We start from the raw sequence: 72,089 nt of genomic DNA on the forward strand, positions 1-72,089 counted from the left end.
AGTATCCCGCTTCATGGATGATCCTGGCACACAAGGAGAGGATGTTAACAGCTGTGTACCAGTAGCTTTACCACAGATTTGTTGCTGAAATCAATTAAATGCTGAAGGTTTATGGAAACTCTAATGTCCTAACTTTACTCTCCAGAGCAAAATGTGATTTAGTCTGTTTCTGAAATTACATTGTTTGATATTTACCTGTTTTAAATGGGTTTTATTCATGTAAGAGACTTAAAATCTGCAACAACTATACAGGAAAAGTGTTAGCAAACAAGTGCTTATTTAGACATCCAGTAGACAGATAAACATTACGTATTCAGAGTTGTGTTTACATCCACTACGTCCAATATTCATGTTCCGAGCTGTTTTCCATCTCTACCAGCTTCTCGAGGGAAATACTTCAGCTACTACATGCTCCACAGTGTTTACCAGCTAGTGGCTAACCTAAACTGTCATCTGTTTGGTGCTAAAGCAGGTTGTGTACAGTGACTTTTTAGGGCATTTATACTGAAAACAACAAAACAAGAGCGATTACAGTCCACCAACACTGTATAAATCTCCACTGAGCTGAGGGGAGGTGTACATCCAGGTGATAGGTCTCAGTAGGTCATCATTATTATTGTCACACTGATTTCACCTTGTCATTTGAGACATTGTGAAGGGTACACATTATAGCACTTAAAAAAACTAATTTCTTCTGAAATTTGATAATGGATATTTTAGGTTCTTTATTAAACAATTTGTGTCTAATTCTCCCAAATAAGATTAAAATTCTCTCCTCCCTTATTGTTCCAATATCAAAGCTTTTGGGGATGTACAATAGAGGAAAATGTGTTTGTGTCCCTTATACTTCCTGTTCACTGCATAGTGTACTCTGTAATCTTTCTACCAGAAATCTAACAATGTAATGCTTTGCCTTTAAATGATGACAGAAATTTACAACCACAAAAAACCTTCCAGTGATGATGCAAGATGATAATTATGAAAAAGCGTCTGAAGTCTCAATTCACTGCTGCCTGTAGAGTAAACTCCTGAACGCCTATTGTTTAGGGAGCAGTGGATGAGTGAGAAAAGGGATTTCAGTCACAGTGACTAAGTGTGTCACCTGTTGATTCCTCGTAATCACCGTCGGCTGACCATAAAGTGTGTCATATGCTATTGATGCAGTCTGAGTAAGGCAAATTGGACTGAAACAATGTTGTAGATTGTTCTCTTGAACAAATAATAGTTGAGGCGATTCAGCCATGCTCGTAAATGCGTTACTGATCATTCAGACTTACTTCATCTGTTTGACAATTGTACTTTTCCCAGACTCCCCAGCACCTGAAACAGAGAACAGATAGGACAGAAAATTACAGTTGGCATAACGGTACACTAAAGTGCACAAAATACCACATTAATTTAAGGATCTGGGCTGACATGAAGTTTCATTTGTTGGTTTCAAAGCATTCACAGATTATCCATGTTTTGGCCAGTTACTTCGGCCTCTTTTGTCATTCATTCATGCTCTGTGTTATCGGACGTGTTCATACTGAAAATATGTGTTAAATATATACACCATAAGATTTAATAACCCACAACATCAAAACCTCCTGCCAAATATTGTGTAGGTCTCCCTTGTGCAGTCAAAACAGCTCTGAGCCGTCGAGACGTGAACTCATCAAGACCTCTGAAGGTGTGTTGTGGTATCAGGCACCGAGACACTAGCAGCAGATCCTTTAAGTCCTCTAAGTTTCAAGGTGCGGCCTCCATGGACTGGACTTGTGGTTCCAGCACATCCCACTGATGCTCAATCTGATTGAGATCTGGGGAATTTCAAGGCCAAGTCTACAGCTGTTTGTCATGTTCTTCAAACTATTCCTGACCATTTTTTGCAATGTGTCAGGAAGAATTATTCTGCTGAAAGAGACCTTTGCCATCAAAAAAAAAAAACAAAACAAAACAAAAAACTCTCACCATGAAAGGGTGTAGGTGGTCTGCAGCAGTGTTTACTTAGGTGGTAAATGTCAAAGTAACATCCCCATGAATGCCAGGACCCAAGGTTTCATAGCAGATTATTGCCCAGTGCATCAAACGGGCATTTGCTGGCATTGTCTGTTCTTATAGTGCCACCTGCTGCCATCTCATGCACAGGTAAACATCTGTTTTGCATGTAAACAAGGCAAACACACACAGTTGATCATATGACATGAATGAAATGATGATGCTATGTGTGCAACACCAGGATGGCACCTACAGTGGTTTACCTGGCCATGGTAGGCACTCTGACCAGCCTGCCACCAAGCAACCCAATAAGAAATGAGCTTCAACGATCCACGTGCACTAATAGTTTTCAGTTATAGCAGCATTAAAGTTGTGCAGTAACTCTTTGGAGGACTGAAACACATGCACCAGCCCTGACTCACAGATAAGTGTTTCATGCCAAGACCCTGTCAGCAGTTCACTGGTTTTTCTTTCTTGGACCACTTTTAATAAGTACATCAGGAACATCACCACAAGACCTGCTGTTCTGGGAATAATCTGACACAGTCATCTAGCCATTACAATTTGGTCCTTGTCAAAGCGGTTCAGATCCTTACACTTGCCAAACTTTACTGCTTATAAAACGTCAACTTCAAGAACCGACTGTTCACTTGCTGCCCAATATATCCCACTGACATTGACAGGTCCCACTGCAATGAGATAATCAATGTTATTCACTACACGCTTCAGTGGTTTTAATGTCGTGGCTAATTGGTGTTTGTAATGTACATTAAATTAAGCTTTTATTTTCTGTCAAAGTTCTGTGCAGCCCCACAGTCAAAACAGAAACGTAAGTAAATGGGTTACGATGGCACCCAAACAAAGACTAACCTCTGCCAAATATACTTTTTCCAGAATTTAGTTAACTTTGCCGTGCAGTGTATCAACAGCCACGTCATCACAGGATGCTGTAAAGAAATGTCTAACTCCCACTTTAGTTGGGTCACAGTGCAATTGGATTAATCAACTGGATCCTCTTGTCAATGAGATTATACACAGCTTAAAGTGCCTGGCATTAGAAACTCATGCCGCATTGAGCTGGCTAGATTCAGAGCTGTCAGATGTACCGCATATGTGTTGTTGTGTGTTATGCGGTAAAGATGTGAAAATATTATAAACACATATTGGTGCAACTCTCACATCCATATGAAATAGCCACAGAGGTTTGCTGCTTTACCCTCTCACACACTCCAGCTCCCTCTGAGATTCTGGCATGTTAGGAGCTGAGCACACAACATTTTAATTACCTTACCTCTGCAGGGACTCTCAGCTCCCCAGGGCGTAGAACTGTTCACCAATTCACTGTCCCATATGATAAACAGCCACACACCACAGAGCAAATATTACGGAAAACATGACTTAAATTTAATTTGCAAACACACTGTTGCGCCTCACTGAGCTGCTGAAATCGAAGGGCTTAACAGAAACCAATTATGGCAACAACCAGAACAGTAAAATGTTTCATGTTTGCCAGTGAGCAAAGACGTGTGACAGAACCAAAATGACTGGACTAGAGGAACACACAATCCTTACAGGCCATATAAAATGCTACTGATACTGCTGCAGCAAACAGTGTTACTGTGCTGCTTCTTTGGCTGCTGTTCAACAAAAATGCTGCTACACAAGAACAAAAATCTGTCCGAATTATTTGTATTTGTGCAGTATGCAGAAACCATCCACATTTGATGCAGTCCTCCCACTCAAAACAGTCATCGCAAGAGAGCATGTCATTTGCTGATTACTGCATTATTGCAAACATCCCCAGAGGTAAGCCTCACGGAGTGGCAAACTGCAGTAAACATAAACCTGTCCCCGTTAGAAACACACACAGTATAACAAACCAGCATCAGAAATGTGGACAAGAAACATTTAGGTGTTTGAACATGTCGACGAGGATCATCACCAGATAATAAATCCACAAAAAACTCATATCTCATGCAGGTGCTTGTGGGAATCGTGACAGGGGGGGAAAAAAAACCCAACCATGAAAATTCAAATTAGGTCTCTTCTCAAATGACCCGCGCACATAAACAGGGTGACTGCTGCAGCTGAACAATGTTAAGTGTGTGTGAAGTCATATGTCTGAAAATAAGTGGTGGCACAGACCTGCCTAAGCAGAGATGAACTAAAACACGCAGAATGCGATTTCATTTTTAAATCAGCTTGCAGACTGCATGGCTCAGGCAGACATCCAGTTAGCATGCACTAGCCGTTTCTGTTGTGTGTGTATAGTTGCCACAGATGCTTACTGCTGTCAGCCAGGCTGCATAGGTTGCTATGCAACCTGCAACCCATCTATCCATACTGAGACAGCCAGCAGTGGTCATGAGCTACCAGTAATAGGAAGAACAGAGAAAAGGTGTGGCAACCACGAAATGAAACAATCCAACAACACTGATAATGGGGACAGAATCTGGACATCACACGGAAGTTTATCTATGGATTTACCACCACAAAACTCAAATGTTGAATTAATCAGCCATAGATTATAGTTTGGTATAATACATTTTCCTGACCATATTTGCCTGCTTGGCCGCCATATTCAAATTACCATACTAATGTTTTTCCCTCAAACACCCCATAAGCTAACCGAATTTTGAATAGAATATAAATTCCACAATCAGTCAAACACAAGATGAAAGACTACATTATTAATAGATGGTTAACAATGCTGTGCCAGAAATTATAAACACGAACATTTCTTGCAGCTTTTTTCTACTTCAGTTCAGAAACATTCACTCAGACTTGTTGAGCAGCATAGCTGGCTTTACCTCTGAACACATCGGTACATTCACTCAACTTTTACTCCTTATACTTGGCATTCGGTTAACGTATTTTGTTAAATATTTGCTGGCTTGATCAAGTTAGGCAGATTGCTAAACTGCACGCAGAGATCGAACCGGCCTAAAGTACGACAACTTTCTGTTTATTTTCTGTGACGAACGGCTGCGAAACAGGAAGACAGCTAGCAAGCTACAGAAAATTAAATCATCAAGTGCAATCTGGATCACTGCTGACAACAATGAGATCTATATGACGGGCAAATCTGTTAAAGAGAATATCTGGGACATTGTGTGGTCTTAAGCGGTGAGCTAGCTAATTAATCCAGGCTAGCACCGAGGAGCTAAACTAGCTAAGTAGCTAATTCCGCCGTTAAATTAGCTTAGCGACTTACCACGCTACTGTGGCAGCAAAAGTAATCACTGTACTGACAACTGACTCGGCCTTGTTGACTGAGCTGATTTTAATCTGTTGTAGAGAAAAATAACTGAACTCCAGGAGCTCAAACTTTTCAGCTAACGGCACCACCACCACCATCTCCGCCGTGCCATTCAAATAAAGCCCGAAATGTCTCCGCCTGTGCCGCCTGGCTGTTTCATCGGCGGGTGGGTAAAACTTTGACTTAAGCGAACACCCAGACATGTTTTAGCGGTGTGTTTTTAAGTTCCGAGCAAGGACTGGACAGTAACATGGTTGCTCTCCAACAAACAGAGCGAGTAGCGGACCCTCCGTCCATCCATCTTTCTCTCACCGAGCAGCAGCAGCTTGACCTCCCGGGCAGCCTTTTCTCCGTCGTCCCGCAGATTCCGGTCGATCATCTTGCTCCGCTCCTGCGCCGCCTTGTCGTCCGTGCTCAGAGTACATCCCATCTTCTTCTCTCCTGGCCTCCGAGTAAATAAAAGAAATGCAGACTAACTTTAACTACGAGCGCAACGACATGCAAAGGCTACCGAGCTAGCATCCAGTGAGGCGGCGGCGGAGGAGGAGGAGGAGGAGGGAGGCTGCCTCTCCAACACTTGAGATTCAAACACGCCCTGTAGCTTCCCACCCGTGCTCAGCGACTCGCAGCCAAAACTTCTCGATTTTTAATTAACCACAAAGCGCAGTTTTCTCGATATGTGGCTCTTCTGCTTGGTTTTCAGCTAGCCAAACAATGGAGCTGGCGGTGTGGTTCGCAGAGAGCACAGAGACACGGCAGCATCTGTGGCGGACAGTCGGAGACTCAAAATCTCCCCTTCCTGTTCTTCTCACATACCTGCGAACTGCGCATGCGTGGCAGAGCAACAAGCTTCTTTTTAAAAATGTAAGCTTCTTTCAGGAGGTGATCACTGTGGGAAACATTCACAGCAAGAAAAAAACACGAAAAGTTGTGCAAGACTCAAAGAAAAACAACTCAAACATTTGAGGCGCTATATATATATATATATATATATATATATATATATATATATATATATATATATATATATATATATATATATATATATATATATATATATATATACATATACATATACATATATATATATATATATATATATATATATATATATATATATATATATATATATGTATATATATATATATATATATATATATATAAATATATAATATTTTTTTTTTTTTTTTTTTTTTTTTTTTTTTTTTTTAACCTAACTAGAGATTGTGGATGTAAATTAGTATTGTTGCTATATTCCGGCATATTTGCGTCTATTGCTGTTTAAATAGACGTTCATTAATGTGCACTATCCCTATCAAATGAAGAAATGAATAAATAGAAATAAAAGCAATGAAAATTTTGACTTTAAATATGTGAGATTTTGCAGATTCCCAGGCAACTATTTTGCATATTCCTATACAGTCTGTATAGTTGTCCCACTTTTATCACACTGTATTTTATTTTTATTAAATTATATTATAATAGCTTTGATTTGCTACACGTTCTTACTTATAAAAATTGTAACGCTCACTGCTCATTTGACTTGCAGCACTTGCTTTTAATATATTTTTAAATATCTTTTATCCTTGTTTAAATGTTCTATTTTCCATTGTTTACTTTTATGCAACACAACACCATCAAAACCTATTTGGCAAGATTCAATGATTCATAATTTTGATTGAATAAGTGAAAATAATGAACACGTCACCACTGTGTATTGACTTACAATTTTACGTATTTGACTTTGTAGTTCAGAAATGAAACACACAGTAAATCAAAATATGAATGCAGTTGATTTAATGAGTAAATAATTGAATTATTGCATCAAAAAGTTACAGTTGTTGGTGAAAATAAGTCATAATGTGATATATCATTGGAAGCCACGTTTTCTTTAAAAATTTTTGAGTCAAAATGCTCATTAAGCAATAATTGTTTAATAAGCTAAATAATATCTTGATTTGCTGTTATGATCAAGAAGTCTAAATATTGTCTTCTACACTTTTAAATTTCAGTTTAGGAAGTCAAAAGTTTGACCTTATACGTCATCATAATAATTTACTGACTCAGGGTTATGTAATTAGTCAATAGTTGGACTTATTATCTCATTATCTCATATTGCTGTCTCATAATTTTGATTATCTATTGTAATTGTGATTTAATGGGTTCAAATACTGTCTTTGCATCTTTGGTTTTAGTTTCTGGAGCCAAAGGTTTGACATAACATCACAAAATTTCAATTTACTGTCTCAGTGTTTATCTAATTAATCAGAACATTAACTCATAATTTCATTTTGATTTATAAAGCATAAATCTCTAACTCCTATCTCATCATTATGTTGTTTTTACCCTGCCTAATATTTCATCCATTATTGTTACAAAACTTCATTTATGGGCACCAAAAAATATTGTTTCCTTGTCTGAAAAAAAATCAAAAAATTCAGCAAAAAAATTCCCCAAATTTCTGAAAATTTGCAAAACCTTCCAATAATTCCTTAAAAATTTCTCTTCAAAGTTTTATAAAAAAAAAATCCCCCAAATTTGACAAGAAAATTCTTGTAAATATTTTCAAAAAATGAGTAAAAATCTTCCAAAAAATCCTAAAAATATCTAAAGTGATTCCATATATATCAGTAAAACTTTTAATAATTTCTTTAAGAATTTATTAAACCAAAATCCATTGAAGTTCGCTGGATTTTTGGTAGATTTTTTTTGTGACTATACTTAAGAAGCATTTTTAACATTTCTTTCTTTATACCAAAAAATGTTCAAAAATTTCCCCAAAATGTTGAAAATGTTGACATCAGAAGTTTCACTGTGAAAATATATTTTTTTTTCTCCACATTTTCAAACAATAGAACGGGTCAGTTTTGACCCGCAGGACGACACGAGGGTTGATGTCATGTCAGGTTTTAAAAAGTAGCGGCCTCAGTGTTTTCCTGTCGTGTTGTCAACATTTTTGGTGTCTAGACAATCGGGGGCCAATTCAGGCAAATCAGCTGCAATAAGATGTCACATGTTTGTTTTGTGGGATGATGCAACGTGAGAGACAGAGACAGAGGAAGAGTGGTACAATGCACACACAGTCGATTTGCATAGCAAGCCTCTGTCATGAGCTCAGATATGCTTTTAGTACAGAAAAAAATTTGATTAATCTAACATTACACAGAGTAGATAATTAGAAAAATATATTTATATAATATGCATAGATATTTATGAAAGAGAACTGATGCCTTTAGATTTTCTTTCCTTCTTTTTTTTTGACAACATTTCTGAAACATTTAAAGTGCATTGTCATCTTTAAAAATGATTTGTCATAGACTTTTCTCCCAGTTGACAGTTTCACTCATCACAGTAGGCAAAGCACAGGTTTATTAATGATGGCTCCATTTCATTCAGGGAAAGTCCTGCCCTGCTGGTTCACCTTCATGACTTACTCGGACTCTTAATGGATCTAGACCATCAATAACTCCACTTGAGCTTTCCTTTTTTTCTGCTGTGAGAAAGGTCTATTCTATCTATAAAGAATGCAGTAACTTCATCAAGATCAGGGTGTAAAAACTGAAAAAAAAACAAGACAAATCCTTAAAAGCATCATTGCATATGAGTGTTTCTCCTACTTTATATTCTCTGTATGAAAGTGTCAGAAGTGGTCTGAAGTTTGAAAGTGTTTCAGCATCCATAGACTAAAGATAACGTTGCACATGGAAAACACAGGGATCACAGCAAACACACACGAGATGATGCTGAATTAAGTGATGCATTTCTTAGTGAATTATTTAGCAGTGATTTAGCCAACACTGGTTCCGAAGAGTGGTTGCTCTTATGCTGAAGGCCTGCTGTGCTGCTGTCAAGTAGAGAGGAAAAGCTGAGGCTCACAAATGAGGCCTACACCCTGTGGCTGAACTTTGCCAGTGACCACATCCAGGAATTCAAATAAGCTCTGCGGCCGAAGCACCTGAAATCTGTACATCTAGTATAAACAGAATCAAAAACGTCACACACAAGTTTGTTTAAAAGGCCATATATTTTAATGACTCCAAGATTATGCCTATGTGCAGAGATATAAGAAGCAAATACAGAGAAAATGTGAAATCAGTAATGCTTCATGTTCTCATGTAGTGATCAGAATCAGTCTGACCTCGAGTAAACCTTCGCATTCTCAGTTGTTTACTGTGTACACAGGATGGGATAGGGTTGAGATGTGGTAAGAATTCATCTCCTCACTTTACATATGATTTCCTTTGCAGATGGCCCCAGCATCATGCAAACTAGCGCCACAATTTTTCCAGTCTGCTCTAAGTGAACGTGGAAAGATTTCCCTTTTGCATGTACAGCATACAGGGTGGGCAGCGCGAAACCCTTCTCAATAATCATCAGCAAATGATATAACACACAAGTCCAGCATTCAAATAAGGGCGTGTTTTTCTTACTGGGGAGGGATGTGTTATGCTGTTGCCGTGGCAACGCCGTCGTCAGAGCGCCCACGAGCACCAGGAAACGTTTTGACTCCTTCAAGTGATGGAGCCTCACGAGTGCCGTGATGAACGCAGACGACAGAGCAGCTCGTCAGCACTCTGATCTTCACTTTTCTCCGCAGAGACCTATTAGTGTGCATGTGTGTGTTAATGTGTTGTACGGGTGCATAACACCACTTTGTATTGTTAAACATTATCTAAACCTAATTCTATGAGTTTTGAATATTTATGAAAATCAAACTCTCATGATCAGTAATGACATATTCCCTCTAGAATACAGAATATTTGATCATCTCATTAATTTTCTCTATTCTGCACAGTGGCGTGGTGGTTAGCACGTTCGCCTTGCAGCTAGAAGGCCCCCGGTTTGCGTCCTGGCCTTCCTGGGATCCTTCTGCATGTTCTCCCTGTGCATGTATGGGTTTATTCCAGGTGCTCCGGCTTCCTACCACAGTCCAAAAACATGCTGGGGTTAATTGATTATTCTAAACTGCCTATAGGTGTGAATGTGAGTATGATTGTCTGTATATGTGGCCCTCTGACAGACTGTTACCTGTCCAGGTGTCCCCTGTCTTCACCCTCAGTCAGCTGGGATAGACTCCAGCCCCCCGCGACCATAATAGGGATTAAGCAGTGTATAGATGATGGATGGATGGATGAATATTCCACTCCATAACTGTATTTTCTTGATTTTCTCACTTCATTTTTTTCCTCATTTGGTAATTGCATCATCTTTGGGCGTCCGGATAGCTTAGCTGGCTGGGTGGGCGACCCATGAACAGGGGCTATAGTCCCCAACGCAGCGGTCATGGGTTTGAATCCAGCTCATAGCTATTTACTACATGGCATTCCCCCATTCTTCTACAGATGTTTCCTGTCTTTTTCTCACTGTCCTATCTAAAAAAAAGGCAAAAATGGCATCATCCTGGATGTTTAGGCAGCATTCAGAAAAGACTTTGGTGGCAAAATCTGACAACATCAGAAACTGATCACAGCTGAGAATGCACCAAAAACATTAAAACAGAACAGTCAGAGAAAAATCAGGGAGAATATTCACAAATGATTCATGACGTCAAAGACCATCCTTTAATAGAAACAACGACTTTTGTCTCATCCACATCAATTAAGCCCCACACTGAGATCACATAATGGCTTCTATCTCTACGGGAACGGAGCTGCTCCATCAGCTATAAAAGCATGTAAGTGGAATATCAGGAAGAAAATCACAGATTACGGCTCTGCACTGTATCATTGTTGTGTTTGTGATATTAAATCATGAAATTAGCTTACTCACAGTGAATGATCCAACAGTGTTTACTTGTTTATGTCTCTTTTAACCTGCTGACTATGACTTTGTTTGGTTAGATCTCTTCCATTTCGACATCTTACATATTCTTTTATTTTTCTCTACTCAGAACATCAACACTACACATGATGATCAGTCTATGCATGACAGTAGTCTGCAGGCCTGTGAAGCAGAGCAGAAAAACAGACATCAGTCCTGCAGGTGGCAGCATAGTCATGAAGCAACCAATCAGCAGGAGATGTGAGAGCTGATGGCTGAAGAAGAGGCCTTCAAAGAGACTTCAGAGCAGAGGTGTCAAACTCATTTAAATTCAGGGGCCACATACAGACCAGTTTGATCTCAAGTGGGCTGGACCAGTGAAATCAGAGTATAATAAGCATGGAAGTTGTTTTCAGTACAATTTATTTACTACAGGTTTATGCAAAACTATGAAAAGAATTTTAATGAAGCTTAGTGGAGAGATGGATCAGAGGCATCTCAAGCGTTTTAGTGCAATCAATAGGTCAAAGTTGGAGGTGTGTTTGTGCATGTAACTTCTGGATGATCTCCCAGTTTCCACAAATGAGGTGTTGTTGGAATCACTGGACGAAGCAAAGTTCATCAGTACAGGATTTAGTGAAAACAAAGCAAAATGAAAAATGTTTCACAGGGCACTTTTTTTCTCCCAGTCAAGTGTTCATCCATCACAGCTGAACACACCTGGCAGCAGAACTGGGGCATCATATTTCAGCAAAGACCTCATCTATTTCATTCATAACTATTTTGCTGCTTTTGATTGTTGTAACTGGCAAAAATGCATGTATGATATGTGAGTTTGCATAAGTTTGCAAACTCACATATCATAAAGCATGAACAGTTGGCCTTGGATCAGTTTTTATACCTTGAAATTAATTCAGTAAATCAAAATCAAAACATATAAAGTAAATTTGTTTGATATGTAAGGGTTCATTACAGTCCCTGTTCTATCTTATGGAAAAACCAATGCAGGTGAAGTACAAGCAAGGACTCATGTCTTTTTTTGTGTGCAATCAAATCAATGTTCTTTCATTCAAAGGATTAAACAGCGATGATTCTGGACTTAAAAACAATTAAAAAACTTAAGCAACCATTCCAGGTTTTAATTACTAGAAGATCACATATAAAAGCTTGAATGAGTTCTCACACACTTCTACACATCATTCCTTCCTGCATAAGCAAATAACAAAGAGTGACCAAAAAAAAAGATTTTTTTGTCCCAAAGCAATTTGCTGTTAAAATAAATTAGCAAGACGCTGTGCCACCCCAGCATGAGTAATGATCGTAGCACAGCCACCCCTATAATGTCTGGTTCCACCAATGGCCTGAACACAGTGATGAATTATGGCCAGTCTTTAATGAATCATCAGACATCAGATTATAAAGTCACGACTTGCTCCAGGCTCAGTGAAGACTTACAGTAAATGTCCAAGGATCATCAGCGTTATGCTATTAGCACACGATGCTCTGTTATCCAGAGATCATGAGCAAGAACTTCCTGTGTGACTTGGAACTTTCTCTCTCTCTGTTACACTTTTTCTTTTTCCTTTTCTTTTTTTTTTTTTTTAAAAAATAAATCCCATGTCTTTGTTAATGTACCAGTACATTTCAGAACATGCATGGCTGTCTTGTCAGCAGTATTATGTGCAACCCTTCTCCATTCAAACAGCTGCTGGGGCGCCAACCAGATGACCTAATTTCCTTTGCAGCCTCCGGCCTTTTCTTCATATGGTGAAGAGGAGAAAGCTTCATTGTTTGCTGTTTTTTCTTCTCCTCGCATGAATGGTGGACAACAACTTTTGAATGAGGCTTTTCTCTTACTGTGGAACCACTGAAAAATGTAACTAATTTTTTAGGAGTTACGAAATGAGAGCTTGTGAGAGAAGGAAAGAAGAAGTCCTGAAATATAAGAGGAAATAAGAAGAAAAGCATCCGAGGAGAGCAGGGGTTAAAGGAGAGTGTATGCATGTGTGCAATGGGTGACAGCTTTTATCACTCATGGTGTTGTGCAATAATATACATCCTTTGCCCTGCAGCAGTGCATCCACTCCTTTCTGTCCTCCTTTCAACTCTGAACACTTTCATGAATGTATATGCGGCAGTTTGTGCCGGGCTTTTGAATGAAGGTCAGCCTGCGAGTAACTCCACAAGACAAACATATTTCATGTGACACACTAAAACCTAACGATGAAGCCTTTGATGAAACTGAGACCTTTAAGCAGCCCACTCACATATGCAGATGCTAATTCAGTGCCAGGAAACCTTTGTATGATGCTACCGTGTGCAGCGATCGCCAGTGGCCTACAAAGAACGAAACACGACTGTACGAACCTTCTGAATTATACATTCAAGACCACACAAGCCAACGGCCAGAGGAAACATCATGACAGCAGTTCTCTACTCATGTTTAGACATTTCATTTGGAATCACATGATAAAATCCACATATGATCATACTCACAAAACTACACTCTGTGAGTTCAAATGAGCAGTAAAACAAAAGCTTATTTCTTTTTTAGACACACACCAGTCAAAAGTTTGAACACACCTTTTCATTCAGTGGTTTTTATTTAATTATTTTCTACATTGCAGATTAATACTGAAGACATCAAAACTATAAAAGAACACATATGGAATTATGTTGTAAACAAAAAAGTGTTAGTCTTCAGTATTAATCCACAATGTAGAAAATAATACAAATGAATAAAAAGCATTGAATTAGAAGGTGTGTCCAAATTTTTGACTGGTATTGTATGCTAAAAACACTTTTAGGTGAATGAACTTCCACTGCATGTAACTTAAATTAGTCGTGAAACATCCAAGTGAAATTATTTTATATGTCTTTGTTAACTCTCTTGTCAAAAGTTAGATAGAAAAGCCAACAGACATTAGCTTAGCTTAGCACAAATACTGGAACCAGTTCAGTTCAATCGCTTTATTGTCCTAATTTGAAAGCTTAGGTTGCAGAAAAAACATCGCTAGTACAGCACAAAAACAAAAATATGTAATATATGTACAGAACACAATAATGGCACGAGAAAGTCTCTGAAATGCTACAAATACTTGTGCAGATTAAGCAGAGTTGTCGCACATTACGCAGTAGGAGCTTTCCCTACAACTGTGGTGCTCTAAAATGGCCTTGAAGGAAGAGTTTCAAACCCAAAATAAAGGGGATCTTGTGGAGAATCTGCTGGATGAAGATAATTGTCAAGGGGGTCTGTGGGAAACCTCTCATCTTACCAGTCACTTTCACACTACAGCAGAGGTGTAGCATGTACAAGGACAGACTCTATAAATGACCTGTTAAACAAAGACGTCATTTACCTATCTAAACTGGAAAATATAAAGATAAGCACAGCATGTAATAGTTTATTGAGTTCTTTCCATTATTTTTAATATAAAGACATAACTGATCCACTTTTAGTTTCAACACGCAGCATCTCTACAACAGAATGGATGTCATGAAACAACCAAGTACTACCTCAGATGATAAAAGCGGGATCATGGTGCCACTCACACAGAGGTAATGAGGTCGTGGATGCTGCTTGCTGAATGTTGTCTCACTCTTGATGGACATTTTGAGGGACCAGATCACACTGTCACTTCAATCAAGAGCATCATGTGGTAGATTGTCATGTTATGCTCTCTAAAGTCATTTTTTACATGACAAATGGTGAAGTTGTAAACATGCAAGTGAATCTTTACTGATATTCCAGCTTTCTAGCATGCCAACAGCCCACTCTTTTCTTTTTCTTGTCAGCTGTGGCATTGCATCATTTGAGTAAAGTTGCATTTTAAGGTAGTCTTTTATAGTGACTGGTCATAACAGGACCGGTCTATGTGCTGGTCACTATCTGATCAGTGTCCTCTGAAGTCCCACCAGATTAGGATGCAGAATAATTTAGTGGTTGATAATTTGTCACCAGTTGAACAGCAGAAAAAAGTTTTGTGCAGCGTTGGTTGAATCGAACCCTTTTCTAAACTCAGCAACAGAAATATGAATCTCAGTTTTTCTCAATATCAGAAGAGAAGACAATTTGGATGTTGCATTTATATTTTGTTCAGTGTCCATTAAAAACATTTAACTTTCTAAGAAATACAAACATTGCTGATATTTCTCACAGATACATCAGCAAATTTCAGGCTTTTATCAGTGACTGTTTCAAGATATTTATAATGTTCTGTGAATTCAGTGCCAGTTTTTCTGGGATTATTTTGTCACATGGTCATACAGTACAGGCAGTGGAATACAAAGCGACTCTTTCACAAACTTATGCATTAACAACAAGAAAAAATGAAGGTCTGAGATGGTGAATGGGATGATTTTCAATGACCGTATCTGTGGTCTAACATTCCTGATTCCTGATCCCACTCTTTCTAAGTTAGTCCACTTCTAGTCCAGGGCATCTAAATCCTCCTGCAAGCACCACTTAGCATGTTGTATCTTAGTGAGTGTAACAACAAATTAAGGATTTGCATGGAGTCGACTCTATACTCCATACAGACTATAATCCTGTTTCTCCCTGTTTTGTAATCTTTGCACTGAGCTGAGCCAACTCTAGCCTCACATTTACTGTACACATGTCAAAGTGCTTTTAATCCCCATGTCAAGAAAGCGAATGTTTAGATGTGTGTCATCTGCAACAAATGATCCTCTTAACTATATTACCATGCTTAAAAGAGCTTTCTTCAATCTCTATTAATTAGAGTAAGTAACATCCACTTGCAGTGTTTCTTTTTTATTTATTTAGACTTACTCTGAACAGAAGGGCATCTCAGAGAGTCTAGAAAACTGGAAAAATGTCCTTCTAGGAGACAGAAGACACACAAAGCCAAGCACACACAAGCGGAGACACAGAGTCAAAGCCTCATATTGATCTGTGCCGGTGACAAATGAACAAACAGTAACATGAAGCTCATGGTGCAATTTTCTAACATGCAACTGGATGCAGAGGGTTTAAAATGTGCAGACGTCTTGTTCGGTTCACTTCAGATCCAACTAACAGGCCGATGCTGATTGAGTTACAATCGTGCTTTAAGTCTGGGCCAGAACAAGTGCAATGAATCATACTGTATTTTCTTGTAGCAGATCCTGTTTGCTACCTGCAAACCTCAGGTCTGTTTGATGGCACTCTCCTTGTTTCATTTGCAGTATTGTTTTGTGGACAGGGACCAGTAATTCCATCAAAGGAAGGTCATCCACCAACTGGGGCAGACTGCGTCACCGGTTTGGTTGAAAGGTCAAAATAACAGACTCTTAAAGGTTAACGTCCTGCAGCAACAGAGTAACAGTGCCACCATTTTCTCTTGTCCTCTTTTTAATAGAGCTTTAGCATTTTATTTCAGCCATTCATACTTCTGTCCACTCGACCGCCTACAGCTCGGTAAAGGAGGACAATATGTTTGAGGCCAGTGCTCTCCATGGTCCTGAAACAAACATGTCTCTCTGTCTGTCTCCGTATCTTGTTCATTCAAACTTGCGATCCTAGCTTAAGGGATGCAACACAACAGTCACTAATAGCCCCCATCACCCCTCCCTGCTCTGCCTGTCATTCTAGCACACAAACACACACACATACACACAAACACACACACACACACTGGTTCTTGTCGACGGAGGAGTGGCATCAACGCTGGTTTACTTTCTGCTTCTCTCTCTGCTCCAGTGGGTCCACAGAGGCGAAAATGGATGAAAGTGAAACAGCTCATCTGTGTCTTTCCCTGCAGAAAAGGTAAGATCACATTTCTCTGTGGATTTCTACCAAACTGCTGCAGGTAAGAATACGCTTTTTTAGAAAATTACTCAAATTTATTGCACAACTGCACTGAACAGGCGCCAGTAGAGTCTATTTAGATTCTCAAAGGATCTCCTCAGGATGAGAATTTTTTTACAACTAGCTTGATTTAAATGATACAAAGTCAAAAAAGGAGGTGTGAAATTGAATCAATATAATAGGAGAAATAGCATATCAGTGCAAATGACACTGTAAACTCACAGTGAAGGTAAGATTCCAGGAAGAAGTTTCGATTTGTTGTAAAGTAAAACTGGCTTTTATTGTCCTCCTGAGGCTGCTCTGCAAATGTTTATCTTTATTTGTGTCCTGAACTGAAAGGCTCTAGTCAACCATCAGCATCACATCCTGACTCCGGATTCCCCAGTCACCCTGCTGCCGAGGAATCCCCCATTTTCTGTTTAAGAGGGAAATTTCAAACCTTCAACTCCTGCCTGAAAAGTTTACAAAATGAAAATTTCTTTTCAATCACTTTCCTGCTCGTGTTTGAGAGGCACTGCAGGTTTCTTTTTATTCTTTAACTCCTCTGTATCTTATCATCTCTCTGTTTTATTTTGGAGCTCTTAACACTTCGGTCACGCTGTTATTTGTGCACTTTTCTTCTCACTGGCTCCATTGCTGCGCTGCTTTGGACATTCTGTGGTTTTCTCTCCTCTCCGTTACACCGCCATGCGAGGGCAAAGCTCAGGCTGATGTGAAATTTCCCACTCTTCACATCCAGGACACACTTCCCTGAAGTGACAACAAACTTACAGTAACTAGTGCAATAACAGCAGGGGCCGTTTCAGCAGAAATACTGCCTTGAAAAACAATTTCACGTCTGTCAAGTGCAGCGTTTACAAATTAAACTGTGCATGGCCTCAAACAAAGCCTGAAACAAAGTGTAGGTGCTGCACTTGTTTAGTTCATTTCATCGTGTTTGTTTTATATTTACGGGCTTTGCAGTTGAGTTAAACTCTGATCTGTTCAAACATCCAAACTGATGTTACAGATTTACAGTTAGAAGCATGTTTGCAATGGAAAGACAGAGCGATCCATAAAATACATTTATGAGATAAAAATCCATTGAAAGCTGCAACACTTTGACCCCTTTAGTTGTTAAATGTCCTGTTGATGAAACTTCATGTTTCGTGTGGTGTCTTTAGTCACAGATGTGTTTCCACACCTGCTCTGCAAACAAGTCCCTTGTTTCACCTTATCAACACTAACTCCTGACCGCTGTGTCGCTCACGATATCAGAGACAATGCAGACTTTTTAAAGCCGAGCTCACACAGACAGCTGAGTGCTGCTGGGTCCTACAAGCATATTACCGGTACAGCTGTTGCAGGCAGCATCTGCTGGATCTAATTACTATGTTTCTGTGCCTGTCAAAGAAATACTGTTTGCCTCTGTGACTCTCTCCAGTAGCCCTGAATACCAATTAGGTAGGTCCAGTAATGTAGGTCTTATTAGTGTGAATGCACAGAAGAAGTGAGTACAGGCTTGTGAGCAGACATCGATCTCATTTTCTGTTCCCAACAACATTTACATCACAAGGAGATATCTTCACACACGACTATTGGACAGCTTTTTATTACAGGTGGAGTTTAATATTAACCTCACCGTCCAAATAGCTTCTCTAAAGTAATCTTTGCAGAATGTCAGATAAAGTCAGTAAAACAGCTACACAGAGCTGGCCCTCCACAGAAGCTCGTACAAATAATAAAACAAGAGCACACGAACATAGAATTTTAAGAGCAACTATAGAAAAGAAGTCGGAAAAATATGAAACAGCAAACTGCAACTACTACATTCAAGTGTAAATGTGAGTTACTGGTAACTTTACTTATTATTTATTCCTGCTCCACCACATTTCAGAGGAAAATATTGTTCAACTCGGCATATTAAAAGAGTAGCCACTTCACCAATTTAGCATTGCACTCATTCAGATGCAGTCAGAGATTATAGTGTGTTAATGTCATGAATATATTCAAATCCCTCTCTGCTTACTCATTAAACCCAGAAAAATGTATCTGTGTATCAAAGTTACATATTCAGAAGTTGTTTATGATAAATTAATAATCATTGCTAGTCTGAAAATGATTTACACATAACTCTACATCATGTGTTCCTCACCTCTATCTCAACCCATCCGTCCACATCTGGCTGCAGCTGGAGCACACCAGCTCACCTGCACCTCTGTTCAAACACCGTAAGACTGCTGTAGGCTACGCAATAATTCAGGAACTGAAAACAGATTCTGAAGGAGAACAATGATACACAAAGCTCCACCTTTCAATCTGACATAATGAGGTTTGTTATCTATGAAACTATAGAAGTCTGAAGTCCATGTTTTTGAGTTTCATTCTGACACTGCAGCTTCAAAGTGGAAACTCAACCATGGCTTTGAATGCTTATTTCCTTCAGGATATGTCTAGCAGTGTGTGAAAAAACACCATCTGGAGACGCTAACAAGGTAAATGCATGTGATTCTCACTAGAAGGGATCTTTAAGAAGAACTGAACATCCAATTCAAGATTCCCGCCTCCTCACTTCAGTAAAAATAATTTACCTGGCTGAATCTTTTGGGTGAACAAACTGAGCTGAATGTTTATTTCTCATTTCATTTGAACTCTCAGTCAGCTTTGAACGACGGTGCAGGAATACAAGTCATTGATTTGTTCATAGGGAGCGAGTGCATCCAGTCATATGTAAAAGAAAACTGTCTCAGATCCTTTCACTGTGACAGAACGGTGCATGTTCAGTGGTTCAATTACTGAACATAGAACACAGCGAACATGAGCCCTGAGTGATAGTCAGCAGCTCAAACTACCCTAATCATCCTCAGCAAGTTCACTAGTGATACCGAACTGTGTATGAGTTAAAAAGATTTAGAAGTCATTTTAAACTTTTAAAATATAAAGAATTTTTAATGGGGTTTTGTGTGTTTAACTAAGCAACAGCACTTCTGGTTTCAGTCAAGCACTGAATGATTCAGTGAACAATCTTTTGAGCAAATCTCTTTAATGAACTAATTCCAGTGCAAAGAATTGCTTTGCTGATGGCTACATCATGCAGCACAATGTACAGGCACTTTATTGTTTCCCTCCTCAGAGACGATTAATATGAAAATACATTCTACTTGTTTGTGCTGGGAAGGTGTTGCAGATATTAAAGATTAAAACAAATCATGGCGGTCTGTGGGGGAAATGCTTTTTATCCTGCAGGGGATTTTTGTTGTTGTTGCAATACCTAAAGACACCACTAGAAAAAAATGGCAGCTGTGTGGCGGTAGAATGTGAAATCTGGCAGCTCACTTCTTTCTAATGATTTATTGCCTGATTTTATTTTATTTTTCTCATTTTCAGACTCATAAATTTGTGGCCATTTTATAAGATTTCACAGTAGAGCTCCCCAAAAGCTGCATACAGACTTTGATCTGTAAAAGTAGTGAATTTCCCTTTTTAAATTTCATGTACAAAATATATGATGAGTTTGCAGAATGCCACATATTGTTTTAGATCAAATGTACTCAACAATAAAGTTTAGAAAAAGCTCGACCTCAACTGGAACAGTGCAACATTGAAGACGTTGTTCTGTTCTGTTCTGTTCTGTTCAAAGGCCCTTCCAGTGGAATGACTTTTCCTGTTGAGAGCATTTTTGTGTAAAGTTTATGTACTTTAATTTTACTTTGAGGTATTATTACTTTTACTTAAAGCTGCAGTAGTCAGACATATTAAAAAGAGAAAAAAAAAAACACCAGAATTTGAAAATGTACAGCTTTTCTGCTGCAACTCTTCCCTGCAGATGAGCATGTGCTTTAAATATAGCCAAAAGCTCAAAGACAACATTCATTCTTAACTTCTACCAAGTTTCAAACAAAGTGAAAGTTCTCCATCCAACACATTGTGTCACCACATCAATAATTTTGCTGCTATTTATACTGTGATGGTTCGAACGTCCCGTCATCGGCATCATTGTCCAAAGACTAAAAACGGAGTCAGGAAAAGGTGCAAAAGTATATTTTCCTCTCCAAACCAATGGCACCAAAAAATACTGTGTACTCCAGCTTTAAAGGATTTCTATCTTCCCACACTGCTGCTTGAGAAGTCATTAACTCCCCAGAGATTTACCCTGTATGAACTATTATTGATGGATGTCCCACAGTAACTCTAAGCTTGAATTTCACCATACACCAATTCTTAACCCTGAAATGTAAAGATTTATTTGGTGCAGACCTGATTTTGGTCCCCAGGTGAGAGGGTGAGCCCTTTAATAAATCCGTGTAAACAGATCCTTGTCCCTTCAACATAATTAATGCAGGTACACACACTCTCTGACCTGCACACTAACCCCAACCTCACCTTTCATTCCTGTATCAGAAAAAGTCAAACATAGATTCCAACCTGACTTGAGAGACTGATAAGGTTAGGTCCTAAGAATTACAGCTAAACTAAACACACAAAAACACACAAACATGCGCACACACGGCAGGTCTTTTTCATCTGTGACAGAAAAATCCCAGAATGGGTCTTTGATGAGTAAATGATAGAGTTAGAGATGCTGTAATGAAGTTTCATCTGGCTGTAAGAGCAGGAAGGAAACAGCTTTCAGGTACAGTATGATGTTATCATGTCGCCTAATGGAGTCACTTACAGGGTTTTAGCAATATGCAGCGACCCTCATGGTCCCAACTAAGTGTCTTCATATTGATTTTCTCATCAGAACACATCAGTTAATCACATTGTTATGCTGCAAGTCTATTCCTGATGTTTCTCGGGTCTTTTTCTCCATAAAACAGTAGCTGTAATGATACTTTACTGTATAGAGATAATTAATTGTGGTATATTGCTGTCAGTTTGAGTCTCTGGGGTCATTTTGACTGAACAACCCATTAGAAATACAAACTAGCAGGTGTCCCCATATGCATATTATAGATGCTTTTATCCAAACAGCACCATGAGTGCCTGGATTTTGAGCGTGGGTAGCCCCAGAGGAAATCTGTTTGTACCCGCACTGAACCAGTCTTTCATAACTGACCGAACAAGCAGTTCCAGTGTCAAAGAAATGTCCTCTTTTTTACCTCACTGCAGGCATTATTCTGAAGATAACCCTTATTTAGCCTGAGAGAATCTGTCCTGTCGTAGCATTAAAACACACACAGCTTGTGTATCCAAAAGCAAACACATCAGCGCACACTCACGTCGGATAGGTCCTCAGATGACAGGCAGCACTTATTACATATCCAGCAGCAGAAAATGATGCCTGCAGGATCCAAACAACAACTTGACATTTTTGAATTACTTCTCATGCACAGATTGGATCCTCTCAGAGGACATTTTGTGACTTTCAGGGTTGAATGGAAATTTTAAATGAACTCTAGAAGTGTAGGTTGCCTCGTTACACAGTCTTGTTCAACCTGTCAGGTCACATTAGGCCGGTTAAAACTTCCAGGTCACTTAACATTTAGGTGAAGAAAGAAGAGTCTGACTCTGCAAAGAGACCATTTAGCTTCAATCACAAGTGAATTACACAAAACCATTTTTGCAGCATGCAGATTTCAACATTTATATTCACCTTAGACCAGTTTTAATTTGTTATTCCTGACAGGAGTATGTGTGATGCTGCTGTGCATTAGTAAACACAGCTGCTGCTGTCTGTATTTGCTCGCTATTCTTCACACATAAACCGAGGCAAAGAAACACTCAAACACCTGCCAGCTGTTTACACGCTCTAAGTTAGGCATGATTTTACATCTGTGTTTTATCGCTCATGTGGAAAAAAGAGCCCTAAATACACTGATTCTTTTATAATCTTTGTTGCTCTCAGGTGCTGTGCAGATATGACTCAAGCCTGAAGCATCTGTGAGACCACATCAGACAGGATGGAGACTCTGAATTCCTCGCACATCCCAAACATCAGCGGTGGCGACAGCAGCCTCTTCGCTGGAAGCCCGTACACGACCGTGGAGATCGTGCTCATCATCCTGGTAGCTGCATCTCTGAGCCTGATCACCATCATCGGGAACATCCTGGTTATGCTCTCTATAAAGGTTTGGGTTTTCTTGTTTTTCATCAGTCATGATTAATGAGTGTGATCCAAACATCCACATCTGGACACCTTGAAGAGCGCAACCCAGACTTACAGATAAGAATACATGTGCAGAGTAGTAATCTAATAGAAACGAGAAAACACACATCACACTGCAGGAAAACGGGATTAGCATCTGACAGTCTGCTCCATGTTATCCCTCTAAAGGTGAACAGGAACCTGCAGACCGTCAACAACTACTTCCTGTTCAGCCTGGCGTGTGCAGACCTTATTATCGGCATCTGCTCCATGAACCTCTACACAGTCTACATTGTGATCGGCTACTGGCCCCTGGGAGCGGTGGTGTGTGACCTGTGGCTGGCTGTAGACTACGTCGTCAGCAACGCCTCGGTCATGAACCTGCTCATCATCAGTTTCGACCGTTACTTCTGCGTCACCAAACCGCTCAGCTACCCGGTGCGCCGCAGCACCAAGATGGCCGGCCTGATGATCGCAGCAGCCTGGGTCTTGTCCTTCATCCTGTGGGCTCCTGCTATTCTGTTCTGGCAGTTCATTGTGGGCGGGAGAACCGTGCCACCAGACGAGTGCTACATCCAGTTCTTCTCCAACCCGGCGGTGACCTTCGGGACGGCCATAGCAGCGTTTTACCTGCCGGTGGCCATCATGATCTACCTTTACTGGCGCATTTCCAAGGCCAGCCGCAGCCGCATGAGGAAGGACAGCAGGAAGGCGTCGGGTACCAGTCTGGGAGAAGGTGTCTCCCACAGCCAGGAAGAAGGATGTGAGAGCAACTGCATCATTGCCAAAAAAGCTCAGGAGGAGGCGGGAAATGGGAAGGAGAAGGAAGTGCAGCAGCAGCAGAACGGAAACGGCCCCTGCAAGGAAGAAAAGCCCAACCAGGCTGGCTCCAGGAAAGCCAGCATCAACCCTTCAACATCTAAGGACACTGTGATTCCAACTCCATCACGAAAGAGCTCAAGCTGTGGGAGAACTCTAACACAGCCTCCTTCCCCAGACAACTCATCTGCTGACAGACAAAGTGTGGTTGCAAGGACCCTGTTGAAGGTAAGTTTGATTACTGTATGAAAACTTGTAGGTTATGTTTCAGATTACAAATGTGACCACATTTGATTCATAGCTATCAGTATTTGTAGCTCTAGCAGTCTAAAGATGATTGGTGCTGGTGCTGGTTTCTCTGACACTTTAGTCCTGACTGAAATATTTCAAGAACTTTAGGATTGATTGTGCAGAAGTTTTGTAAAGACATTTGCAGATGAATCCTTGTTACACTGATAATCCCACGCCTTTCTCTACCAACACCAAAGGATTGATTTGTGGTTTTTAGTAAAATATGTCAATGTCGTGTCTGATTGCCGTGAAATTTGGTACAGACATTCATGCAGTACTCAGAATGAACTGTATTAACTCTAATTCCTCCGATTTTTCCTCAGCAGCCACCATCCATTCCAACTTTCACATTATCTTCAGTTAAGTCAAGCCGTCATTATTCATATGGGATATTAAAAAGAACAGCTGAAGTGCCTTCCAATAGAGAAATAAGACCGGTGTTGTGAAATTGTTGAGACACAACAGTGTGATTTGTGATATGACTTTATCTTTTTGCATGTGTGTGTATATTTTGTATTACTAAATTATATAAAATAAATATTTACCTGACTTACTAACATTGTATGTTTAAGACCCTGCAAAGATTTATATGTAAAACTCAAGGAATCCAAACAAAAAAAGCACTCAGCGAGCGCAGTACTCCACCAAGGCTGCTCAGTATCTTGTATCTTTTCTGACAGCCGAAATCTTGAAAAAATTTGGTGCAGAAATCACGGCAACATAGAATGTGGCGTTTTAAATACAGATGTACCCACAAACAAAATGAAGCTGCGCTGAGAACAGGTGTGCATGTGTACGTTACGTATGGATACCGAATCATGTAACGTAAATATGCAGCAGGCAGCGGGAATTGATGGGACTCAGAAACACCCCCACAACTTAATGAATTGTTCCCTGTACGATTTCTGACAGATAAGACTGGAAAAGTCCTCAGTGGTGGATTTCAGCAGGCAGCTGATGTAGTGTTCACTTGTTGCCATGGTTACAGTGACGCCGTGCCGCTATCTGGCAATAATACAGAAATCTTTCACAAATCCGTGAATCCAGACCATAAGCTGCATCACTGCCAAAATCTAATCACTTGGTCGTTGTGTCATTTCTGATCTCTCCTGAAAATTTCATTCAAATCCATTTGTCCATTTTTGAGCAATGTTGCACACAGACAGACAGACAGATTGACAGAAGGACAAACATACCTTGATCATCACATAACTCCTTGGCAGAGAAATCATTCCTATGAGTAGCATTTTGAAACAGCGGAGAGGAAAAACTCCCTGTAAACAGGAAGACACCTCTGACAGAACCAGGCTCAGGGAGGGCAGCCATCTGCCTTGACTGGTTGGGTTGAGGGGAATTGGGAGAGGAAAAAGGATATGACCCAGTGCTTGCAAAATGAATCATTTTACCGCTAATTAGCAACTGTCAGAGTGGCATGATAATGAGGTGAACTAAGAAAGTGAACATGCCTTACCTCAGGGTGTTAGCGTTGTCATTTTGACATTAGCATTCCACCCAAAGCCAGTCTGCAGCCTCACTGAGCCTCTATCCTGACTGTAGACTCTGCATCTTTACTCTTCATTGCTCTGATCAGCCTCGTGTGTAGAAAAAAATCCACTGTTTACTACCTGCTGTGAGACATGCAAAGGTAAAGTCCCCCAGCACTCCAGTGTTTTGGTCAGTGTTAGTTTTCTTTGATATCATTGATGTAGGTGCAGTGTGACACTGAAAGGATGCTTTAATCTGATGAAAGTGGAAAGTTATATTCGACCTACATTGGCAGATGGCCAAAAATAGGAGTCCAGATGAAAGCTAATGCTGCTCTGTGTCTGCTGGATGTGTAACCTGCTAATTGTTGGCAATGTCAACATGTCAGTGTTACAACAAACACAACATTGTGTGTTTACAGCTTGTTCCACTGCTTCCTAGTGGACCCCACAAATTAAATAATACAGCTGTTTGAACAAAGACTGTAACTTTCCTCCTCTTCTTCTCTCATTTTTCAGGTAACGAAGCGTGCTGTGAGTGAGGGCGCCGTGGCAAAGTGGAAAAGAAGGGGCATCTCTTCCAGGGAGAAAAAAGTAACGCGCACCATCATGGCCATCCTGGTTGCTTTCGTTGTCACGTGGACGCCGTACAACGTGATGGTCCTGATCAACACATTCTGCTCCATCTGCATCCCCAACACCCTCTGGACCATCGGCTACTGGCTCTGCTACATCAACAGCACCATCAACCCGGCCTGCTACGCCCTCTGCAACACCACCTTCAAGAACACCTTCAAGCACCTGCTTCTGTGCCAGTACAAGAAGATACGAGCAGCGCGATGAGGGCGTTTGTGACTGAGTCGAAACAAAGTGATGATTCTTGTAAAGACAGACGGCAAATATTGGAAGCTTAGTGTTGAAAAATAGACTAGGTGTGTTCTTGTTGGGCTCCATTTATTTTTCAATGGTAACTTACTCCTACTTTCACTGAAAATGGAACTGTGTCTCAATTTCTATTTGTATCACAAACTAAAGTTTTGATTATTTTAAAAAAGACGTGGCATTGTATTATAATTCACCAGACATTTATTAAGCTTTACTGATTCTGTATTAGGGCTTTCCCCAACCAAAGATCACCCCAGCCGCATTGTCGTCATTAGCTGACTAGTTGTAGCATGTTTGAATAGTGTATAGTTATCTAAACTATCTAACATTTGAGCAAGTTATGGTGTGAAGTGACTAATGATGGATTATTTTTACTTTTCAGAAGATAAGTCACGTCAAGGGTCAATTAGTCTGACTCATCAGATGTACACTTCAGGTATAAGCTAGGCACACAGGCGATTTTCTCCTCCCTTTCTACTATCCATCTGGTAGCATTTTCAAAATCCAGTTGCAATATCAGTGCAATAAGGCGGCCCTGCACGTTTTTTCCTGTGAATGTGCCATTTTAAAGACAGTGTTGGCCTCCTTGCATGCAAATGTTCCAACAAAACAATTCCCTGCCACCGTTTTGAGGGGACACCATTGCTGCATCCTGTGCTTAGCACCGCCCACTGCGACTGTGATTGGTTTAAAGAAATGCAAACAAGCCAGAGCTTTTTTTCGTCCCCTATAGCAAAATGACAGTGTGGTGCGGTCAGATCATTCTACACTGTGTTGCGTTAACAAATGGTCTGGCTATGTGACACTACAGGCTGATGAATAAAAGGAAAATGTCACCTTCCTGGTCATTTACCTTCTCAAAATGATGGATTTCCTCCAAGCTATGTGTAATTACTATCTAATAACCATACTGACCAGCAATGTAAATGATGATGTCCGTGTAAATGTGAGTTTTATGCGACCAACCTACTGATCACAACTCAAGACTCTTTGCATCAGCTTCTGTTTGGTTGACTATTTGAGGGCAGCCCTACTTTTAAATGTGAATAACCACATTTACTTAAAGTGTCTTTTGGTGTTGGAGTTTTTCAATGGTTGTCTTTTCTCTCTCTACATAAACTTATATAGTATGTTGTTTCAAGTTGTGGTTCATGTGATGGTTTTGTGACCAAAGCAGTGATTTTAAAGAAGTTGAATACAAAAGAAAGGTGATATAATGTAGAGAAGGACGCTGTGTTATTGACACTGTGTTATTAAAGCGTGATGGCTGACACTGAGCAGTGAAAGAGGAAAAATAAGCCAAACTGAAAAGTCTGTCTGCATGAAAGCTTGTCTTGAAATTTAATTAAGAAAAGAGAATTAGCAGCTGTAAACTGATCTGCGTCCTGTGCTCTGTGTGTATGTGTGTGTGTGTGTGTGTGTGTGTGTGTGTGTGTGTGTGTGTGTGTGTGTGTGTGTGCGTGCGCATGTGTTTCCTCTCTTGTTAAATTTACTGTGGTATTAAGCTGACATCTGACATTATTGGCATCTGTAATCCATGCTGTTGTGACATGAGTCCAAATGTGACATTTATCCACACCTTCGCTTCTTTCTACATGTTTTCTGTAAATAAAAAGATGATGACAGTCCATTTAATTTGGTGTCAATACTCTGTCACAACATGTCTTTCTTGAGTTTCACTGATTTCTGTTTCACACAGATTTCAACTCACTGTGATCCTGAAGACAAAATATGTGGCAGAACATTACAAATACAGCAACTGGTTATGTAAAAGCAAACTTTGTTGTGAAGGAGGATAAGAACTACTTCAAAAACACATTTTCACACTCCTCCCAATTCATCACCACAGTCTGAAATTCCTCTGGTGAACAGAAACGATGATCAGAGAGAGATTTAGAGACGGAGACTGGATACAGTATTAACCTGCCCTCCCTGCCTCCCCTTTGAACTGGAGCCATAAACCTCCCTCATAATCTTCACACTGTGGAGAGAAAAGACAAGGTTTTTCTGTCTCTGCTGTGGGAAAACTCATCTGGACGACTGTAGGACTGTTGTGCCCTCTAGTGGACTAAAAAACACCTCATTGATACTCCAGTGTCTGAAGGCTGCATGTGGAAGCTTGAAAACTTTACCTTTGTACAGTTTTCACTGTTGCAACATGAACTTGTTAAACATTTAGGGTGGTGTGTTCGTGCCACTGTGAAGGAGAACTTTCTCTTCTGTGCTTGGTGACCTTCGCACGGATCCATTTCACCACTCATAATCTATAAGCTCAACAAATGACATGATCACAGTTTGCCTTCAAATCCAGCCAGGTGTCCATTTGAAGACTAAAGATTAATTGTTTTTTGCATTTCTTCTGGCAATACAAGTAATTAAAATATCTCTACAGATTCTGCTTCCAAAAGTTCTACATGGCTGGATTCATGTATCTGTAAAAGTGACAACATTCTGTCATTTATACAAAGGTCAATGATATGACACGATACATAAGCCACCACAGTGACAAAGAGAGCCTCTGTAGACGCCCCATAATTGCCATATGTGCAAGATTAGACAGTACATCAAGGTTTAAGGACCCAACAATCCACCAAAGACTAAATTAGCAAGTTTATCAAGTTGTCCATATCACTGTGGATAGCTCCACATCAGTGTTGGCTACGAAGTTTAATACTTGATTGCCACTCTACACCATTCATTTTAACTGACAACAATGCCACAGCAAAGACAAGGTAGTAAATGTTAGGAGGATCAACCTAGTAAGATCTCCATTGTGACTTTTAAGGAAAAGCGACATGATGCTCACTAAAGACAAAAAGCCAACATATTCAGATGGCAAAAGATTAGACGCCTAATCAATTAATAGATTAGCTGTCAACTATGACATCAATCTGCAACTGTTTTAATAATTGATGTACTGGTTTAAGCAATCTTTAAGAACAAAAAATAAAAAAAATCTTAAAATTCTTTAATCCAGCTTCTTTATTGAGGGTTTTGTGGTTTATTTTCTCCTCTGTGATAGTAAGCTGAAAATCTTTGGGTTGTGGCGAAAAAAATCACCCAAATTTGCTGCTATCTTAATGGAATTTCTTTTTGTCTACTGCAGCTCAACAGGGAAACACAAAATGGAATTTCCAGTAAAAGTTGCAAACCCTGTTTTACTTGTTGTACTTGAACTCTTTTATATAAAATTAAACTTAAAACCTTGACGTCATTGTATTCCTGATAACATCCGTCTGTCTGAGGAATCGCAGTGCTTCAGGCCATAACTGTGGTGTGAATAATGATTAGACTCGGTGTGCAAATCAGCCATTTAGTCTGGAACATCCCAGATGCCTCATCCTTCAGTCTGCTGTTAGACCAGGATGGTGGTCAGTCATCACGGGACCAATATTGACGCTGGAGAAGTTTAATGTCAACATGCCAACGTGCCTGTTTGTTTATAATGTAACCTTCTGTTCATGTATCTGTCTTATTGTGATGTGAGTCAGTGTTATCAAAGACAACAAGAAGCCGCTCTGCAAGTCTTAATGCCTCAGATCTTGAATGTAAGCGTTTGTTTTTTAGCATAAACAGGAGCTCTTAGTACAACAGACTGCACGAGAGTGCATATTGACATGAACCTACTTGGCGTTGATCAAAGTAAGTTACATTTCCAGGTTGCTGGTGTGTCAGAAGCAGTGCTCCCATCGGTATTTATCCTGTACACACTGCATTCGGGACGAATGTCTGCTTTACATTTAGTCAAAGTAACCCACGGACTGGTGGTGTTTAGAGTAAACACACACCTTGAAGGAGGAAATATCAGGTTTACTGAGTCACACCTGAGCAGGAATCTAATTCACTTCATTACTGGCTGCCAGAGGAGGCATGGCAGAGGAAAAGACTCAGACGGGAGGCTCCTGGGAGGACCTGTCTCAACCCGATGACTCTCCTGAACCACATGTGGAGGACAGAGATGAGCTGAATGGGGAGCCAGGGGAGGATGAATCTACTGCTGCAGAGGAAAACACCAAAGATCAGCAGGATAAGAGCAGCCCAGACCTGCTGCAGATGCTGAAGGCAGCAGAGAGCAGGTGGACGCCTCAGGATCAGGATGGAGATGGACCAGAGGCCCCTAGAGCTGGGACAGACGAGTTGGTTACTGAAGCTCTTAAGACTGACATGGTGAGCAAGGACACTGCTGCACTTTTTGACTTTAACTGTTGTCGTCAAGCCTGTCTAGACACCATTAGCAGTAGAACGTGCAACTGTAAGTGCTCCTCACAGGATGCGTGAATCTGCATCCACTCAGGCTGTTAATGATTTTAGTTGCAATGTGCAGGCCTCTGGAAATGTTTGACCAGTAAATCCACACTCACACGGCTCTAACTCTGTCTCTCTGAGAAGACGAGTCCGAAATTATATGCCCAAATCAGTTTACTGCTGTTAGGAAGCAGTACTCGAAATGCAATAAATATTGTTTCTGGCTTTTTGTGTTAAAACTGATAAACTCATTTAAGTCACGCAACCTGAGTTCAGTATCAGTTTGGGAATTTTCGACTTGAAGTTTGAGAACAAAACATATCTGCAATTGTGGATTTTGAAAGAGGCTACCAGACCTCTAAAGCTTGCTTCCATTAGCAGCTACTGAATCTGCAAATTAACTGCTAATGGCCAAGTTATACTGTGAGTAGTGTAGACTGAAAAAAAAAAATGAATTGTTAAAACTGCAGTTCCTTGAATGGCCACGTGAGACAGACATTAAAAGTGAGTCAATCTCCATAGACCACCATGTTAACATTCCAGAAACAGGTTTACAGCCTTCTGCAAAGAAATATTTTGATCTCTTTACCTAGTTTCCCCGATTCTTGACAACAGAAGGGAGATGAATCTTTATACAACTAACTTGTATGAGTTGTATTTAATGTGAAACGTATTCATTATGCCCAACCCACCAGATGTAGACTTCGGGTATAAGCCTACCATTCAGTGTGAATTTCACATGACTTTCCAACCCTCTTTCGCTGTGTATATGCACACTACAGGAAACAACAACAACCTGTGAGCAGCAGCGTGCCACACTAAAAATGTTTGGATCATGCATTAAAGCAGATCTGCTTGGTCTTCTCAGGGAATTTTCCATTTTAATGACAGTACTCGCCTCCCTGCATGCAAAGGTTGCACAAAAACAATTACGTCATTATTTTTGTCACTGCATCCTGAATTTGGTCCACCCAAAATGATTGATGTTTGTTTTAAAGAAATGCAAACAAGCCAGAGACTTCTTCCCATTATAATAGAGGGATAATGACTAGATGCCCCCTAACTACCAGCTAACCCAAAAACGAGCAAAGAGGTGGAGCATGAGTCAAGCTGAGGGGAGCACAGCAACCTCTGAAAAAATGACTTACAAAAATAAAACCAACCTGGAAGTGCAGTTTCTCAAATGATCACTAGAGGCTGACATCAAAGGCAAGTCAATCCCCACACACCACCATGTGAAAATACTCAACTTTATAGCAAAATTAAACATTTTAACAGCCTGGTACAAAAATAATTTTGATCTCTATGGGTAATTTACTCGTTCACGTCAACTGCAGGGTGATGAATTTGTATACACCTCACTTATGTTTTTGGTACTTCCACACTGGCCTTATTTTTCCACGATGAAGGCTGCCACTCAATCAAGGCCCAAAACGCTGATTCCTAAATTACCCATAATGCACTCTGATGGCATCACTTATGAGTTCACATACTTAAACTTCACGACTTCAGTTTGTAACACAGAATCTGAAGCAGTGAAGGAAAAATGACTCTCTTTCCCCATATTGAGGTATTTCCTCACAGCTGTTTGCTGAAGACATCCCAGAATATCATGCAGGTTGCATCTGTCAGCTACAGTCACCTTAACTCTTGTGTCGTCCTGTGGGTCAAAGTTGGCCCATTTTAAAGTTTGAAAATGTGGGGAAAAAAAACTATTTTCACAGTGAAACTTCTGATGTCCACATTTTCAGCATTATTGGGAAATCTTTGAACATTTTTGGTGAAAAAAAAAGAAATGTTAAAAATGTTTCTTAAGAACATTCACATAAAAATCAACCAAAATCCAGCGAATTTCGCTGGATTTTGGTTGATTTTTATGTGAATGTTCTTAAAGAAAATATTAGAAGTTTTACTGATATATATGTAAATTTTTTTTTTTTTTAATTTAAAATAAAACTTTTAAGGGAAATTTTTACGGAATTATTGGAATTTTCTTCCTGAAGGTTTTGCAAATTTTCAGAAATTTGGGGAATTTTTTGGCTGAATTTTTGGATTTTTTACAGACAAACAATATTTTTTGGTGCCTGTAAATGAGGACAACAGGAGGGTTAAATCCTGTTGTAGAAACTATAGCTCACCTCAAATTATCCTACAGATTTGACCCCTGTTCCTATTTGCTTCTCCCAAACTGAGGCTGGAGCACATTCAGGCCCTCTCTATCCCTAATATGACCATGAGAAAGGCAGATGCTGCGAAAGAACATACACTATATTGCCAAAAGTATTCACTCACCTGCCTTGACTCGCATATGAACATAAGTGACATCCCATTCCTAATCCATAGGGTTCAATATGACGTCGGTCCATCCTTTGCAGCTAGAACAGCTTCAACTCTTCTGGGAAGGCTGTCCACAAGGTTTAGGAGTGTGTTTATGGGAATTTTTGACCATTCTTCCAGAAGCTCATTTGTGAGGTCACACACTGATGTTGGACCAGAAGGTCTGGCTCTCAGTCTCTGCTCTAATTCATCCCAAAGGTGTTCTATGGGGTTGAGGTCAGGACTCTGTGCAGGTCAGTCAAGTTCATCCACACCAGACTCTGTCATCCATGTCTTTATGGACCTTGCTTTGTGCACTGGTGCACAGTCATGTTGGAAGAGGAAGGACCAGCTCCAAACTGTTCCCACAAAGTTGGAAGCATGGAATTGTCCAAAATGTCTTGGTATGCTGAAGCATTCAGAGTTCCTTTCACTGGAACTAAGGGGTCAAGCCCAGCTCCTGAAAAACAAGCCCACACCATAATCCCCCCTCCACCAAACTTTACACTTGGCACAATGCAGTCTGACAAGTATGGTTCTCCTGGCAACCGCCAAACCCAGACTGGTCCATCAGATTGCCAGATGGAGAAGTGCAATTCGTCACTCCAGAGAAGGCGTCTCCACTGCTCTAGAGTCCAGTGGTGGCTGCTTTACACCACTGCATCTCATGCTTTGCATTGCACTTGGTGATGTATGGCTTGGATGCAGCTGCTGGGCCATGGAAACCCATTCCATGAAGCTCTCTGCTGAAGCACTGTTCTTGAGCTAATCTGAAGGCCACATAAAGTTTGAAGGTCTGTAGTGATTGACTCTGCAGAAAGTTGGCCACCTCTTGGCACTATGCTCCTCAGCATCCGCTGACCCCGCTCCATCAGTTTACATGTCCTACCACTTGGTGGCTGAGTTGCTGTCGTTCCCACACACTTCCACTTTCTTATAATAAAGCTGACAGTTGACTGTGGAATATTTAGGAGCCAGGAAATGTCACGACTGGATTTGTTGCACAGGTGGCATCCTATCATAGTTCCATGCTGGAATTCACTGAGCTCCTGAGAGCGACCCATTCTTTCACAAATGTTTGTAAAAGCAGTCTGCAGCCTAGGTGCTTGATTTTATACACCTGTGGACATGGAAGTGATTGGAACACCTGATTCTGATTATTTGGATGAGTGAGCAAATATTTTTGGCAATATAGTGTACATGAGATGGAGATAACTGCTGTAACAAAAACATGACTTGGTTAAGATTAGATACTGTTTAGTCTGGCGTTACAGAGTAGACAAGTTGTCTCCATATTGGTGCCGTAATCTAAATATCCTCCCAACTCAATATATACCCAGGGTTGAAGAGAATCCTCCGAATTGATGCTGCTGATGCTCGCATCACTCTGTTGGGCGTTGTATCACTTCTCCTGATATCAGTAAACCTTATTCTCAACCCAAGCCATCTGAGTCTCTGAATCTGTCTCCTCGTTCGTTTCTCGACATGGCAGAACTCCCTAACAGAAGTCCAGTCGGATTCCTTTGATTTTTAGTGACTGTTCCAGAGCCACAGGTCAAATGACTGTTTTCCCAGGCTGTTGTACTTTTCATTTTGGCTAAATTTAGCAGTAAAATCTGTGGAATGCCCCTGAAAGAGTCTTTCAGTAATGCTGCAGAGATGCTTTAGTCATTTAGTGCAAAACCCCAATGAATTAAAACTCTTACCTGATCTACTTAAAGAAATCTAAGCTGGCCTGTGTCTCCCTGAATGCAACTTTTTTTCACTTCACTGGTTCTTTTGTTGTTTTTCTTCCTGTTCCGCTATTATATTCTGTCATGAATGTATGTTCATGTATGTACATCTGTCTGCTTTTATTTAATGTATAGCCTGAGAGGAGAGTGCACTTTACTCATAATTATGTTCATCTGTGGCCTCAAGTAAAACTGGACTTTCTTCTCCTTCCTTCAAACGTTCTCTTCATCTTTACAGAGTCTCCTTTCTATATTTTCCGAGAATTCACAGCAGTAACCCTCACAATGACTCCATTATTTGTTTCTACTTTCTTCTGTCACCTGTTCTGCGAGGGCGTGGTGTAAAACTGTGAACTGTAATCAGTTTAACAGCATTAGCTTGCAGCTCTGCAGGGTTGTTGAGTGTCAGTGTGGGAACGCGGTGGCAGCATGAAGAAAGTGTACAGTCTAGTGAACATAACTAAAGCCAAGGACCAGGAGGCAGTGCAGTCCATCTGTATCAAGGTATCACTGCTTCATTTTTTCCTTTACTGTATCTCTTTTTATTTTTTTGAAAGCGCTGTTGCTCCCTTCATTAGAAAAGTGTCTGAGTGTCCTTATGGAGAGCAGCAGCTATGTCAAATAGATACAAGTGAGCAAAAAGCAGTTTGAATAAAATACAAAACAGCTGTGGGTTTTCTAAGCTGTTATTGATTCCCAAGGGAGAGAGAAAACAAAAATGGCAATAAGAATTTGTACTTTTTCTAGCATATAAGCAGACAAAGGGTTTCCCAAGGAGACATTTGTTACACATTAAGACACACTACCTCCATGAACATTCATAGTTGTGTGTTCACAGAAGCTGGCCTGAACTCAAACTTATTAACTGGTCTCTGTTTGAGATCATTAAGTTGACTTTCACACTGCTGCCCCCAACAGTTAAACTTATTTTTGAGTTAAAGATTAAACAGCTGCTGACGTAAATCTTTGAATTAGCACTAGCGATTCAAAATGTAGCTTTACTTAAACTCCAGATGCGTGAATATTGTTTTCTTACTGATTTCTCAAAAACGTGGGATTTATTGCGCACAAATGCAACCAGATTGAATTTTTTTTGCAAAAAGCAATGTGATTTGAAAACAAAATGCGATTGATTTATATGTATTTTCCTCTAAGTGCCAAAATGATGGAAATATATTGCTTTGCTTTCTGTTTTTTACTTATTACCAAAAAAAAAAATGACAGTCCTCATTGTTTCACTGAGGTCAAATATTTTACTTTCCTGTGATTTTTCTACACTTTGCAACTTAATAGATGATTTTTTTGGGCTATGTCCACCACACTGTATATCAGTACACCAGCTTTTTCACCTTTTAGTTCAAGTTTCCATCTGTGAGCATCTTACACTTAATTGCTCCTGATTACCAGTAAAAGATGCCTTAATCTCCAGTGAAACGAATGCCTTTCCACTCTTTTTTCTCTTACGTAACAGTAATTAAACAGTAGCTTAGACACTAAAAATTAAACGAGGATGCATTTAAAAAATAATTCATACAATCTGCAGAAAAGACAAGAAATTTTAATCTAAATCAATATTTGGTTTGAGCACCTTTTACCTTCAAAACAGCACCCGTTCTCCACACAGTGTTCATGGCATTTAGTAGGTATGTTGTTCCAAACATCCTGAAGAACTTGCCACAGTTCTTCTGTGTATTTATCCTGTCTTCAAACCCATCGTGTATTAAAACTGACTCTATAATGATGAGTTTAGGGCTCTGTGGGCTTCATATAATCTGTTGTAGGATTTCTTGTCCTTCTTGTTGTTGAAGAAAGTGCATTATGACTTTGCTGCAGATTAAATTTGGGACTGATCAGATGTTTCACTGATGGAACTGTGTGATAGATATTAATCTAAACATATAAAGCTATTTGTTAAAAATGTTACATACAGTATAGATGCTGTCACTGCTTATTTTCCTATAATATCCAGTACAATTATTTTATTGTAATAATGAACAATCCTTAAATTATTTGATACTGCACGTGATTTTTTTTATTTTAGATCAACTTTTTATAATGTATTTGTCCCTGTCACCTGGCCCTAAGTTTATATTTTGACTAACCTACATTTTTTGTATTCTAATTTTCTTTTTGACTCCTTCCATTCACCCGAATGGCAGCTTGATTTAAGGGGAAAAACTGGCTCCTCTGCTCTGCTGACCTTTTGCAAAAGTCACAGCACAGCAGAGGGGTAAATGAGGAGTGGTACCTCAATCATTTTCATTTTGCATAAAGTTGGCAGACATAAAAGAAAGCTCAAAATCTTTCGACCTGACTAAACGGCAACATCTTTCTGGAGTTGAGTGTTAAAAATTTGCAGTCTCTGATGCCAAACTGCAGCAACACATGACATCACTGACACTCTTTTCTCTTGACAAAGTTCCTCCATAACCAAAGAAGAAATCGTTCCGTTTTCACTGTTGGTTCATGTGCAAATCTTTCCTGCGTGTAGAGCTGCCAACTCAACTGTGTGTGGTCTCAGAGGTGAGGTCAGCGTGTGGGTGTGTCCGTGCTGTGGGTGTGTACCTGCGTCTACACACATGGGTTAGAAAAAGCAGAAAATTCTCCACAGTAAGAGCTGGAGATTGTAGTTGGAGTCAGTAAGTCTTCAGTATCCTGAGCCTGAGACATGATGGTGTCAGAGTCAGAGCGAGTGGACATGGCCAAGTGGGATTCCAGTGGCAGCAGCCCAGCCTTCAAAGAGCCACAATGGATGGTGAGACGGCAACAGATACAGGAGAAGAGAGGGAGATGCATGACAGGGACAGAATGAGGAAAACAAATGTGCTGTGAAAAGTGGTGCTTATGTGTAAATTGATCAGTTATGGCTGTGTTAACTTCAAGCCAAGTTGGACTTTTTTTTGTAACAACTAATAATTTCCTGCTTTTCTCTGTCTGAAACGGTTTATTTTCTGTCTTTTTTGGTTCCACAGCAAATACAACTCACTGACCAGAAGCAAGAATTCAACAAACGCCAAACCAAGACCGGCCGTCGCTCCCTGTCTCGGTCCATCTCTCAGTCATCCACAGATAGCTACAGTTCAGGTACGGAAACATGAAAACACACAAGCTGTTAAGTCTGATCACATGTCTTTCATGCCAGCAGCACGAACCACAGGCCCCACAGGATTAACCCGTGCTTTTTCCTTCAGCTGAACCTTAATTAAAAGGAAAAAAGTCTTCTGAAGAATTAGGCCTCTTTAATTTGGTCCTAATCGGCTCCGTGAGCCTTTCTCAAACATGTCAATCACTGCCAGAGTTTATACAGGCTTCAAAGGCTCAGAGAAAAGACCCGCCCAGCTGCAGTCTGACTCATAACACCGTATCAGAAACAACAATTAAGGCTGGAAAACCCCAGCCAAATCAGAACCATCAAGCTTTCCAAAAAAAATAAATCATTTGTCTCTGTATTACTCCATTCTACTGCAGGAAGCCAGCTGATTGTTTCTCATTTGTGTTGCAGTTTGCAGCGACAGCTCTGAGGATGAGACATCTCCAAGAGGAAAGGATCAGAAAACCTCCAAAGGCCTGACAGATTTCTGCATCAAAAACATCAAACAGGCTGAATTTGGACGCAAAGAAATAGAAATCGCCGAGCAAGGTGCAACAGTCTTCGAATCAGCGCTCATGTCTTCAAAAGTGATGACAAAATGGAGTAATGCACAGAACCAAAGAAGACATTATTCTGTTTTCAGAACTGACTTACTTGTATATATTTAGTGGAGCGTCCCTTTAAGATCTGAGTAAACCTGCCTGCAGTTAACGTGTCTTGGTCCTTGTTTTTTGGTCCTTAGAAATGCCGGCACTGATGATCCTAAAGAAGAGAGCAGGTGGAGAGAAACCTCTAGCTGGAGCCAAAGTGGTCGGATGTACACATATCACTGCACAGACAGCGGTCAGTTCAAAACACACACACACACACACACACACACACACACACACACACACACACACACTGGACGTACTGTGAATCATTGCACGTACATCCAACTTAGGAACACATACTGTATATGGTCTGTGGCTAAATAATTATTAACAAGTTAAATTAACTGAACTCAAGAAAACAAGATGAATAAACTCAGGATACTGAGTTGACTCAACTCATCACACCGACAGCAGTTACAATCAATAGTTTCCTCATCATTTAACATTGAAAACTTACAGCCTAAACTTTTGGAGCTATTTTTGACCAGAGCCGATAAAAAGACAATTTATGCAGAGACTGGATTCAGCATTTATCGTGGTTAAATTTGTTTTGATTATTTTAAAAAGAAACAATCATGAATTGATTTAACATGTATTTAAGACACACAGCAAGTTTCTATGAACTCTATTATCTAAAACTACCAAAAAAATAAAACATTCCCTTGGTAATTTCAGCTCCCTAACAAAGCATTATGGGAAGTTTGCTTGTATGCTAGGTTCTTCTTTTCCTATAAATTGAGTTTAATGAGTTGAATGGACTCTCAGCAGTTCAGTCATTAAACTCAAGTTGAAAAAAGTTTTTAAAACTCTTGTTCTCTTTAAACTGGTCAATTAAAAAAAAATTACATTTTAAGTTCAGTTAACTAGAGATTAGCAAAACTCACATATTTACATAAACCCTCGTGTTGTCTTAACATCCTGTACACTCCCTTTGTCCTATGGGTCAAAAATAACCCGCCTCCACCGAGCCTCTAAAATGGAGCAGTTTGACTGAAAATTTTTATAACTGTTTTCTTTACTAAAGTAGAGGTTTGTTATCAGTGTTATTACTGCTAAATGTGCTCCATAGGTGCAATCATTATTTGTTCAGCAAGTGATACTAATTATTTATCTGAAGAAAGTACCAGAAAGTAGCTTTGAATGCATTTGTTGAAGGGAAACACCAATAGTGTTCTGTATACTGTACAATGGAATTCAACTGCAAAAACTCAACTACAAAATACTAATCTTCTCACATCTTTTAAATCATTGCTCCCACCCACAACAACAATAAGAATAAAATACAACAATAGATGCAAAACGGAAATATAAAGAACATATTAAACTCTTATTAGCATATCTAGGACAGCATGCAAGTGTGTGTACATGGACTTTACAAATGCATTTGTTTTACAGTTTCACCTCCTGGATGTCTGAAAAAATCACATCTATGACCTACTGGTGGTTGAAAACTAAAAACTAGACTCACGGCTTCAGTAGACAATGTTTTGCTTTTTCTAATGTTGGGGTAATTTTAGGGAAAGTCTTCAAATCTCAAGCTGAAATCATTTAGGGGATTTTCTCTGTTATTAAACATAGTAACCAGGTCATTTTTGACCCTAAGACAACACAAGGGTTAAATAAACTAGAAAAGATTAGTTGAATTGACTACATTTCTTTTTGATGTTTTGCAGTGCATATAATGTGTGATATCCATAGTGCATCATACATATGTGCATTAAAGTAACATGTAAACCTATTTTATAATAAAAACGTCCTCTGTATGTTTGCGGACTCTTGCAGGTGTTGATTGAGAGTCTGGTTGCGTTGGGCGCTCAGTGTCGCTGGTCGGCCTGTAACATCTTCTCCACTCAGAACGCTGTGGCCGCTGCTCTGGCTGAAGCAGGTAGAGCTCAGAATCAGCTCCTTCACCAAACTCTTCAGGTTCTTCACTTCCTGTTTTGATCCTCACACTCTTTACACATCCTTTTCTCTCAGGCACCGCAGTGTTCGCGTGGAGAGGAGAATCAGAGGACGACTTCTGGTGGTGTATTGACAAATGTGTTGGAGCTCGATCCTGGCAGCCCAACATGGTACGCCGATCAAACTCCTGATCACAGAGATGGACATGGAAACAAAAAGGATAGTTCATTTAAACATGGAATTTAAGTTGACAAGTTAGGTGTCATGATCTTATCCAAAGATCGACAGAAAATAAAAGAATATAAACACAAACCAGAGGAGCGAGGAGAAGAATCAGACCAGAGAACATGATGTAGCGGCCCCTTGGATTCATTCAGCAAGACGCAGAGAGTTTCAAACGGGTGTTGATTTATTCTCACTCTCGACCAGCGCCGTGTACCATAAGCACCGTGAAAACTACAGAATTAAATAGAATACAAAATGCTTCACTGTAGTATCACAAACAATTCACATAAAAATCATGTTTACATCCAATACAAATAAACGTAACTCATCTGATAATAATGCATATTTAACATTTTCATACCTCATTCCGCCGTTCCAAGGGCGCTAATTTAAGTGTTAGCCATCCGCTAGCATGCTCTCCAGCTCACACACACACACGTCGCTGTTCAGAGCTACGAAAACAGTATAATGAGGTAAATCACAATGTAAATCATTCCTTAATACAATTCAAATAGATAAACGTGATGTATAACTCCCGTTTTAGACAGCTTTTACCGTTTCTCCTACGACGCGTGAGCACAACGTTGTTTAGACAAAGAAACAGGAAGTTCGGCGTCACAAAACCGCAGAAGAAGAAACGCGCGCTTAACAAAATAAAAGCGGAACAGACCACAAGGTGGCACTGCAGGACTACAATGTCTTCTTAATACATAAACAATATTGTGCAGGAGAATAATAATACAATTTATCAGACATTTACACATGAAGGTAGCAAACAGGAGGAAAACTGAGAGGACAAACTGAATAAAGTAGTAAATAGTAAATATAGGCGAAGATGAAGGACTATACAGAGAGAATTAATTGTGGAGACATAACCAGGTAAAGCTAATGAGGGCAATCAAAGAGGAGGGAAACGGAGACAAAGGGAGGAGCTAAAACTACAAGAGACACACAGGGAGTGATAATTACACAATAAAATAGGATATCCCAGCTGAAGAATGTGACATATTTCTGTTCAAAAAAATGAAATTAATGTGATGTTGGAGTTGAAATTTAGGTGGAAGCTGTACACTAATTTTCTGCAATATTTAAACAAATATTACTCATTTTTATTTCATTTATTTAATCTTTATTTAACCAGATAAAAGACCCAGGCGTGACCTGACCAAGAGAGGCAGCAGCAAATGTCATAGTAAAAAAAAAAAAAACAGACAGAAAACAATAACAACAAACAAAAATATTAAATACAAGCAATTAGATACATAACATGCGGGAATTAGTTTTACAATAACAATTTGAGAACACAGGCACTGTTCGAAGGATTTCCATTGTCGATATTTTAAGAGAGCAAAAGGCATCCAATGAAACAAATTTTGACAGTTTCAGTTCAGATTGGAGGGTATTCCAAGCAGAGGAACTGCAAAATGTTGAAAAATGTCATGTTTATAATTGTGACTTTGTGGTAGTCTGATCACCAAAATCCAGACATTAGGCACTTTTTATTGGGCTGTGAAGCAACCAATTTCTCCAAACGTCTTCAAATCAAACTAGTGATTTTGTATTTAAACATATTTAGAGTCTGGGTGAACTGTGCCTTCACAGTAACGGAAACTTTAACCTGTGTTTTTCACTGTTCTTAGATTTTGGATGATGGCGGCGACTTGACCCATTGGATCTATAAAAAGTATCCGAGCATATTCAAGAGGATCAGAGGCATCGTGGAGGAGAGCGTTACAGGCGTCTATCGGTTAGATTCACACAAAGCCTGAATGATGTTGCGTCAGATTTACAAAGTCATTCAGCATCTCATTTATGTGCGTCTGCACCTGTTTCAGGCTGTATCAGCTGTCGAAGGCCAGCAGACTGTGTGTTCCTGCTATGAACGTTAATGACTCTGTGACGAAGCAGAAATTTGACAACCTTTACTGCTGCAAGGAGTCCATACTGGATGGGTAATGAATATGTTGTAAATGAGTAAAATCACTCGCACAGCAGAGATCTAAATGTGCTGAACGCTTCTGTCAGATTGAAGCGAACCACTGACGTCATGTTTGGAGGAAAACAAGTGGTGGTGTGTGGATACGGTGAGGTCAGTGTGACACAAGTGCAGCATATGCGTCCTATAAACTAACGCTTGCATTTTATGCTGCTGTATCAACCTCTTTTCTTTCTCCTGGTAGGTTGGCAAAGGTTGCTGCGCTGCCCTGAAAGCATTGGGTGCTGTTGTATATGTAACAGAAGTGGATCCCATTTGTGCCCTTCAGGCCTGGTATGAATAGAGGAAGCTTTTATCAGCACAGATGTGGAGTGTGTTCTCTCCTCCCAAAGCCACATGGGAACAGAACACCATGAAATTCTGTTTTAACTCCTTTCATTCACCCTCTTTTCCTCTCAGCATGGATGGCTTCAGAGTGACTAAACTCAGCGAAACGATCAGACACATAGACATGGTCGTCACCTGCACAGGTAACAGAAAAATGTCACTCACACTGAAAATCTTTTAATCTGCTTGCTTCTATTTAATCTCTGTATCTCTGCAGGTAATAAAAATGTGGTGGGGAGAGAGCATCTGGACAAAATGAAGAATGGCTGCATCGTCTGCAACATGGGACACTCCAACACTGAGATAGATTTGGTAAAGATACAGACACCAAACACTGCACCCATTCACAAACACAAGCATGGTGGCAGCACCATCATTATGTGAGGATGTTTCATGGCAGCAGTCGCTGGAAGTCTTGTAAAAGTAGAAGGTAAATTTAATCAAGCAAAGTGGAAGGAAATTTTGAAGGACAACATGGCGTAGTCTGTAAAAGAACTGTGACTTGGGAGAAGATCTGTTTTCCAGCAAGACAATGACCTGAAAAATACATTCAAAGCTATGCAGAAATGTTTAAAGTCAAAGTCAGCTTTATTGTCAATTCTTCAATATGTACATGACATACGAAGAATCGAAATTACATTACTCTCTCTTCGTGCAACAGTAGACATTAAACACTTAGAAAATAAGATATAAAAGAGCAAAAAAGAACAAAGGAAGCAAAACTAGAGCCGAGCAACAACTAAGAACTACGAAAGACAACAAGGTGAATGTTCTGGAGTGGTCAAGTCAGAGCCCAGACCTCAGTCCAACTGAGAATTTGTGAATTTGTGACTGGACTTTGAAAGGGTTGTTCACTTATGATCCCTGTGCAATCTGACAGTTTAAGCAGATCTGCAAAAAAAGATTGCAGTAAAATTGCAATATGAAGATGTGCAAAGTGGATTGAGACCCTTACATAAAGCTTAAAACAATCTCTTATTTATTTATTTGCCATTACTTTGTAGAAATCTGTTTTCACTATGACACTTCAACTAATCTTTTTTGTTTTATGTATATGCTTGGTAGTTTAATATATTGGCTTCTGTTTCTCAGGCGAGTTTGCGGACCACGGAGCTGAAGTGGGAGCATGTGAGGCCTCAGGTGGACCACATCATCTGGCCTGATGGCAAGAGAATCGTCCTGCTGGCTGAGGTGACATTGCTCTTTTTAGTCCTGCCACTGTAAAGTTATTGAAGATGACACATGTGAGTAGCATTTGTAGTCCATCCTCAGCCCACTACCAGTATCACTATCTATCACAAGAGGTGATGATAGTGGACAGAGACAAAAGAGGAAGTGTGGAAGATGTGGTCCTGGATTCACTGACAAGCTTTCACAGCATTACCTAAAATAAAAGTTTAACCCTCCTGTTGTTCTCATTTACGGGCACCAAAAAATATAGTTTCCTTGTCCGAAAAAATCCAAAAATTCAGCAAAAAAATAAAAAATTCTCCCAAATTTCTGAAAATGTTCAAAACCTTCAGGAAGAAAATCCCAATAGTTCTTTAAAAGTTTCCCTTAAAAGTTTTATTTTAAAAAAAAAATTCCCCAAATTTCTGAAAATTTTCAAAACCTTCAGGAAGACAATCCCAATAGTTCTTTAAAAGTTTCCCTTAAAAGTTTTATTTTAAAAAAAAAAAATCCCCCAAATTTGGCAAGAAAATTCTTGCAAATATTTTCAAAAAATGAGTAAAAATCTTCCCAAAAAATCCTAAAAATATCTAAAGTGATTCCATATATATCAGTAAAACTTCTAATATTTTATTTAAGAACATTCACATAAAAATCCGAGTGAGTTTCGCTGGATTTTGGTTGATTTTTTTGTGAATGTTCTTAAGAAACATTTTTAACATTTCTTTTTTTCCACCAAAAAATGTTCAAAGATTTCCCAAAAATGTTGAAAATGTGGACATCAGAAGTTTCACTGTGAAAAATGTATTTTTTTCCCACATTTTCAAACTTTAAAACGGGTCAGTTTTGACTCACAGGACGACACGAGGGTTAATGAAGATGCACATATGAGTTGTATCTGGCAGATGGGAATGATGAGGCTTTACGACAGATCTACCTTTCCTCTCTGCTTGGAAACTGAAAAGCCCTCCTGAGGATACAGATACAACAAACCATTGCAGAGGTCTTGACAGCCAGTTTTGATGTATCGTTGGTAGACTTCAGACGTCTGGCAGGCCTGGATTGAATTAAGTGATCTGGGCTGGACAGGCTGCTTTGATAAGGAAGGAGCAACCCGAGAACGATTTTTTTTGTTGTTGTTTTGGAGACACTCCGGTAATTGTTAGATCTTGCTGCAGTGAGACAATAACCAGAACAGCTGTCTATGTGGACGGGTCGATAGATAATTGCTGGACTTTTTGAAACATAGTTGACATTTTTGCTGTTTTCAGGCCTAAAATCAACTAAAACCAAACACCACATGGCATTTTTATAGAAAGATTCTTCTAAATATTATATATACAATTGAGATAAATTTAAAGTTATTTCTAAAGATATTGTAGTAAACCTGTTGACATGCCATAAATCCACACTTGACTCACACATTACTTTATATTAAACTTTATATTGAATCCACATTCAAGAGCAAGATAAACATTACAGTGTGCTTTGATCAACCTATATCACTCTATTAATATTGTGTTTATCACACAGCGACTTACAAACCACAACTTACTTGTAATCAAATGTATATTCAGATCATTTCAAGTGAAAGTACTGCTTAGAGGAAGGCCATCCAGCAAAATTCCAATTATTGAGCGCCACATCCTGAAAACATTTAGACTTCTTTCTGCACTGACTATGTTGAAGCTAAAATATCTGGACGGTTTAATCTGCAGTCTGTTGCCGGTTTATTAGATACATCTGGCTGAAGTGAATTCAGTGAAATACTGCAGGTTTAAAAGATACTGAATCAAATTAAAGCACTGACACAACTCACTGGGACACTTTGTGCACATCAGGATTTATTTCTGTGCTGAATTTGTCGTTGTTTCTCTGATGTCCGTGATGTGCAGGTGGAGAAGAAACGCCCGTTGACACTTTTTTCCTAATCTGACAAATTAGAACATGAAATAACAGGTAAACACACACGATAATAATCTCATTAATGAAGGTTATATGTTGTTATGCAGCCTTCATCAGTGACACCAGCGTTTACCTGCTATTTCATTTTAAAATGAAAAGGTTTATTGAAGCTTTTTATGCGAGAACTAACATTGATCAAAAACATTTCGAATTGAAAATAGCATTCTCTAGAGCAGACAAACATAACTTTGAGTCTCCGAACTCAATGTAATGTTCTCAGTTTCTTTAAGCATGTATTTTTATTCATGATGTAGTTTTATCTGCCCCATCAAAAGTTCAAAGGTCTTCATTCCGCCGCATCTTCAACCCACAGTGGATCATTAAAATGCCGGCTTCTTTTAAACACACACAAACTCCCTGAGTCGTTGCAGTTTCACCCTTAATCTGCTGGACAAGTGTGGGAATCAAACACATCAGAAGTCTTTCCAGTACCATCTTTCTGCACAGCTGATTGGAGAATGATGGGCTTAGTGCTGATGAGTTGAGCAGCAGGAACAGATTTATCTGAAGATTAATTCAATCAGGTGTGCATCAGGAGAGAAGCTGGCAAACGCTCAGCTACAACGGACAGAATTATTTGATGTACTGCACTTTCCAGAAATGTGAGATCAGTGGCTGCTGTCATGTTATTCTATCATTTTTTATTCATCCCAGTTTTGACTTTTTGTCTCAGGGCCGCCTGCTGAATCTGAGCTGCTCCACTGTGCCCTCATTTGTCCTCTCTATCACGGCCACTACTCAGGTACGGAAACAGATTTTGTATCTAATGTAAATTCTGCAAAATGCTGCAGACATCACTTTGCTGTTCTTTCTGAAATGCTGGCTGCAGTAAGCTGAAGTTAACTGATGTGTCTCAGGCCTTGGCTCTCATCGAGCTGTTCAACGCTCCAGAGGGAAGATACAAGCAGGACGTCTACCTGCTGCCAAAGAAGATGGGCAAGTCCTCACCTTAAACACCCTGAATCTAGGGGGGGTCTATAATTTGAAAATATTGAGCTAACCAGCTTAAACTCTTCTTCTATCCATAAAAACTAGAAATTTCAAAACTTTTTTGTATTTTCAGTTTGCTTCTCCCTGCTACTGACATATATGCATATATCGTGAGTATTAAAACTTTCATGTAACATTTACACTAAGACTAAAAGGGGAAATCTTTAGACAAGCTTTGTATTTGCAGTTAAATTACTTTGGTTTTGATAAAGATTGATACAAATTAGTGAACTGAAGGAAAACTGTAAATTTAGAAACCATTATTCACAAGTAAAAGCTATAAAATCCCCACAACCTGACTAGAATTGCAGTTCTCTCACATTCTGCTGGATTTTCTGAATGTACCATACTTTATCTCACGTGACAAAATGCTGTGGTTGTCTTAAGAGTTTCTACAGCCTATCTTTACATCATCCACAAGCCTAGAAAATTTTGTTATCAAATGTACCTTCCTTTGTTTCCTAAAATGTCACCTGTACTGACTGGAATAAAAGGCAAGATGATCTGAGGGCTGCTGGATTAAGCAAGAAGGAGGCCACTCTATTGCACGTAGAAAACAGAAAGCTCAGTATCCTTGATAGACTAAAGGCCCATGGTGGACCTTTCATGGCAGCTGAACAAATTGATCATTACCTTCTTAAAACCACTGATAACCTCAAGACAAAGACAAAACGAATGAAAGAAGAAGTTACATATGCCAGAGACACATCAGTATCATTACCAAGGACAAGCCATGTTTTCAAGATGTTTGCCACAGAAGGAGGGAAGCGAAAGATGCTTACACCAGAGCAATTTGGTGAAAATCTGAAAATCCTCCTCGGAAAAACCAGTGATAGATCAAGAGTTACTCTGGCAGACTTTTGTGTAGCAATGGAAGCCCTTCCCTAATATCAGAAGTACTAGGTCAAGCAGAAGTAACCTGCAAACTTTCAAGTAGATCAAAACAATGAGACAAGACTTTGAAGGAGATGAGTGACTTTGTTGTAAAATCATGCAAAACGCGGTATTTCATTAAACTCAAGTAGCAGAGAGAAGCAAGCATTAAAATAGAAATAAGTTGTACATGTGTATTTTTTATGTATTAAAGGTTGATTTAAACCTATTAGCCAAATATTTTGTGAGAAAAAGGTATTTATAGACCCCCCCTACTGAAACTGTCTTTCATTTTTCACACTCCTCATCAGTGTTGTCAGTTTAATAAAGATCAGCCGTGTGCGTTTAAATCATCAGATGAATATGTGGCCAGTCTTCACCTGGCGACGTTTGACGCTCACCTCACAGAGCTGACTGACGATCAGGCCAAGTATCTGGGCATCAGCAAACACGGACCCTTCAAACCCAACTACTACAGGTGCAGACAAACTTCACCTCACACACAAAACGCACACAAACACACGGATGTATCTAACAGAAAGTATTTTTTTTAAACACAGGTATTAAGCTCTTCAGAAAGCCCACTGGCAGTCCTGCAGATGGAGCTCTGACGCCCTCTACAGCCTGAAGCTCACCGAATATTGTGGAGTGACTGCAGGCTTGTATTTTTGTTAGGGTCAATATATAATTGCGGGACTTTTTGTAACATAGATTACAGTTATCATAGTTGAGATTTTTGCTGTTTTCAGGTCTAAAATCTACATGGCCGCCTGTAACCAAACACCACATGGCATTTTTACAGAAAGATTCTTCTAAATATTATATATACAATTGAGTAAAATTGAAAGCTATTCATAAAGAAATTGTACTAAACCTGTTGACTACTTCATATTAACTCAGAAAGCCTTGGAATCTGGCCAGTCTTTTCTTCAGGAGGAAATGACATCATGTGGAGCAGGTCATGTGATCTGGAATTAACACACTTCCTGGAGAGGTGTTTTTGTACCGGAGAACTTAGTTCAAAGTGATTTCTTGGACACAGATAAAACTTATTTTCCATGTAAAATTTGATATATTGCCAAAAAAGAAATATCTGTCATGATTATCTCAACTTAATAAAAAGAACACAATCAAAACTGTTTCTGAATGAGCTCATTTTATTATTGTTTAGCTAATTAGAAAGTGGTTGCATTTTAGTGATATCCAGCCGTTTTTTTTTTTTTTTAATGAGTGATGTTTCCATAATACATAATTACGGAATTTGTAAACACATGATCAGAATGAACATAAAACACGAGTCTTTTTACTTTTAATAAAAATGCAAGATATATCCCATGGACTTCAAAAGTCCCTCAACCATATATTGACCCGTACAATGATTTGCCTGTTTATGTGCATTTCTGTTTTATATGTTCCAGATTATAAATGTTCACAGTATCCATAAAGTAATCACAGTGATTTCTGGAATGAATCTGATAGAGGAGTTTGTGCATTAAAAATCACTTCATGTTTTACAATCCTGATTTAAGTCTCACATTTAAAGGTCCCACATTGTTCCTCTTTTCATCAAATAATCAAAGTCTCACATGTCCCCACTCCCCACAGTGTGTCTCCAATTAATTGCATTAACAGAATTACTGAACTTTAGTCAGATGAATATTGTTTAGTGAAGTATTAATAGCATCAGGGTCAAACTAATTGTGGCCTGGTTTGATGAATGGCAGAACTAAACATCTTTATATCGTAACAGTTTTTAAGTCTAAAACAACCACACAACACAATAAAAATGGATTTTCACGAAATGGGATCTTTAACAATTTGAATAGATTCATATTATTCCTAACGGTGACTGCTCGTTTGTTAGAAATTTGCACAATAAACTCAATGAATCCTAGATACAGAGCTAATAATCTAATTTTATTGAGAACTTCAACCTGTTCTCGGACCGTCCATCACCCAACAAGTACTGTAGCCAAATGCTTTCCTCAATATGGAACGCTTTGGCTGGAACACTTCGGTGCTGGAACACACTTGACATTAGTAGTACATTAGCTATAACACATTAGATATAATACATTAGCTGTGGTACAATAGATACAAAAATGAACTTGTACACATTAGCTGCGGTACAGTAGATGCAAAACATTAGCTCTTAGACATTAGCTGCGGTACAACAGATGCAGCCAGGTGTGCAGGGAGAGGATCCAGCTAAAGCTATCAGATCACAGGTGACGAAGGAGCGAACAAACGGAGGGTGAGCGAAGGGCGGCGGAGCGAACAAACGGAGGGTGAGCGAAGGGCGGCGGAGCGAGCGAGCGAAGGGCGGCGGAGCGAACAAACGGAGGGTGAGCGAAGGGCGGCGGAGCGAGCGAGCAAAGGGCGGCGGAGCGAGCGAGCGAAGGGCAGCGGAGCGAACAAACGGAGGGCGGCGGAGCGAGCGAGCGAAGGGCGGCGGAGCGAGCGAGAAAAGGGCAGCGGAGCGAGCGAGCGAAGGGCGGCGGAGAGAGTGAGCGAACGGACACCTGTGATCAAATAGCTTCAGCTAAATCCTCTCCCTGCACAGCTTTCAACTTTGGCTGGAACACTTCGGCTGGAACACACTTGACATTAGTAGTACATTAGCTGTAACACATAAGATCTAATACATTAGCTGCAGTACAATAGATGCAAAGCATGAGCTCTTAGAAATAAGCTGCGGTACAACAGATGCAAAAAAAATGAACTCAGACATTAGCTGAGGTACAATAGATGAAAAAATTGAACGCAGACATTAGCTGCGGTACAACAGATGCAAATAATGAGCTCATACATTAGCTGCGGTACAACAGATGCAAATAATGAGCTCTTGTAAATTAGCTGCGGTAGAACAGATGGAAAAAATGAGCTCTTAAAAGTTATCTGCCATACAATACACAATGCAAAAACTGAGCTCTTAAACATTAGCTGTGAAACAACAGATGCAAAAACTCAGCTCTGAAACAATACCTGCAGTACAAAGGATACAAAAAATGAGCTCAAACATTAGCTGCAGTACAATACATGCAAAAAATGAGCTCACAAACACTTCGGCTGGAACACTTCGGCTGGAACACTGTAACACTTCGGCTGGAAAACTTCGGGTGGAACACCTCGGATGTAACACACTTGACATTAGTAGTACATTAGCTATAACACAATAGATCTAATACATTAGCTGCGGTACAACATGCAAAAAATGAGCTCCTAAACATTAGCTGTGGTACAACACAAAAAATGAGCTCATATACTAGCTGCGGTACAACAGATACAAATAATGAGCTCTGAAACATTAGCTGCGGTACAATAGATATAAAAAAGTGAGCTGGTATACATTAGCTGCAGTACAATAAACAATACAAAAAAATGAGATCTTATACATTAGCGGCAGTACAATACTCGATGAAAAAAATGAGCTCCGATACACTGGCTGCAGTACAACACATGGAAAAAATGAGCTCTTAAACATTAGCTACGGTACAATACACACAAAAAATGAGCTCGTATACTAGCTGTGGTACAACAGATGTAAAAAAATGAGCTCATAAACTTTAGCTGCGGTACAACAGATGCAAAAAAATGAGCTCGTATACATTAGCTGCGGTATAATATATGCAAAAAATTAGCTCAAACATTAGCTGCGGTACAATACATGTAACAAATGAGCTCATAGATTAGCTGCGGTACAATACATGCAAAAAATGAGCTCGTATACATTAGCTGCGGTACAATACATGCAACAAATGAGCTCGTATACATTAGCTGCGGTACAATACATGCAAAAAATGAGCTCGTATACATTAGCTGCGGTACAATACATACAACAAAATTAGCTCTTAAACATTAGCTGTGGTATAATACATGCAAAAAATGAGCTCGTATAAATTAGCTGCGGTACAATACATGCAAAAAATGAGCTCGTATACATCAGCTGTGGACAAATGCACAATGCAAAAAATTAGCTCGCATACATTAGCTGCGGTACAATAAACAATGCAAAATATGAGCTCTTAAACATTAGCTGCGGTACAATACATGCAAAAAATGAGCTCGTATACATTAGCTGCAGTACAATACATACAAAAAAATTAGCTCTTAAACATTAGCTGTGATACAATACATGCAACAAATGAGGTAGTATACATTAGCTGCAGTACAATACATGCAAAAAATGAGCTCGTGTACAGTAGATGCAAAAAATGAGCTCGTATACATTAGCTGCGGTAATTTACATGCAAAAAATGAGCTCTTATACATTAGCTGTGGACAAATGCACAATGCAAAAAATGAGCTCGTATAGATTAGCAGCGGTACAATAAACAATGCAAAAAATGAGCTCTTAAACATTAGCTGCGGTACAATACATGCAAAAAATGATCTCGTATACATTAGCTGCTATACAATACACAATGCAAAAAATGAGCTCTTAAACATTAGCTGCGGTACAACACACAATGAGAAAAAATGAGCTCCGATACATTAGCTGCGGAACAACACATGCAAAAAATGAGCTATTAAACATTAGCTGCGGTACAATACATGCAAAAAATGATCTCGTATACATTAGCTGCGCTACAATAGATGCATAAAATTAGCTTGTATACATTAGCTGCAGTACAATACATACAAAAAAATGAGCTCTTAAACATTAGCTGTGATACAATACATGCAAAAACTGAGCTCGTATACATTAGCTGCGGTACAATACATGAATAAAATTAGCTCGTATACATTAGCTGCGGTACAATACATGCAAAAAATGAGCTCGTATACATTAGCTGCGGTACAATACATGCAAAAAATGAGCTCGTATACATTAGCTGCAGTACAATACATACAAAAAAATTAGCTCTTAAACATTAGCTGTGATACAATACATGCAACAACTGAGCTCGTATACATTAGCTGCAGTACAATACATGCAAAAAATGAGCTCGTATACATTAGCTGCGGTACAATAAACAATGCAAAAAATGAGCTCTTAAACATCAGCTGCGGTACAATACATGCAAATAATGAGCTTGTATACATTAGCTGCAGTACAATACATACAAAAAAATTAGCTCTTAAACATTAGCTGTGATACAATACATGCAACAAATGAGCTCGTATACATTAGCTGCGGTAAAATACATGCAAAAAATGAGCTCGTATACATTAGCTGAAGTACAATACATACAAAAATATTAGCTCTTAAACATTAGCTGTGATACAATACATGCAACAACTGAGCTCGTATACATTAGCTGCGGTACAATACATGAAAAAAATGAGCTCTTATACATTAGCTGCAGTACAAAACATGCAAAAAATGAGCTCGTATACATTAGCTGTGGTACAATACATGCAAAAAATGAGCTCTTAAACATTAGCTGTGGACAAATGCACAATGCAAAAAATGAGCTCTTAAACATTAGCTGCGGTACAATACATGCAAAAAATGATCTCGTATAAATTAGCTGCGGTACAATACATGCAAAAAATGAGCTCGTATACATTAGCTGCGATACAATACACAATGCAAAAAATGAGCTCTTAAACATTAGCTGCGGTACAATACACAATGAAAAAAAATGAGCTCCGATACATTAGCTGCGGTACAACACATGCAAAAAATTAGCTCTTAAACATTAGCTGTGGTACAAAAGATGCAAAAAATGAGCTCGTATACATCAGCTGCAGTACAATACATGCAAAAAATGAGCTCGTATACATTAGCTGCAGTACAATACGTGCAAAAAATGAGCTCGTATACATTAGCTGCGGTACAATATCTGCAAAAAATGAGCTCGTATACATTAGCTGCAGCACAATACATACAAAAAAATTAGCTCTTAAACATTAGCTGTCATACAATACATGCAACAACTGAGCTTGTATACATTAGCTGCAGTACAATACATGAAAAAAATGAGCTCGTATACATTAGCTGCGGTACAATACATGCAAAAAATGAGCTCGTATACATTAGCTGCGGTACAATACATGCAAAAAATGAGCTCAAACATTAGCTGCGGTAAATTACATGCAAAAAATGATCTCGTATACATTAGCTGCGGTACAATACATGCAAAAACTGAGCTCTTAAACATTAGCTGCGGTACAATAGATGCAAAAAATTAGCTCGTATACATTAGCTGCAGTACAATACATACAAAAAATGAGCTCTGAAACATTAGCTGTGATACAATACATGCAACAAATGAGCTCGTATACATTAGCTGCAGCACAATACATGCAAAAAATGAGCTCACATACACCGGCTGGAACACTTCGGCTGGAAAACTTCGGCTGGAACACTTCGGCTGGAACACTTCGGCTGGAACACTTCGGCTGGAACACATCGGCTGGAACACTATAACACTTCGGCTGGAAAACTTTGGCTGGAACACCTCGGATGTAACACACTTGACATTAGTAGTACATTAGCTATAACACATTAGATCTAATACATTAGCAGCGGTACAACACATGCAAAAAATGAGCTCTTAAACATTAGCTGCGGTACAATAGATGCAAAAAATGAGCTCGTACACATTAGCTGCAGTACAATACATATAAAAAAATTAGCTCTTAAACAATAGCTGTGATACATTACACAATGCAAAAAATGAGCTCCGATATATTAGCTGCGGTAGAATACATGCAAAAAATGAGCTCGTATACATTAGCTGCGGTACAATACATGCAAAAAATGAGCTCTTATATATCAGCTGTGGACAAATGCACAATGCAAAAAATGAGCTCGCATACATTAGCTGCGGTACAATAAACAATGCAAAAAATGAGCTCTTAAACATTAGCTGCGGTACAATACATGCAAAAAATGAGCTCGTATACATTAGCTGCAGTACAATACATACAAAAAAATTAGCTCTTAAACATTAGCTGTGATACAATACATGCAACAAATGAGCTCGTATACATTAGCTGCGGTACAATACATGCAAAAAATTAGCTTGTATACATTAGCTGCAGTACAATAGATACAAAAAAATTAGCTCTTAAACATTAGCTGTGATACAATCATGCAACAACTGAGCTCGTATACATTAGCTGCAGTACAATACATGAAAAAAATGAGCTCTTATACATTAGCTGCAGTACAATAGATGCAAAAAATTACCTCGTATACATTAGCTGCGGTACAATACATGCAAAAAATTAGCTCTTAAACATTAGCTGTGGACAAATGCACAATGCAAAAAATGAGCTCGTATAGATTAGCTGCAGTACAATAAACAATGCAAAAAATGAGCTCTTAAACATTAGCTGCGGTACAACACATGCAAAAAATGATCTCGTATAAATTACCTGCGGTACAATAGATGCAAAAAATGAGCTCGTATACATTAGCTGCAGTACAATACATACAAAAAAATTAGCTCTTAAACATTAGCTGTGATACAATACATGCAACAAATGAGCTCGTATACATTAGCTGCGGTACAATACATGCAAAAAATGAGCTCGTATACATTAGCTGCAGTACAATACATACAAAAAAATTAGCTCTTAAACATTAGCTGTGATACAATCATGCAACAACTGAGCTCGTATACATTAGCTGCAGTACAATACATGAAAAAAATGAGCTCTTATACATTAGCTGCAGTACAATAGATGCAAAAAATTAGCTCGTATACATTAGCTGCGGTACAATACATGCAAAAAATGAGCTCTTAAACATTAGCTGTGGACAAATGCACAATGCAAAAAATGAGCTCGTATAGATTAGCTGCAGTACAATAAACAATGCAAAAAATGAGCTCTTAAACATTAGCTGCGGTAAAACACATGCAAAAAATGATCTCGTATACATTAGCTGCGGTACAATAGAGGCAAAAAATGAGCTCGTATACATTAGCTGCAGTACAATACATGCAAAAAATGAGCTCGTATACATTAGCTGCGGTAATTTACATGCAAAAAATGAGCTCTTATACATTAGCTTTGGACAAATGCACAATGCAAAAAATGAGCTCGTATAGATTAGCTGCGGTACAATAAACAATGCAAAAAATGAGCTCTTAAACATTAGCTGCGGTACAATACATGCAAAAAATGATCTCGTATACATTAGCTGCGGTACAATACATGCAAAAGATGATCTCGTATACATTAGCTGGGGTACAATACATGCAAAAAATGAGCTCGTATACATTAGCTGCGATACAATACACAATGCAAAAAATGAGCTCTTAAACATTAGCTGCGGTACAATACACAATGAGAAAAAATGAGCTCCGATACATTAGCTGCGGAACAACACATGCAAAAAATGAGCTATTAAACATTAGCTGCGGTACAATAGATGCAAAAAATGAGCTCGTATACATTAGCTGGGCTACAATAGATGCATAAAATTAGCTGGTATACATTAGCTGCAGTACAATACATACAAAAAAATGAGCTGTTAAACATTAGCTGTGATACAATACATGCAAAAAATGAGCTCGTATACATTAGCTGCAGTACAATACATGCAAAAAATGAGCTCACATACAGCGGCTGGAACACTTCGGCTGGATCACCGAGGCTGGATCACCTCGGCTGGAACACTGTAACACTTCGGCTTGAAAACTTCGGCTGGAACACCTCGGATGGAACACACTTGACATAAGTTGTACATTAGCTATAACACATTAGATCTAATACATTAGCAGCGGTACAACACATACAAAAAATGAGCTCATATACTAGCTGCGATAAAACACATGCAAATAATGAGCTCTTAAACATTAGCTGCGGCACAATAGATGCAAAAAATGAGCTCGTATACATTAGCTGCAGTACAATACACAATACAAAAAAATGAGCTCGTATACATTAGCTGCAGTACAATACACAATACAAAAAAATGAGATCTTAAACATTAGCTGCAATACAATACACGATGCAAAAAATGAGCTCCGATACATTAGCTGTGGTGCAACACATGGAAAAAATGAGCTCTTAAACATTAACTGCGGTACAATACATGCAAAAAATGAGCTCTTATACATTAGCTGTGGACAAATACACAATGCAAAAAATGAGCTCTTGAACATTAGCTGCGGTACAACACATGGAAAAAATGAGCTCTTAAACATTAGCTGCGGTAAAACACATACAAAAAATGAGCTCGTATACTAGCTGTGGTACAACATGAAAAAAATGAGCTCATAAACATTAGCTGCCGTACAATACATGCAAAAAATGAGCTCGTATACATTAGCTGCGGTACAATACATGCAAAAAATGAGCTCGTATACATTAGCTGCGGTACAACACATGCAAAAAATGAGCTCGTATACATTAGCTGCAGTACAATACATACAAAAAAATTAGCTCTTAAAAATTAGCTGTGATACAATACATGCAACAAATGAGCTCGTATACGTTAGCTGCGGTACAATACATGAAAAAAATGAGCTCGTATACATTAGCTGCGGTACAATATCTGCAAAAAATGAGCTCGTATACATTAGCTGCAGCACAATACATACAAAAAAATTAGCTCTTAAACATTAGCTGTCATACAATACATGCAACAACTGAGCTTGTATACATTAGCTGCAGTACAATACATGAAAAAAATGAGCTCGTATACATTAGCTGCGGTACAATACATGCAAAAAATGAGCTCGTATACATTAGCTGCGGTACAATACATGCAAAAAATGAGCTCAAACATTAGCTGCGGTAAATTACATGCAAAAAATGATCTCGTATACATTAGCTGCGGTACAATACATGCAAAAACTGAGCTCTTAAACATTAGCTGCGGTACAATAGATGCAAAAAATTAGCTCGTATACATTAGCTGCAGTACAATACATACAAAAAAATTGGCTCTTAAACATTAGCTGTGATACAATACATGCAACAAATGAGCTCGTATACATTAGCTGCGGTACAATACATGCAAAAAATGAGTTCGTATACATTAGCTGCAGTACAATAGATACAAAAAAATTAGCTCTTAAACATTAGCTGTGATACAATCATGCAACAACTGAGCTCGTATACATTAGCTGCAGTACAATACATGAAAAAAATGAGCTCTTATACATTAGCTGCAGTACAATAGATGCAAAAAATTACCTCGTATACATTAGCTGCGGTACAATACATGCAAAAAATTAGCTCTTAAACATTAGCTGTGGACAAATGCACAATGCAAAAAATGAGCTCGTATAGATTAGCTGCAGTACAATAAACAATGCAAAAAATGAGCTCTTAAACATTAGCTGCGGTACAACACATGCAAAAAATGATCTCGTATAAATTACCTGCGGTACAATAGATGCAAAAAATGAGCTCGCATACATTAGCTGCAGTACAATACATACAAAAAAATTAGCTCTTAAACATTAGCTGTGATACAATACATGCAACAAATGAGCTCGTATACATTAGCTGCGGTACAATACATGCAAAAAATGAGCTCGTATACATTAGCTGCAGTACAATACATACAAAAAAATTAGCTCTTAAACATTAGCTGTGATACAATCATGCAACAACTGAGCTGGTATACATTAGCTGCAGTACAATACATGAAAAAAATGAGCTCTTATACATTAGCTGCAGTACAATAGATGCAAAAAATTAGCTCGTATACATTAGCTGCGGTACAATACATGCAAAAAATGAGCTCTTAAACATTAGCTGTGGACAAATGCACAATGCAAAAAATGAGCTCGTATAGATTAGCTGCAGTACAATAAACAATGCAAAAAATGAGCTCTTAAACATTAGCTGCGGTAAAACACATGCAAAAAATGATCTCGTATACATTAGCTGCGGTACAATAGAGGCAAAAAATGAGCTCGTATACATTAGCTGCAGTACAATACTTGCAAAAAATGAGCTCGTATACATTAGCTGCGGTAATTTACATGCAAAAAATGAGCTCTTATACATTAGCTTTGGACAAATGCACAATGCAAAAAATGAGCTCGTATAGATTAGCTGCGGTACAATAAACAATGCAAAAAATGAGCTCTTAAACATTAGCTGCGGTACAATACATGCAAAAAATGATCTCGTATACATTAGCTGCGGTACAATACATGCAAAAGATGATCTCGTATACATTAGCTGGGGTACAATACATGCAAAAAATGAGCTCGTATACATTAGCTGCGATACAATACACAATGCAAAAAATGAGCTCTTAAACATTGGCTGCGGTACAATACACAATGAGAAAAAATGAGCTCCGATACATTAGCTGCGGAACAACACATGCAAAAAATGAGCTATTAAACATTAGCTGCGGTACAATAGATGCAAAAAATGAGCTCGTATACATTAGCTGGGCTACAATAGATGCATAAAATTAGCTGGTATACATTAGCTGCAGTACAATACATACAAAAAAATGAGCTGTTAAACATTAGCTGTGATACAATACATGCAAAAAATGAGCTCGTATACATTAGCTGCAGTACAATACATGCAAAAAATGAGCTCATACAGCGGCTGGAACACTTCGGCTGGATCACCGAGGCTGGATCACCTCGGCTGGAACACTGTAACACTTCGGCTTGAAAACTTCGGCTGGAACACCTCGGATGGAACACACTTGACATAAGTTGTACATTAGCTATAACACATTAGATCTAATACATTAGCAGCGGTACAACACATACAAAAAATGAGCTCATATACTAGCTGCGATAAAACACATGCAAATAATGAGCTCTTAAACATTAGCTGCGGCACAATAGATGCAAAAAATGAGCTCGTATACATTAGCTGCAGTACAATACACAATACAAAAAAATGAGATCTTAAACATTAGCTGCAATACAATACACGATGCAAAAAATGAGCTCCGATACATTAGCTGTGGTGCAACACATGGAAAAAATGAGCTCTTAAACATTAACTGCGGTACAATACATGCAAAAAATGAGCTCTTATACATTAGCTGTGGACAAATACACAATGCAAAAAATGAGCTCTTGAACATTAGCTGCGGTACAACACATGGAAAAAATGAGCTCTTAAACATTAGCTGCGGTAAAACACATACAAAAAATGAGCTGGTATACTAGCTGTGGTACAACATGAAAAAAATGAGCTCATAAACATTAGCTGCCGTACAATACATGCAAAAAATGAGCTCGTATACATTAGCTGCGGTACAATACATGCAAAAAATGAGCTCATAAACATTAGCTGCCGTACAATACATGCAAAAAATGAGCTCGTATACATTAGCTGCGGTACAATACATGCAAAAAATGAGCTCGTATACATTAGCTGCGGTACAACACATGCAAAAAATGAGCTCGTATACATTAGCTGCAGTACAATACATACAAAAAAATTAGCTCTTAAAAATTAGCTGTGATACAATACATGCAACAAATGAGCTCGTATACGTTAGCTGCGGTACAATACATGAAAAAAATTAGCTCGTATACATTAGCTGCGGTACAATACATGCAAAAAATGAGCTCGTATACATTAGCTGCAGTACAATACATACAAAAAAATTAGCTCTTAAACATTAGCTGTGATACCATACATGCAACAACTGAGCTCGTATACATTAGCTGCAGTACAATACATGCAAAAAATGAGCTCGTATACATTAGCTGCGGTACAATACATGCAAAAAATGAGCTCTTATACATTAGCTGTAGACAAATGCACAATGCAAAAAATTAGCTCCTATAGATTAGCTGCGGTACAATAAACAATGCAAAAAATGAGCTCAAACATTAGCTGCGGTAAATTACATGCAAAAAATGATCTCGTATACATTAGCTGCGGTACAATAAACAATGCAAAAAATGAGCTCGTATACATTAGCTGCGGTACAACACATGCAAAAAAAAAGCTCGTATACATTAGCTGCGGTACAACAGATACGAAAAAGGAGCTGGTATACATTAGCTGTGGTACAATAAACAATGCAAAAAATGAGCTCGTACACATTAGCTGCAGTACAATACATACAAAAAAATTAGCTCTTAAACATTAGCTGTGATACAATACATGCAACAACTGAGCTCGTATACATTAGCTGCAGTACAATACATGAAAAAAATGAGCTCGTATACATTAGCTGCGGTACAATACATGGAAAAAATGAGCTCGTATACATTAGCTGCAGTACAATACATGCAAAAAATGAGCTCTTATACATTAGCTGTGGACAAATGCACAATGCAAAAAATGAGCTCGCATACATTAGCTGCGGTACAATAAAAGATGCAAAAAATGAGCTCTTAAACATTAGCTGCGGTACAATACATGCAAAAAATGAGCTCGTATACATTAGCTGCAGTACAATACATACAAAAAAATTAGCTCTTAAAAATTAGCTGTGATACATTACATGCAACAAATGAGCTCGTATACATTAGCTGCGGTACAATACATGCAAAAAATGAGCTCGTATACATTAGCTGCAGTACAATACATACAAAAAAATTAGCTCTTAAACATTAGCTGTGATACAATACATGCAACAACTGAGCTCGTATACATTAGCTGCGGTACAACACATGCAAAAAATGATCTCGTATACATTAGCTGCGGTACAATAGATGCAAAAAATGAGCTCGTATACATTAGCTGCAGTACAATACATGCAAAAAATGAGCTCGTATACATTAGCTGCGGTACAATACATGCAAAAAATGAGCTCTTAAACATTAGCTGCGGTACAATACACAATGAAAAAAAATGAGCTCGTATACATTAGCTGCGGTAATTTACATGCAAAAAATGAGCTCGTATACATTAGCTGCGATACAATACACAATGCAAAAAATGAGCTCTTAAACATTAGCTGCGGTACAATACACAATGAAAAAAAATGAGCTCCGATACATTAGCTGCGGTACAACACATTCAAAAAATTAGCTCTTAAACATTAGCTGTGGTACAAAAGATGCAAAAAATGAGCTCGTATACATTAGCTGCGCTACAATAGATGCAAAAAATTAGCTCGTATACATTAGCTGCAGTACAATACATACAAAAAATGAGCTCTGAAACATTAGCTGTGATACAATACATGCAACAAATGAGCTCGTATACATTAGCTGCAGTACAATACATGCGAAAAATGAGCTCACATACACCGGCTGGAACACTTCGGCTGGAACACTTCGGCTGGAACACTTCGGCTGGAACACTTCGGCTGGATCACCTCGGCTGGAACACTGTAACACTTCGGCTGGAAAACTTTGGCTGGAACACCTCGGATGGAACACACTTGACATTAGTAGTACATTAGCTATAACACATTAGATCTAATACATTAGCAGCGGTACAACACATGCAAAAAATGAGCTCTTAAACATTAGCTGCGGTACAATAGATGCAAAAAATGAGCTCGTACACATTAGCTGCAGTACAATACATATAAAAAAATTAGCTCTTAAACAATCGCTGTGATACATTACACAATGCAAAAAATGAGCTCCGATATATTAGCTGCGGTACAATACATGCAAAAAATGAGCTCGTATACATTAGCTGCGGTACAATACATGCAAAAAATGAGCTCGTATACATTAGCTGCGGTACAATACATGCAAAAAATGAGCTCGTATACATTAGCTGCGGTGCAATACATGCAAAAAATGAGCTCGTATACATTAGCTGCGGTACAATACATGCAAAAAATGAGCTCTTAAACATTAGCTGTGGACAAATGCACAATGCAAAAAATGAGCTCGTATAGATTAGCTGCAGTACAATAAACAATGCAAAAAATGAGCTCTTAAACATTAGCTGCGGTACATCACACAATGCTAAAAATGAGCTCCGATACATTAGCTGCGGTACAACACATGATAAAAATGAGCTCTTAAACATTAGCTGCGGTACAACACATGCAAAAAATGATCTCGTATACATTAGCTGCGGTACAACACATGCAAAAAATGATCTCGTATACATTAACTGCGGTACAATAGATGCAAAAAATGAGCTCGTATACATTAGCTGCAGTACAATACATGCAAAAAATGAGCTCGTATACATTAGCTGCGGTACAATACATGCAAAAAATGAGCTCGTATACATTAGCTGCGGTAATTTACATGCAAAAAATGAGCTCGTATACATTAGCTGCGGTACAATACATGCAAAAAATGAGCTCTTAAACATTAGCTGCGGTACAATACACAATGAAAAAAAATGAGCTCCGATACATTAGCTGCGGTACAACACATGCAAAAAATTAGCTCTTAAACATTAGCTGTGGTACAAAAGATGCAAAAAATGAGCTCGTATACATTAGCTGCGCTACAATAGATGCAAAAAATTAGCTCGTATACATTAGCTGCAGTACAATACATACAAAAAATGAGCTCTGAAACATTAGCTGTGATACAATACATGCAACAAATGAGCTCGTATACATTAGCTGCAGTACAATACATGCAAAAAATGAGCTCACATACACCGGCTGGAACACTTCGGCTGGAACACTTCGGCTGGAACACTTCGGCTGGAACACTGTAACACTTCAGCTGGAAAACTTTGGCTGGAACACCTCGGATGGAACACACTTGACATTAGTAGTACATTAGGTATAACACATTAGATCTAATACATTAGCAGCGGTACAACACATGCAAAAAATGAGCTCTTAAACATTAGCTGCGGTACAATAGATGCAAAAAATGAGCTCGTACACATTAGCTGCAGTACAATACATATAAAAAAAATTAGCTCTTAAACAATAGCTGTGATACATTACACAATGCAAAAAATGAGCTCCGATATATTAGCTGCGGTACAATACATGCAAAAAATGAGCTCGTATACATTAGCTGCGGTACAATACATGCAAAAAATGAGCTCGTATACATTAGCTGCGGTGCAATACATGCAAAAAATGAGCTCGTATACATTAGCTGCCGTACAATACATGCAAAAAATGAGCTCTTAAACATTAGCTGTGGACAAATGCACAATGCAAAAAATGAGCTCATATAGATTAGCTGCAGTACAATAAACAATGCAAAAAATGAGCTCTTAAACATTAGCTGCGGGACATTACACAATGCAAAAAATGAGCTCGTATACATTAGCTTCGGTACAAAACATGCAAAAAATGAGCTCGTATACATTAGCTGCGATACAATACACAATGCAAAAAATGACCTCTTAAGCATTAGCTGCGGTACAATACACAACGAAAAAAAATGAGCTGCGATACAATAGCTGCGGTACAATAGATGCAAAAAATGAGCTCGTATACATTAGCTGCGGTAATTTACATGCAAAAAATGAGCTCGTATAGATTAGCAGCGGTACAATAAACAATGCAAAAAATGAGCTCTTAAACATTAGCTGCGGTACAATAGATGCAAAAAATGAGCTCGTATACATTAGCTGCGCTACAATAGATGCATAAAATTAGCTCGTATACATTAGCTGCAGTACAATACATACAAAAAAATGAGCTCTTAAACAGTAGCTGTGATACAATACATGCAACAACTGAGCTCGTATACATTAGCTGCGGTAATTTACATGCAAAAAATGAGCTCGTATAGATTAGCAGCGGTACAATAAACAATGCAAAAAATGAGCTCTTAAACATTAGCTGCGGTACAATAGATGCAAAAAATGAGCTCGTATACATTAGCTGCGGTACAATACATGAAAAAAATTAGCTCGTATACATTAGCTGCGGTACAATACATGCAAAAAATGAGCTCGTATACATTGGCTGCGGTATTATACATGCAAAAAATGAGCTCGTATACATTAGCTGCAGTACAATACATACAAAAAAATTAGCTCAAACATTAGCTGTGATACAATACATGCAACAACTGAGCTCGTATACATTAGCTGCGGTACAATACATGCAAAAAATGAGCTCGTATACATTAGCTGCAGTACAATACATGCAAAAAATGAGCTCTTATACATCAGCTGTGGACAAATGCACAATGCAAAAAATGAGCTCGCATACATTAGCTGCGGAACAATAAACAATGCAAAAAATTAGCTCGTATACATTAGCTGCAGTACAATACATACAAAAAATTAGCTCTTAAACATTAGCTGTGATACAATACATGCAACAACTCAGCTCGTATACATTAGCTGCGGTACAATACATGCAAAAAATGAGCTCGTATACATTAGCTGCAGTACAATACATACAAAAAAATTAGCTCTTAAATTTTAGCCGTGATAAAATACATGCAACAACTGAGCTCGTATACATTAGCTGCAGTACAATACATGAAAAAAATGAGCTCTTATACATTAGCTGCAGTACAATAGATGCAAAAATTTAGCTCGTATACATTAGCTGCGGTACAATACATGCAAAAAATGAGCTCTTAAACATTAGCTGTGGACAAATGCACAATGCAAAAAATGAGCTCGTATAGATTAGCTGCAGTACAATAAACAATGCAAAAAATGAGCTCTCAAACATTAGCTGCGGTACATTACACAATGCAAAAAATGAGCTCCGCTACATTAGCTGCGGTACAACACATGATAAAAATGAGCTCTTAAACTTTAGCTGCGGTACAACATGCAAAAAATGATCTCGTATACATCAGCTGCGGTACAATAGATGCAAAAAATGAGCTCGTATACATTAGCTGCAGTACAATACATGCAAAAAATGAGCTCGTATACATTAGCTGCGGTAATTTACATGCAAAAAATGAGCTCTTATACATTAGCTGTGGACAAATGCACAATGCAAAAAATGAGCTCGTATAGATTAGCAGCGGTACAATAAACAATGCAAAAAATGAGCTCTTAAACATTAGCTGCGGCACAATAGATGAAAAAAATGAGCTCGTATACATTAGCTGCAGTACAATACACAACACAAAAAAATGAGATCTTAAACATTAGCTACAGTACAATACACGATGCAAAAAATGAGCTCCGATACATTAGCTGTGGTGCAACACATGGAAAAAATAAGCTCTTAAACATTAACTGCGGTACAATACATGCAAAAAATGAGCTCTTATACATTAGCTGTGGACAAATACACAATGCAAAAAATGAGCTCGTATTCATTAGCTGCAGTACAATACATGCAAAAAATGAGCTCTTATACATCAGCTGTGGACAAATGCACAATGCAAAAAATGAGCTCTTATACATTAGCTGCGGTATAATAAACAATGCAAAAAATTAGCTCGTATACATTAGCTGCAGTACAATACATACAAAAAAATTAGCTCTTAAACATTAGCTGTGATACAATACATGCAACAACTGAGCTCGTATACATTAGCTGCAGTACAATACATGCAAAAAATGAGCTCGTATACATTAGCTGCAGTACAATACATACAAAAAAATTAGCTCTTAAACATTAGCCGTGATACAATACATGCAACAACTGAGCTCGTATACATTAGCTGCAGTAATATACATGAAAAAAATGAGCTCTTATACATTAGCTGCAGTACAATAGATGCAAAAATTTTGCTCGTATACATTAGCTGCGGTACAATACATGCAAAAAATGAGCTCTTAAACATTAGCTGTGGACAAATGCACAATGCAAAAAATGAGCTCGTATAGATTAGCTGCAGTACAATAAACAATGCAAAAAATGAGCTCTCAAACATTAGCTGCGGTACATTACACAATGCAAAAAATGAGCTCCGCTACATTAGCTGCGGTACAACACATGATAAAAATGAGCTCTTAAACTTTAGCTGCGGTACAACATGCAAAAAATGATCTCGTATACATTAGCTGCGGTACAATAGATGCAAAAAATTAGCTCGTATACATTAGCTGCGGTACAATACATGCAAAAAATGAGCTCTTAAACATTAGCTGTGGACAAATGCACAATGCAAAAAATGAGCTCGTATAGATTAGCTGCAGTACAATAAACAATGCAAAAAATGAGCTCTCAAACATTAGCTGCGGTACATTACACAATGCAAAAAATGAGCTCCGCTACATTAGCTGCGGTACAACACATGATAAAAATGAGCTCTTAAACTTTAGCTGCGGTACAACATGCAAAAAATGATCTCGTATACATTAGCTGCGGTACAATAGATGCAAAAAATGAGCTCGTATACATTAGCTGCAGTACAATACATGCAAAAAATGAGCTCGTATACATTAGCTGCGGTAATTTACATGCAAAAAATGAGCTCTTATACATTAGCTGTGGACAAATGCACAATGCAAAAAATGAGCTCGTATAGATTAGCAGCGGTACAATAAACAATGCAAAAAATGAGCTCTTAAACATTAGCTGCGGTACAATACATGCAAAAAATGAGCTCGTATACATTAGCTGCAGTACAATACACAATACAAAAAAATGAGATCTTAAACATTAGCTACAGTACAATACACGATGCAAAAAATGAGCTCCGATACATTAGCTGTGGTGCAACACATGGAAAAAATAAGCTCTTAAACATTAACTGCGGTACAATACATGCAAAAAATGAGCTCTTATACATTAGCTGTGGACAAATACACAATGCAAAAAATGAGCTCTTGAACATTAGCTGCGGTACAATACACAATGCAAAAATTGAGCTCCGATACATTAGCTGCGGTACAACACATGGAAAAAATGAGCTCTTAAACATTAACTGCGGTACAACACATACAAAAAATGAGCTCGTATACTAGCTGTGGTACAACATGCAAAAAATGAGCTCATAAACATTAGCTGCGGTAAAATACATGCAAAAAATGAGCTCGTATACATTAGCTGCGGTACAATACATGCAAAAAATGAGCTCGTATACATTAGCTGCGGTACAATACATGCAAAAAATGAGCTCGTATACATTAGCTGCGGTGCAATACATGCAAAAAATGAGCTCGTATACATTAGCTGCCGTACAATACATGCAAAAAATGAGCTCTTAAACATTAGCTGTGGACAAATGCACAATGCAAAAAATGAGCTCATATAGATTAGCTGCAGTACAATAAACAATGCAAAAAATGAGCTCTTAAACATTAGCTGCGGGACATTACACAATGCAAAAAATGAGCTCGTATACATTAGCTTCGGTACAAAACATGCAAAAAATGAGCTCGTATACATTAGCTGCGATACAATACACAATGCAAAAAATGACCTCTTAAGCATTAGCTGCGGTACAATACACAACGAAAAAAAATGAGCTGCGATACAATAGCTGCGGTACAATAGATGCAAAAAATGAGCTCGTATACATTAGCTGCGGTAATTTACATGCAAAAAATGAGCTCGTATAGATTAGCAGCGGTACAATAAACAATGCAAAAAATGAGCTCTTAAACATTAGCTGCGGTACAATAGATGCAAAAAATGAGCTCGTATACATTAGCTGCGCTACAATAGATGCATAAAATTAGCTCGTATACATTAGCTGCAGTACAATACATACAAAAAAATGAGCTCTTAAACAGTAGCTGTGATACAATACATGCAACAACTGAGCTCGTATACATTAGCTGCGGTAATTTACATGCAAAAAATGAGCTCGTATAGATTAGCAGCGGTACAATAAACAATGCAAAAAATGAGCTCTTAAACATTAGCTGCGGTACAATAGATGCAAAAAATGAGCTCGTATACATTAGCTGCGGTACAATACATGAAAAAAATTAGCTCGTATACATTAGCTGCGGTACAATACATGCAAAAAATGAGCTCGTATACATTGGCTGCGGTATTATACATGCAAAAAATGAGCTCGTATACATTAGCTGCAGTACAATACATACAAAAAAATTAGCTCAAACATTAGCTGTGATACAATACATGCAACAACTGAGCTCGTATACATTAGCTGCGGTACAATACATGCAAAAAATGAGCTCGTATACATTAGCTGCAGTACAATACATGCAAAAAATGAGCTCTTATACATCAGCTGTGGACAAATGCACAATGCAAAAAATGAGCTCGCATACATTAGCTGCGGAACAATAAACAATGCAAAAAATTAGCTCGTATACATTAGCTGCAGTACAATACATACAAAAAATTAGCTCTTAAACATTAGCTGTGATACAATACATGCAACAACTCAGCTCGTATACATTAGCTGCGGTACAATACATGCAAAAAATGAGCTCGTATACATTAGCTGCAGTACAATACATACAAAAAAATTAGCTCTTAAATTTTAGCCGTGATAAAATACATGCAACAACTGAGCTCGTATACATTAGCTGCAGTACAATACATGAAAAAAATGAGCTCTTATACATTAGCTGCAGTACAATAGATGCAAAAATTTAGCTCGTATACATTAGCTGCGGTACAATACATGCAAAAAATGAGCTCTTAAACATTAGCTGTGGACAAATGCACAATGCAAAAAATGAGCTCGTATAGATTAGCTGCAGTACAATAAACAATGCAAAAAATGAGCTCTCAAACATTAGCTGCGGTACATTACACAATGCAAAAAATGAGCTCCGCTACATTAGCTGCGGTACAACACATGATAAAAATGAGCTCTTAAACTTTAGCTGCGGTACAACATGCAAAAAATGATCTCGTATACATCAGCTGCGGTACAATAGATGCAAAAAATGAGCTCGTATACATTAGCTGCAGTACAATACATGCAAAAAATGAGCTCGTATACATTAGCTGCGGTAATTTACATGCAAAAAATGAGCTCTTATACATTAGCTGTGGACAAATGCACAATGCAAAAAATGAGCTCGTATAGATTAGCAGCGGTACAATAAACAATGCAAAAAATGAGCTCTTAAACATTAGCTGCGGCACAATAGATGAAAAAAATGAGCTCGTATACATTAGCTGCAGTACAATACACAACACAAAAAAATGAGATCTTAAACATTAGCTACAGTACAATACACGATGCAAAAAATGAGCTCCGATACATTAGCTGTGGTGCAACACATGGAAAAAATAAGCTCTTAAACATTAACTGCGGTACAATACATGCAAAAAATGAGCTCTTATACATTAGCTGTGGACAAATACACAATGCAAAAAATGAGCTCGTATTCATTAGCTGCAGTACAATACATGCAAAAAATGAGCTCTTATACATCAGCTGTGGACAAATGCACAATGCAAAAAATGAGCTCTTATACATTAGCTGCGGTATAATAAACAATGCAAAAAATTAGCTCGTATACATTAGCTGCAGTACAATACATACAAAAAAATTAGCTCTTAAACATTAGCTGTGATACAATACATGCAACAACTGAGCTCGTATACATTAGCTGCAGTACAATACATGCAAAAAATGAGCTCGTATACATTAGCTGCAGTACAATACATACAAAAAAATTAGCTCTTAAACATTAGCCGTGATACAATACATGCAACAACTGAGCTCGTATACATTAGCTGCAGTAATATACATGAAAAAAATGAGCTCTTATACATTAGCTGCAGTACAATAGATGCAAAAATTTTGCTCGTATACATTAGCTGCGGTACAATACATGCAAAAAATGAGCTCTTAAACATTAGCTGTGGACAAATGCACAATGCAAAAAATGAGCTCGTATAGATTAGCTGCAGTACAATAAACAATGCAAAAAATGAGCTCTCAAACATTAGCTGCGGTACATTACACAATGCAAAAAATGAGCTCCGCTACATTAGCTGCGGTACAAACACATGATAAAAATGAGCTCTTAAACTTTAGCTGCGGTACAACATGCAAAAAATGATCTCGTATACATTAGCTGCGGTACAATAGATGCAAAAAATTAGCTCGTATACATTAGCTGCGGTACAATACATGCAAAAAATGAGCTCTTAAACATTAGCTGTGGACAAATGCACAATGCAAAAAATGAGCTCGTATAGATTAGCTGCAGTACAATAAACAATGCAAAAAATGAGCTCTCAAACATTAGCTGCGGTACATTACACAATGCAAAAAATGAGCTCCGCTACATTAGCTGCGGTACAACACATGATAAAAATGAGCTCTTAAACTTTAGCTGCGGTACAACATGCAAAAAATGATCTCGTATACATTAGCTGCGGTACAATAGATGCAAAAAATGAGCTCGTATACATTAGCTGCAGTACAATACATGCAAAAAATGAGCTCGTATACATTAGCTGCGGTAATTTACATGCAAAAAATGAGCTCTTATACATTAGCTGTGGACAAATGCACAATGCAAAAAATGAGCTCGTATAGATTAGCAGCGGTACAATAAACAATGCAAAAAATGAGCTCTTAAACATTAGCTGCGGTACAATACATGCAAAAAATGAGCTCGTATACATTAGCTGCAGTACAATACACAATACAAAAAAATGAGATCTTAAACATTAGCTACAGTACAATACACGATGCAAAAAATGAGCTCCGATACATTAGCTGTGGTGCAACACATGGAAAAAATAAGCTCTTAAACATTAACTGCGGTACAATACATGCAAAAAATGAGCTCTTATACATTAGCTGTGGACAAATACACAATGCAAAAAATGAGCTCTTGAACATTAGCTGCGGTACAATACACAATGCAAAAATTGAGCTCCGATACATTAGCTGCGGTACAACACATGGAAAAAATGAGCTCTTAAACATTAACTGCGGTACAACACATACAAAAAATGAGCTCGTATACTAGCTGTGGTACAACATGCAAAAAATGAGCTCATAAACATTAGCTGCGGTAAAATACATGCAAAAAATGAGCTCGTATACATTAGCTGCGGTACAATACATGCAAAAAATGAGCTCGTATACATTAGCTGCGGTACAATACATGCAAAAAATGAGCTCGTATACATTAGCTGCGGTACAATACATGCAAAAAATGAGCTCAAACATTAGCTGCGGTACAATACATACAAAAAAATTAGCTCTTAAAAATTAGCTGTGATACAATACATGCAACAAATGAGCTGGTATACATTAGCTGCGGTACAATACATGAAAAAAATTAGCTCGTATACATTAGCTGCGGTACAATACATGCAAAAAATGAGCTTGTATACATTAGCTGCGGTACAATACATGCAAAAAATGAGCTAGTATACTTTAGCTGCAGTACAATACATACAAAAAAATTAGCTCTTAAACATTAGCTGTGATACAATACATGCAACAACTGAGCTCGTATACATTAGCTGCAGTACAATACATGAAAAATATGAGCTCCTATACATTAGCTGCGGTACAATACATGCAAAAAATGAGCTCGTATACATTAGCTGCGGTACAATACATGCAAAAAATGAGCTCTTATACATTAGCTGTGGACAAATGCACAATGCAAAAAATTAGC

At 38.6% G+C, this 72,089-nt stretch overlaps 3 protein-coding genes and 1 long non-coding RNA gene across 9 annotated transcripts in view; 2 read left to right on the forward strand and 2 right to left on the reverse strand.

Annotated features, from left to right (window-relative positions):
- Window positions 1-6,046, reverse strand: part of LOC111585435 (guanine nucleotide-binding protein G(i) subunit alpha-1) — a 13,271-nt gene extending 7,225 nt beyond the window's left edge. Inside the window, exons 1-3 of the mRNA XM_023294924.3 lie at window positions 5,552-6,046; window positions 1,278-1,320; window positions 1-23 (exon numbers count right to left, since the gene is read on the reverse strand). The exon at window positions 1-23 is cut by the window's left edge and continues 119 nt beyond it. Coding sequence (XP_023150692.1) covers window positions 1-23; window positions 1,278-1,320; window positions 5,552-5,669 — 184 coding nt within the window. The 5' untranslated portion in view covers window positions 5,670-6,046. The remainder of the gene's footprint in view (window positions 24-1,277; window positions 1,321-5,551) is intronic.
- A 10,574-nt stretch (window positions 6,047-16,620) lies between these two features.
- LOC111585437 (muscarinic acetylcholine receptor M2-like) lies at window positions 16,621-27,989 on the forward strand. Of its 2 annotated transcripts, none has more exons than XM_023294928.3 (4): window positions 16,621-16,766; window positions 22,636-22,858; window positions 23,065-23,922; window positions 25,989-27,989. In XM_023294928.3, the coding sequence occupies exons 2-4, from the start codon at window positions 22,691-22,693 to the stop codon at window positions 26,310-26,312; spliced, it is 1,350 nt and encodes a 449-aa protein (XP_023150696.2). In that variant the 5' UTR covers window positions 16,621-16,766; window positions 22,636-22,690; the 3' UTR covers window positions 26,313-27,989. The 2 variants fall into 2 exon arrangements, with proteins under 2 accessions (XP_023150696.2, XP_035797243.2); XM_035941350.2 differs by lacking the exon at window positions 16,621-16,766 and adding an exon at window positions 18,230-19,282.
- Window positions 27,990-30,189: 2,200 nt separating this feature from the next.
- Window positions 30,190-48,987, forward strand: LOC111585436 (S-adenosylhomocysteine hydrolase-like protein 1). 5 transcript variants are annotated; one of them, XM_055009301.1, is made up of 17 exons: window positions 30,190-30,521; window positions 37,621-37,732; window positions 38,151-38,342; window positions 38,482-38,582; window positions 40,175-40,277; window positions 40,370-40,464; window positions 42,160-42,266; window positions 42,355-42,471; window positions 42,545-42,608; window positions 42,700-42,788; window positions 42,915-42,985; window positions 43,060-43,154; window positions 43,935-44,033; window positions 46,651-46,719; window positions 46,835-46,913; window positions 48,198-48,318; window positions 48,401-48,987. In XM_055009301.1, the coding sequence occupies exons 1-17, from the start codon at window positions 30,225-30,227 to the stop codon at window positions 48,405-48,407; spliced, it is 1,818 nt and encodes a 605-aa protein (XP_054865276.1). In that variant the 5' UTR covers window positions 30,190-30,224; the 3' UTR covers window positions 48,408-48,987. The 5 variants fall into 5 exon arrangements, with proteins under 5 accessions (XP_054865276.1, XP_023150693.2, XP_054865278.1 ...); XM_023294925.3 differs by having other exon boundaries at window positions 38,151-38,288; XM_055009303.1 differs by lacking the exon at window positions 30,190-30,521 and adding an exon at window positions 35,020-35,152.
- On the reverse strand, window positions 38,936-41,161 carry LOC111585438 (uncharacterized). The gene is made up of 4 exons (XR_002747826.3): window positions 41,075-41,161; window positions 40,881-40,971; window positions 40,608-40,750; window positions 38,936-40,481 (listed from the first exon to the last, which is right to left on the reverse strand). It is a non-coding gene; the product is annotated as an uncharacterized LOC111585438 (long non-coding RNA).
- Window positions 48,988-72,089: the final 23,102 nt, after the last annotated feature.

The sequence above is a fragment of the Amphiprion ocellaris genome, chromosome 3 (assembly GCF_022539595.1).
Source record: "Amphiprion ocellaris isolate individual 3 ecotype Okinawa chromosome 3, ASM2253959v1, whole genome shotgun sequence".
Taxonomy (NCBI): Eukaryota; Metazoa; Chordata; class Actinopteri; family Pomacentridae; genus Amphiprion; species Amphiprion ocellaris.

Excerpts from the sequence above, each read along its gene's own strand:
- LOC111585437 (XM_023294928.3), top strand. The coding sequence starts at position 22,691 with ATGGAGACTCTGAATTCCTCGCACATCCCAAACATCAGCGGTGGCGAC. Across the intron at positions 22,859-23,064 it reads TGGTTATGCTCTCTATAAAG|GTGAACAGGAACCTGCAGAC; the intron begins GTTTGGGTTTTC and ends ATCCCTCTAAAG. Across the intron at positions 23,923-25,988 it reads TTGCAAGGACCCTGTTGAAG|GTAACGAAGCGTGCTGTGAG; the intron begins GTAAGTTTGATT and ends CTCATTTTTCAG.
- LOC111585436 (XM_055009301.1), top strand. The coding sequence starts at position 30,225 with ATGGCAGAGGAAAAGACTCAGACGGGAGGCTCCTGGGAGGACCTGTCT. Across the intron at positions 42,472-42,544 it reads AAGGAGTCCATACTGGATGG|ATTGAAGCGAACCACTGACG; the intron begins GTAATGAATATG and ends CGCTTCTGTCAG. Across the intron at positions 42,609-42,699 it reads TGGTGTGTGGATACGGTGAG|GTTGGCAAAGGTTGCTGCGC; the intron begins GTCAGTGTGACA and ends TTCTCCTGGTAG.